The sequence below is a fragment of the Cupressus sempervirens genome, chromosome 11 (assembly GCF_028749045.1).
Source record: "Cupressus sempervirens isolate cs-2001-9-10 chromosome 11, ASM2874904v1, whole genome shotgun sequence".
NCBI classification, from domain to species: domain Eukaryota; kingdom Viridiplantae; phylum Streptophyta; class Pinopsida; order Cupressales; family Cupressaceae; genus Cupressus; species Cupressus sempervirens.
Window position 1 is genome coordinate 547,705,872 of NC_143128.1, and position 72,089 is coordinate 547,777,960.

A 72,089-nucleotide genomic window follows, 5' to 3' on the forward strand; every position below is an offset into this window, starting at 1 on the left:
AAAAATGAGGTTAAACAACTAGATTTCAAGGCTATACTAGAAGTTTCCTATAAAAATGACCCAGCAGGAGTGTTATCTATGATTCCACCTAAGGTTGTAATGGTAAAAGATGTAAGAAAGTGCTATAATTTCAAGGAAGGAAGCATTGGAGACATGGAAATTAGACAAGCATATGAAAAATTGTGTGAAAATGGGGTGTTGAAGGAAGAATTCAAGATTATAGAAAGAAAGAGCTTAACTCATGCCCTAGCTTTCCCAACAGTTTTCAAAATTGAGTGGATCAAAATAGTTATGAGCAGAATACATGATGGATGTCTATGGTTAGATGGTGGACCTATTAAAATTTTAAAGAGAATTATACATAGGGTTACTGGATACCCAATCTTAGATTGGCCCAAGACATTGAGGAGTGACTCCAAAGAGGTAATTGAGAGAAATATGGGGTCCAAGTGGAACAAGTGTAGAATGACTATTGAGACTATTACAGATCCACTTCTTGACTTTTACATTAGGGTCATTTCACATAAATTCTATTAGTCAAGCAGACTAAATAGTGTTCCATGCATAGCTATTGATGTAGGTTATAAGATTGTCAAGAAAGATCATACCTATGATCTTGTAGAACTCCAAATGCAACATAAAATGGAGAACCTAGGAGCAATAAGAAAGTCAAAGAGTGCTCAATATAAATTTGGTTCAATACTGGTATGCATATTTTTCTATGTACAAAATGAGTTCCCATCTTTTGGCAAAATAGGATGGAAGACCAATAGTTCAGTTGCAGTTCAAATTAATGAGTATATTGAACAAATGGGAGAAAATTTTGAATTAGTAATGACAAGTTATTTTGAAGACTTATAGAATTCTATTAAACAAAGGTTGAGGATTCCTATTTCCTTAGTTGAGCAACACTACAATGATATTTTTTTCCTTGTAGACATTAACTATACTTTGATCCAGGCCATTGTACCTAGAGTTAGATGGCTAAGGCCTCTAGGATATGAAATTAATGTTGATGAAGCCTCAACTGCTATCACTACACTTCTTGCAAAAGAAATTGATAGAAGTACCAATTTTTTTGGTAATTATGATGTTGTAAAGTCAAAGGTTGAGATGGAATTGAAGATAGCATCAACTTTGAAAAAGAAAGATAAAATGGTGAGGAAACTAAAGGCTAAGTTTGGAGAAGGTGTAGGAGATAATGATGAAGAAGATAAAGATGAAGAAGAGGTCCAAGGTCAAGAACCTCTTACTTTAACCCAAGGCATGGGTGAAGATTAGGAAGAAGAAGGTGTAGAGGAGGAAGAAGCCAAGGAAGGACTAGCAAAGCCTAAACCAAAGAAGAGGAAATCTAAGGCATAACCTACAAGTAAACCAAAGGCAAAAAGGGTTGCCAAACCAAGTGCAACAAAGCCTATAGCTCTAGCAACAAGAGCCAATATAAGGGAAAATACTCAAAAAGACAAGGAGCAAGAAAAAGAGAAAACCAAGGCTACTGAAAGACTAGTCTAGTGCAGAAGAAACTAAGAAGAAAATACATAGCACAATTAGAGACAGATGATGAGAAGATAGAGTATGAGGATACAAGTTAGTTTAGAGTGGTAAGTCATACACTATGACAGAAGAGTTAGTGTATGCCATGCAACAAGAACACTCCTCTTGAATTGGGTAATGCAATACCAAAGGAATTGTATATAATTTTTGAGAACAAGTGACATTACTGCATGCACATGGAGAAAGAAATAAGATAATCAACTTTAGTACAAGTGATGCCAGAGTTATCAAAGGGACAAATTACCAAGGCCAATAAGAAATATGGTAGTAGATTTGCACCAAAATATAGGGCATTCAACATTTTGCAATACAAAATTGAGGATGTCGTCAAGAAATCCACACAAATGTGGAAATTGATATATGGCTTGACTACAATTAAAGTAGGAGAAAAAGATCCCTTCGAGGTAGAAATAATGAGGAGGATGAGGAAAAGGAAGAAGAGACAGAAAAAGAAAAGGAAAAAACCATTGTGGAGGAGACACCAAAGAAGTCCATCCATCAACTATAGAGGATCTAAAGAAGATCCTTGACCAACCCACACTTCAAGCTAGATTATGTAAGAACCATGTGTTGGTCAGTGTGGATGGACTTCAAAAAGTGGTAGCTAATATGACAAGGGCCAAGGTGAATACAGAAGAACCATCTTCTATCATCCCTTCAATTACTAGTGGTCAACCTTTAGTGCAAACATCAGATGATACATCTACAAAGGTTGATACTACTGTAAAAGTTGTGATGGTTGAACAACAAACATAGACTGCTCAAGAGGAGAAAAATTTAGAAGCACAAACATGATAGATAGAGGTGTCTATACGTGATACATAGAGGCAAGGAGTAGGTTTGATATTAATTATTGACCAAGACAAGAATGAAGAAAAGGACACACCAAAGGAGAAGGAGCAAGAAGCCATATAAACACTGGTAAATTTACCAACATCTGGCTCTCCAAAAAAAGTCCTTCAAAGGCCAAGCACTGATGCAATACCACCATAGGTTTCAGCACCAAGCTCTAGCTCATCCAAGGTTTCCAAGGTATTTCACTATGGTGATGCAATTTTAGATGAAGAGATACTAATACCTAAATATGACTATGCAACCATGACATTAGAACAGATAAGTATAATGCAAGAAGCCTTGGAAAGAAAGAAAACTCAAGAAATACTCAAAAAAGAGTATAAACAAAGACAAGCATTACAAGGGATTAAGGACATCTTTTTGGATGCCTTTAGCTTGCAAACAACTAAAAAATCCAAGCCCATATTAGAACAACTATCATAAATTGTGGAATAGGTGACTAATGAAGACTAGGATACAAATACTAAACTTATGGAATGGTCTGAGAGGAAATTTCAAGAAAGTTAATAAGAAAATATCTGATGAAATAGCACTATCACAAGTTGAATTGGCTACCAAAATTGAGAAAGTGAGGAAGGTACTTGAGAACATATTCTCATTGTAGACAAAATTGTGTGATCCCACACTCTTCACACAAGAAATGAGCCATAAGATTCTAACTCTAGAGAAAAATCTAAAACTCTTAGGTATGCAATTACCTAAGAACCCAACTCAGAGTGAGAAGTATTTTCATTTAGTGCTTCAAATACAAATTCAAATAGATGTGTTAACAATAGAAGAGGCTAACATAAGAGACAAGTTGATTAATATACAAGCCTCCCTTACCTCTCATATGGGAATACTCCAAAAGGAACTAGCTTATGTAGAAAAAATGTTAAAAAAAGATCCTAATCTTTCAAATTTTGATGGATTAGTTCACCTTGTAGTAGAGACATCTATCCAAATAAAGTCCTTAGATGTTGCATTATACAATTAGGATGTTGCTCTACAAATTATAATGGAAGTCCACAAGAACTTTTTGGACAAATACAAAATCAGTGTATAGACCCTTTGACATTAGTGTCAAAAAAGGGGGAGATAATAAAGAATAAAGGGAGAGACAAATGTGAAAGGGGGAGACAAAGAGGAAAGAGGGAGATAACCTAAAAGGGGGAGAGCAAACAAAGGGGGAGCAAACAAAAAAAGAGCAGAAATAGAGCATATTAGATACATAAAGAGTATCAATATTTTTGACGACAAAGAGTATTAACATGAAGAAAATTTACTCAGAGAAGATAAGAGATTTTGGATATAGAACAAGCACATTAACTCAGGGGGAGTTACAAAATTTTGAGGTATATAAGTCTATTCTGGAGTTTTGAATTTTTTTTTGAAGTTTTGCATATATGCCAAACTATGTATATATTATACTCAAGGAGATTAGATTTGTTATATACAGTTAAGTGTTTTTGGCACTCATGTCAAAGGGGGCAATTTTTGATCCTAGATTGGTTTTGACAATTGAGTGTCAACACACTTAAGATATTTACTAAGTTCATGCCGAGCTAGTAATATAAGTTGAGTATAATATGTATAGATGCCGAGTTGCAATGAGTGCCGAGTCACTCATGTGCTGACTAATTCAAGTGTTGAACATACAGTTGATACCAAACAAGTTTAGGTGTCGAGCTAGATATAATTACAATAAGTGCCAAGCATCAGTATTATCAAGAGTCGAGTAACATAGAATGGACCTAGTTGTTTGTGATGGCACAAACAACTATGTAAACCATTTTTATGCTGACTTATGGATAGATCTCAAAGCTTTGAAGATAAGATCAAATCTATTTGGTTTTTCTATGAAATCGACATGCAACCAATTAGAAAATTGGAAGAGATTAAGTGGAAAAATGCATGAATCTCAGCTATAGATTAATACCTAACCCTAAGCCACCAAAGTATTTTTAAGGAAGATGAAGCTCCATAAATTAGTATGTATGAAGAGTGATGTGAGCAAAGAATAGAAGGAAGAGAAGGGGTGAATTGATTTAAAAGAATTCAAGGTGACTTAGAAGTGTAAAAAAATTGCAAAATTAGTTTGTAGAACAGAGGAGAAGTGATACAAAATTGTTATAATAGATCAAGATGGACAAAATTGTGATATGAAATCAGCAAGGCAAAGTTGTAAGTTATCAGATCAAACATTCTACTATTACTTTCCAACAACTGTATTAGTAGGGTGAAATCCTTTGGACTAAGGTTGACTTAATAGTCATTGTGGAATCTTTTAATAGGGTGACATTCCATGTGAATGTTTTGTAAGTCCTTTAACTAGAAACACTTCTAACAGGGTGTTCAAAATCCTTTAATAGGGTAGGATTTAACAATCCTTTGTAAGCCTTTAATAGGGCAAGCCTTTCACAGGGTAGATCATGAGAATGGTTAGACTATGTAACCCTAATATGTGATACTTTATTGCTATAGTAGTGAAGAATTGTGGGCATCATCCCCACCCTAGTTTTACCTTCTCATTTGGAGGGTTTCTAGATAATCATATTTGGGGTCAAGTATTTATGTGAATGCATTTACTTTACATGTTATTTCAATATGTTAAATGCATTATTTTAAATTAAAATTTTATTAGTTAAAGATTAATACTTTTGATTCAACCCCCCCACCCCCCATTCAGAAGTGTATGTTTCCCATTTGTAATTCCAACAACAACTTGTGAGCAACTTTTGATCACACATTTAAAGTGAGCATTTTTGGTCCTCCTAAAGAACAAACATGCTCAAATCTCAACCAAAAACCTATCCCTAGACTTCTAACTCATAGAAAATCAATGCTCTCAGGATGAGAACATACACTAAGGCATTTTGATACTTACAAGGACCAATTGAACTTCTAGGGCCTAGACTAGGCCTAAACGCACAAAATGATCTTTAAGCTCTTATTTTACTTACATGCTTCTTGTAAGAAGGTCAATGCAAAAAAATGTGATGGTGGGAGCCCTTGGAAGGGTGCTCCTGCACCACTCCCCCTTTCTTATTTCTCTCCCTTTTGTTCATACTCCCCCATATTATATTTCTCCCCTTTTTGATACTTATGTCAAATGGGTTATATACCTATGGTGTGTTTGTCTAGAAAATATTTGTGGAGATCCATTATGATCTTTAGGGTTGCATCCCAGTTATCACATGCAACATCCAATAACTTAATTTGGATTGCAAGCTCGACAACAAGGTGTACTAGACCATCTAAAGTAGAAAGATTGGGGTCTTTCTTTAGTAGAGTTTCAGCATAGCCTAGCTCCTTGTGCATTATCTCCATATGTGGGGTGAGGGTAGCTTGTATGATTTTTAATTTGGCTCTAATGTTAGTCTCATCTACTATAAAAATAGCTAACTAATGATGTGTCTGAAGAAATGTCCTAAAATGCTTTTCATTCTGAGCTGGATTTGTAGGTAGTCTTGCACTTGATGCAAATATTTGACTTTCTAGGCTTAGAATGTGACTTCTAGTCTCTTGGGTGAATAATGTATAATTGCATAGTTTTGTGTATAGTGAGAATATATTCTCAAGTAATTTCTTCACATCCTCAACCTTGGTTGTCAATGCAACTTGTTGTAGTACTATCTCACTAGATATTTTCTCAATTACCTTGCTTTAAAACTTCTTTTCTGACCATTACAATAGTTTTGCATTTGTATCAAAGTCCTCATTACTAACCTTCTCCACTATATCTATCAATAGTTCTATTAGTGGCTTGGTCTCTTTAGGAGTTGGTAGACTAAATACATCTAGAAAGATGTCCTTGATGTCTTGAAGTGCTTGCTTCTGCATGTGTTCTCTCCTGAGCATTTCTTGATGCTTTTTCCTTTCTAAGGCTTGTTATAAAATGCTTATTTGTTCCACTATCATAGTATCATAATCATACTTTGGAATAAAAATTTCTTCATCAAGGCTCATGTCTCCATAGTATATTAGCTTTTCAACCTTTGATGAGCTTGGGCTTGGCACTGAGATCTGTAATGGAGTAGCATCTATGCTCAGCTTCTGAAGAGTTTGTGTAGAAGGAGTGTTAGATGTTGGTAAAGCTACCAGTGCTTGGATGGCCATTTTTTCCTTCACCTTTGGTTCTATCTCTTTAGGATTTCCCTAGTCTATTACTATGACTTGGCCTACACCTTGTTCTTGTGCTGTAGGTATAGATGAATCTATCTGTCCTATTTCCTTCTATTGTCCTGCAGTGGTGTCTTTCTCTTCTTCTATTTTCTTCTCAATTGTATCAACCTTGGTAGATGTATCAACTATAATTTGGATCAAAGGTTTGACATTAGTAACTAAAGGGATGATGGAAGGTGGTTCTTTTGGATTCACCTTTTCCCTTGTGACATCAGTTACTACCTTTTGTAGTTCTTATACACTAACCAAAAAAAGATTGCCACATAGTTTGGCTTGAATTCAGATTGATCTAAGATCTTCTTTAAATCTTTTGTAGTAAGAGGATTGATGTTTTGAGCTGATAGATCAAAGACATCTTTGATAGTTATAGTTTTAGTTGTCATGGTTGTGTCATGGGGATGACTGACACTCGACAATTGTGTGCCATGCACACTTTGTTCTTCTTGTTGTTGCTCAGCTATTGCCTTGTCATCTTCTTGCTTTTAGTCATCATTTTTATCATCATCTTTACCATCTGAAGGGTTAGCTTCTCCTTTCTTGATAGTGATTAACCCATAAATGAGTTTCCATATTTGTGTTGACTTCTTGACAACATCTTTAGTATTATTTTAGAGAATACTAAAGGCTCTATATTTAGGTGTGAACCTAACTACATATTTCTTTGCTAGCTTAGCAATTTGTGCCTTTGTTAAATTTGGCATTACTTGGGCTAGTGTTGCCTCCCTGATTTGTCTTTCCAAATTTAGACAATAATGCCATTTTTTCTCAACAATGTCATATAGGCTTTTAGGTACCGAGTTGACAAATTCTAGTGGTGTTGTCTTGAACTTTGACATCATGGCATATAATGCCTCTTCCACTTGGTTTTTCTCCACTTTACCCAAATTATCAAAATCAACATGACTAAAACCTAATAAATTAGTATTGTTCTTGACATTTTCACATAGATTCTCAAGATTTGAGAGAGGATTGTGACTCACCACCTTGAACTAGCTATTATTATCTGATTCTATCTTCTCTTCATCAGAATCTGGTTGAGCCACATACTTCCTTCTTTGTCTTTTCTGCTCCTGTCCTCCTTGCTTAATTTTTTTGATCTTTTCCTTGGCCTTTTGGTAGTTTTCCATGTGGTGGCCCTTTTAGTAGGTGTAGTATGCTTTAGCTAACTTGGTTTTACAATTTTCTTTGCCCTTGCCATGGGTTGTTCCTTGGCCTTCCTCTTCTTTGACTTGGTAGGAGTAGGTGCTTCCTCAACTTCTTCTCCCTTGGCACCTTCAATCTCCTCCTCTTCCTTGTCTTCTCCCATGGATTGAGTTAAAGCTAGTGGTTTTTGAGATTGTGTTTTCTCTTCCTCTTCATCCTCTTCTTCTTCCTCTTCCTCCTTAAGACCCTCTCCAAATTTTTCTTTTAACTTCTTTACTAGCTTGTCCCTTTTCTTGATTGTAGAGGCAGTCTTCAATTCCATGGCAATCTTTGATTTCACCATCTCATAATTTCCAATTTTTTTTATAGTCTTATCTACTTATTTTGTAAGTAGAGCTATTATGGTTGTTGAGACTTCATATACATTGACCTCATAACCTAAGGGTCTCAACCATCTCACCCTTGGTGTGGCAGCTTGCACAAATGTGTAGCCAACATCAATAAGAAAACATACATCATTATAATGTTTCTCAACTAAGGAAACTAGTATTCTGAGTCTCTACTTCATTGAATTCTTGAAGTCTTAAAAGTAACTCATTAAAGATTCAAAGTTTTGTCCTAGTTGCTCAATGTACTCTCCAATCTATACTGCAACTGATCTGTTAGTCTTCCATCCTACTATTTCAAATGAGGGAAATGTGTTCTGTACATGAAAGAATATACAAACTAGTATAGAAACAAAATTTAATTATGCACTCTTGGTTTTCCTTATTGATCCATGGTTCTCCATTAGTTGTTTTAATTGAAGTTCTACTAGATCATATGTATGATCTTTCTTAACAATTTTATAACCAACATCCAAAACTATGTAGGGTACACTATTCAATCTACTAGATTGATAGAATTTATGTGATATTAGCCTTGCAGTAAAATTAATAAGAGGATCTGTGATTGTATCTATAGTCATATCTCTTGTATTCCAGATTGCTCTAGTATTCTTCTCAATCATTTCCTTGGAATCTCTTTTGAGTGTCTTGGGCTGATCTAGGGTTGGGTAGCCAATAACTCTATAAATTATTCTCTTAGTTATTTTGACTGGTCCTCCTTTGAGCCACAAGGAACCATCATGAAGTTGGCTCAACATAATTCATATCCACTCTATTTTGAATACATTTGGAAAATCTAGGGCTCATGTTAAACCCTTTTTCTCAACAATTTTGTATTCTTCCTTCAAAACACTATTTGCACATAGCCTATTCTATGCACCTCTTATTTCCATGTCATCAATTCTTCCTATCTTGCAATTGTAGCATTTCCTCACATCTTGTACCATTATCACATTTATTAGGTTCATTGACAATGCGCTAGAAGGGTCTTGTTTATAAATGATGTCAAGAATGGCTTTAAAACAAGCTGCTTGACTTCATTACCAACTAGGTAAACATTTAAAACTTCATTTGCTTCAACATTTTTTGAACTTTAAGCCATTGTAAAAACTAGGATTTATGAAAATTTAAACTATGTAGCTTGGCTCTTGATAAATACCTTAGAAAATTTGATGAACTGGCAATGCATCATTGCATAAATCTTCTACAATCACTTCTGATGAATTTCTAGGTCACCTCTAGCTCTTTTCACTCTTTCTTAATTTTGAAATGATTAAAATGAGCTCAAATCAATCATATATCCTTTAAAAACCTTGCATTTAATGCTAAGTTCTTACACAGCTGTAAGCTTGGCAATAACCAATTTTGGGTTCACTCAGCATCTATTAATAGTTCCATCACTCGGTAGCTACTACGAGCTTGACATCAACTAACTAGTCTGATAACTTGACATCAATTAACATTACACTTGGCACATATATGAAACTTTTCATACTCAACAACAACATGAAAAACTTAAAGATTTTTCTTGAATTTCTAATAACATCTTGCATCTTTATTCATGCTAATGTATTCTTTTTTGTACTATCTCCTTTTGGAACTGATGCATGATATAACCTTTATCAGTATCACATACGTCTTGTTTGCCTATTTTGATGAGGTGTGATTACTTGACCCATTGGGTGAAGTGATCCCTTCTTCATTTGATGTGCTACAAATATCTTTCTTTTTGCATGTCTTGTTCATCTCACTCTGATATGTTCAACATCTGCCTTGCCTTTACCTTTATCAAATTTGCAACTAGGTGCCTTTGACTTAGTTGGACAATATTTACTAATGTGACCAATCTTCAAATAGCTAAAACATGTAGTTTGACTTAACCATATTTTTTAATTGCCATTGAAGTGTGTCCTAATACAATTCTTAGGAACATGTCCATATTCTTGATAGTAGGACAACTATATCTTGTATTATAATCTCAATTATAAGAGTTACCACTATTTCTTACCTTTGTTAGCTTGTTTGATGACCACATAGATTTGGATCTTCATTCAAAATTTCTATGCCCATACTTCTAACAATTATAGCAATATCCTTCAAATCTTTGTGTATGCATGGTCCTAGTTCTACATTCATATGCTTGATGACCTTGCTTGTTGCACTTATGACAATGAGTCATGTTCTTAGGTTTGACATTCTAATTTGTAATCTTACTCCTACACATATTAGTAGAATATCATTTCTTACCACAATTATGACAAGTAGGTTTGGAGTTCTTACCTTTGGTGTTCCTTTCTTTAGTACTTTTGGATGATTCTCCCTCTTCAGTGCTTGTTTAGCCCAGTCCTGATGTATCATTCTTAGATCTAGGAGATCTCAGTAGTTTCTCAAAGTATTTAATGGTTTCATTTGGCTTGTTGAAAATTTTAGAAAATTCCTTTTCTCTCTTTAGGTTACTTTGTAATTGCTCATTCTGCAACTTCAATGTAGTTATCTCAATGTCCTTGACATTGAATTCATAGTTGGCATTCATCATTTGACTTAGAGTATCCAATTGCATGTTGGAGATCTTGGTTAGCTCTGTTGACTTCTCTTCCAATTTGTTGGCCAGAATTCTTTTGTCTTCTTCAATCATGGTTTTGTCTTCCATAGATTTCTTCTTTTGTTTAGTCACCTCACATAGCAATATAGCTTGTGATTCTTGTTCTATCTTGAGTTTTTTAATTTCAAACTCATTGGAGTCACCATCTGTAAATAACTTAGTAGTGTCTATCTCTTTGTATAGTGTGTCATTCCTGACAATAGCAATCTCTTTCCTTCTCTTTAAGGATTTTTTTAGTTCTTCTCTTGCCTCATTCAATTGATGTAGTATGAGATGTATTGCAATCTCTTAATTTTCAATAGTCTTTCCCAACTTGTAGACTTCCATTTCAAGATCTTTCTTCAAAGTTGCAAAGCTTTCCTTTTAGAGAACAAGGCTTTGATACCAATTGTTGGAATTACAATAGGAAAGGTAAACTTATAAGGGGGAGGGTGGGTTGAATCAATAGTTTAAGCTTGGACCCATAAAAAATTCACCATACATCTATCTCATGCATTCAATGAGTAAACTGAATTAACATGTAAAGCATATACATATAAATCATATAACCATGTAAGCATTCACACACATAACACTAGATATGATTACCTAGAAACCCTCCAAGTGAGAGGGTAAAATTGGGGTGGGGATGACGCCCACAAATCTTCACTATTGCAGTAATAAAGTGTATCTAATGAAGGTTACAATGTTTTGAGCTTGAAACATGATCTATCCTATGAAAAATCTGTCCTGTTAAAAGCTTACAAAGACTATTAGGTCTTACCTTTTTAGAGGATTTCAACGCCCTATTAGAAGTTTGCTTTGTTAGAGGACTTCAACTTACAACTAAGTAAGCACCCTGCTAAAGGATTTTGTACATGTTAGGACTACTCTGTTAAGCGATTTAACTGAAATCACCTGTTAAAATGTCTTAGCATAGATCCTATGGTTGGCACTTGCTTTCCTGATAATAGATCACCTCTGAATAATGTCTTCCTGATCCTTCATGATCAGATGTCTCAATGCTATATCCTTTTCTTTATCCTCTATTCTTCTCTAACTAATTCTATAATTCAATCTTTCTTCATAACTTCTAAGTCACCTTGAATGCTCTATTTTCTCATGCAAAATATCCTTTTTGCACCTACAATTCCTTACACACTTGATAGATATTTTAGGGTTTTCATCCTTAAGAAGTCTTAGGTTTCTTAGGGTTAAGTATGAATCTATGGCTGAGATTCATCCATTTTGTTGCTGAATCCTTCCCATTTTATGATAGAATCCAAATAGAGATTTGTCCTTATCTTCAAAATATCAAAATATAATCTTAAGTCAGCTCAAAAATAGTTTACATAGTTGTTTGTTCCATTACAAACAAATATGTCAAAACTATGTCACTCAACATATGAAGTCTTTGATTCTCGACATGCATTATTCTATATACTATGATTCAACACCTGCATTACTCGACATCTACTATTTACTTGGCTCCTAAATTGCTTGGCATGGTCTATTTGCTTGGCACATGAGTGACTCGACACATGAGTGACTTGACACTCATTGAAACTTGACATGGTCTATTATTTACATGTTGTGCTTGGCATGTATTACTAGTTCAATATGAACTAAGCAAATGGCTTAAGTGTGTTGATACTCACTTGTCAAAACTAATTTGAGATCAACACATAGTGTGGGCATGATTCTATTTTTGTGGTGGTTGATAGGTTTTCAAAGATGACACATTTCATTCCTTGCAAGAAGACTATTGATGATGTTCATGTAGTAGAGTTTTTTTTTTAGAGAAGTGGTGAGACTACACAGTCTATCAAAGAGTATATTTTCAGATCAAGATACCAAATTTGTTGCATATTTATAGCATACATTATAGAATAAATTGAAGACAAAGTTGAAGTTTAGTTCATAACATCATCCACAAACTAATGGACAGACAAAAGTTGTGAATCATAGTTTGGGAAACTTGTTGAGATGCTTGCTTGGGGAAAAACCAGAAGGATGGGATCTAATTTTATTGTAGGTGGAATTTGTATATAATAATTCTGTCAATAGGAGTACTGGTGAATCACTATTCTAGATTGTATATGGGAGTAGTCCCATAAATTCTTATGAATTGCAACAATTGGATAAAGGAGAATAAGTAGTGCTGAAGTAGAAGAACTTGCTGAACATTTGACAAACATCCATGAAGAGGTGAGGAAGCACATCATAAAGATGAATACATAGTACAAGGCTAAGATAGATGTGAAAAGGAGGTATAAGAAATTTTAGATTGGAGATAAAGTCATGGTTCACTTGAGAAAGGAGCATTTTCTAATGGGTACACTTAATAAGCTAAAGATGAAGAAGTTTGGACTGTGGAAGATAGTGAAAAGGCATAATTTTTTAAATGCTTATGAAGTGAAGTTGCCTGCTGAATTGAATATTTCATGAGTACTCAATATTTTAGATTTGATAGAGTATTATGAAGGAGGTGATGGAGAAGAAGTTGCAGAAGTGTATTGGAGTATTCAAACAACTAGTTCAGCTACAAAGGAGATTGAGGAGATACTAGAGAGTCATATTGGCAAAAGTTCAAGGAACAAAACTTACGAGGAATACTTAGTCAAATGGAATGGGAGGCTAGTAGAGGATTCATCATGGCTAGCAAGGGAGGAGGTTAACCATCTTGGTTTTCCTCTGAACAGCTAAGACATGATGGGGTCACTTCTCAAATTACCCCAAGTGTCTGATGCAAGAGCATCCTAGATGTAAGAGAAATCTTGCATAACCCAAAAATATTTTATTTTCAGTCTTTTCTATTTTAATAAGGATTAGTAGAGAGGGTGGTTACTATTTTTGGGAGCTTACTATTTTAAGTAAGTTTTTCATATGAGTTTGGAATGTTCTCATTTTTTACATGAAGGTTCATTTTAGAATTAGAAGCCTACCATAAAAATCTCATTGTTCCACCTTAAGTATCAGAGAAGTTATTGTCGAATTTTGGTGGAAAATTTAGGAGAAAAATATTTAGGTTCACCGTTGGAGGCTTTAGAGTGCTCATATGTGGTTCAAAAACTCGACAAAAGGGTGCTAGCATAGTTCCAAGCTTGTAGATCAGAAGCTGGCATTTTTGAAAATTGGTTATAATAGCCAATTGTAGCGAAGGTTTGAGAGTTATGGCCTTCCAAATTTGGGCTACCCAAAATTTATAAAATAATTTTTCAAAGATATATTTAGTTGACTCTATATGTATTGTTAGGGTTTTTTGACCCTAGGTATTAAGTTTGAGCATCTAGAACCTTCCTTGGTGACATAAAATTGCCTATTTAAGAAAGACACAAACATTGTCTAGAACAACCCTAGGTGGTATTTCACAATTTAGTCTTGCAAATTACTGTAATGAAGGCACGCTTGTGGGTTAGCATATTTTATTTGTGAATTTTCTAATTCTGCATTTGTGGCAATAATAAGAAGTCCATATTTTGATCTTACATTTATTATTGTTTCTTTGTTTCTGTTATGGTCTATGGTATTAAGAGGAGCACCCTTTTTCAATTTGTCTAATATGTTTTCAATGTAGATTACACTTATGTGTAATTTTGAGAACAACGACTCCCAAGAGGGCCCTTCTTTAGATTTAGCTATGGTTCCTTCTATGTTGGGCATTTATTCTCTTGCAAGTTGTCCACCTTCTTTGCATATTAATGATAAAGACAAGGGAGGGAAATATGTAAGAATTTTCCTAAGTCAATGAATGCAATGCCAAGATCTAGAAGAAAAAAATATAGTATAAGAGAGATAAGAGATGATCAAATGAGAATCTCAATAATGATCAAATGATAATGGATTAATAGATCATAGAAATTGTTGTATATAAAGGCAATCAATATGACTAGGAGTCATTCAAAGATATAAGCATAACAACTAAACAAATGTCCACTAAATGTGGATTATCCTCTAGTGTGCATGAAAGTATGTGCAATAATGAGAGGATAAGAATATAGAGGTGTATCTCATAAAGAGGTGTAGTAGACAACATGTGATCAAATAAAATGCAAACTACTGTATTGTCTACATGATAACTCATATGAATATGAATAATCCTAGCTATCTACATGACTACTAATATGAAAATGTATTAACCTAAGTAACTTAGTAAAGTGTAAATAATAAATACTTTTTTACACCAACACCCCACCTTAAGTGTAACATAGATAATGTAAGATGGGTCCAAACTACTAGGCCATATTAGGTTCCCATGTACAAAATACAAATGCAAAAGATATGCAATGCAATCTCTAATAAAGTGGAGAAAGAGAGAAAATCACATGGGAAACACCCCCCCCACCTCCACCAACCCCCTCCCCCCCTCCCTTAAAAAAAAAAAAAGAAAAAAAAGGAAAAAGAAAAAGAAAAAGAGAGATAAGTACAATAAGAGAAATGAGAGAGAAGAAGACCTCATTTGAGGAAAAGATCCCCCTCATAAGAGATATGATAGAAGTAAAGTAACCTCCCTAGTCAAATATCTCACACCTCCAAGAGATCTCACAAATGAAGACACTTGACCTTAGTGAAGGGTTTGGTTAAGATGTTTGCAACCTACTTTGATGTAGGACAATACGAAAACTCAATGAATTACTCTTATACCATCTTTATTATATAGTGCATATGAACCTCAATGTGTTTTATTCACTAATTCTGAATGAATGTTTTGAGAACTCAATACCACTCTAATTATTATAATGAATGAGTATAGGTAGTAGAATGATGAAACCAAAATCCTTTAGGATATATTGTAGCCATAAAGCCTATGTAGTTGTAGTAATAACCCCTTGATACTTAGCCTTAGTTGAAGAAAGAACAATAAAATTATGCTTCTTACTCTACCAACAATGGGGCCAAAACCAAGATGACACATGTACCCTTAAGTAGACTTGTGTGAATCAAAGTCTCCTGCATAATCACAGTCTATATATTGAACCAAATGAAGTCTAGTACCTACTGCATAGTGTATTCCATGTGTATGTGTACCCTATATGTAGTGCAATATGTTTTTAGATGCATTATAATAAAGGTCATGTGTCTCTTGCATGAAGTGAGAAAAAAATCCAAATGAAAAAGCTATGTCAGGGCATGGATGTGTCAAGTAGATGAGACTCCCAACAAGCTATCTACACAATATAGCATTAGAAAGTAGTGTGATACAATCAGCCTCTAACTTGACACCTAAAATAAAAGGGAGTAGGTACAACCTTGTAATTACTTATAAAAAAAAAGGCAATTAAATCAAGAGCATACTTGGGCTAAGAAAGTTTGATCTTGCCTGAAGACTATGTGATCTCATTGCTAAGGAAATAATGAAGTAAACCCAAGTCCATAATAGAAAATTTGTCATATAAATAGGTTTTAACACTTTAAATAATGGATGAATTAATCCTTGTAATGATCAAGTCATCAACATAAAGCACAATTATCAAGTGTGAGTCATCCCTTTGAATAATGTAGGCATTCAAATTTAAATGACACATGTTAAATCCTATTGAGAGAAGGAAGGAATCCATCTTGGTATACCAAGCCCTAGGAGCCTTCTTATGTACATAAATAGAATTCCTCAACCTACAAACCATAGTAGTATCCTATATGAATCCATGTAGATGCTTCATATAAATTTCTTTAACAAGATCCCCATGTAAAAATGAACTCTTCACATACATCTAATGTACAACCCAACCATGAGTTGTGGCAATAACTAGTGTCAAATGAATGAGGTTCATCTTAGCTATAGGTGAAAAGGTCTCAATATAGTCAACATTGAGAACATCTAAGAAATTTTTTGCAACAAGTCTAGCCTTATACTTATCCATACTTTTATCTATTGTAAACTTGGTATGATAGATCCACTTATAACAAACCAACTTTCTTCCCTTAGGAAGAGGAACTAAGTCCAAAGTATTATTTTTCATCAAAGAGTTATACTCTTCCTTCATAGCCTTTTCCCATTCAAGAACCCTTGATTCTTCCTTAAATGATTTTGGATCTGAAGAAATGGCTATATAAGTATGTGAAAAATGATCTGTGTTTTGCCCTTGCCCTCCTAGTATCTAAAGGATATTTTGCCAATGAACTTACTAAATCAAGTGTTTTCTATGCCCAATGAGGTCTAGTAGAAGAAGATGATGTAGAAGGAATATCTTCACCTTGGAGATTGACCCTATAAAGGTGGTGGTCCGTGAGTTAAAGGAATATTATCTTCCAAGTCACTATCATTACTATCATCACTTTCAATGAAGGAGGAAGAAGGAGGAGTTTTAGGAGCCATACTTGGACAAGTCTCTTAAAATTTAACACTCCTCTCATAAAAAAATTCTTGTGTCTTTGGATCCATGAGTTTTTATGACTTAAGATAATCATGATAACCAATAAATATTCAAGGTTTACTTTGGGATTCCAATGCCTTGTATTTTTGTGGAGGTATCCTTTCCCAAGCTAGACAACCAAATAGTTTGAAGTACTTTACACTTGGTTTTCTTCCACACCAAGCCTTAAAAGGTGTAACTCCATCCAAGCCCTTATGAGGACTTATATTTTTTATGTGGTTAGTACAAAAAATAGCTTATATCCAAATAGCTTGATCAAGAGACTTATGTTGTAGCATACAAGCAGTCATCTCCTTAAGGGTTATAATCTTTCTTTTTACAACAACATTTTTCTATGGAGTGTGAGAAAATCAATGTTGAAGCTCAATGCCCTCATGAGTAGAAAAGCATATAATCCTTGAGTTCACATACTCACTTCCATTGTCTGTTTGAAGAATCTTCTTGATTGCTTTTCAAGTTGAGCCTTGAAGGTGATAAAATTATCAAAAAGTTCACTCTTATATGTGATAAATAATACCCAAGTGTAGCATGAAAAGTCATCAATGAAGGTGAGAGAATAATGAGGCTTGCCAAATGATGAAACTAGAAATGGGATAACTACATCAATATGGGCCAATTCAAGAACAATTATTTCTCTCCAAGGTTTCTCCTTATCAAAATTTTCTTTAGGATGCTTTCCTTTTTCACAACCTAAACATACACCCTTTGAATACTTGACTCAGGTAGACCTATGATCATATCCTTTCTACTATGTTGCTAAAGATATCAGTAATTGAGATGTTCAAACCTTTCATTCAAAATTTTACTTTGTGAATTTGACTGTGTCAACAAGGCAAGAGAAGTTCACTTAGGCACAAATTTGAGGAAAATAATAAAGTCTTGTATCATGATTATCCATTCTAATTGCCACCATGGAATCATCCTTAATATTTTTTACCACAACTAAGTTAGGAAGGAACTACACTCTATGTCCACATTCATAGTGAGTGATTTGGTAGATTGAAAGAAGGTTAGTGCTAACCTTGGGAACATGAAGAACATCCTTGAAGACTCCATTATCCATCTTAACATCCCATTTTCCTTCAACTTCCACTTGTGTATAATCTCCCACATAGGTTTAAGGTATACGAGATGGCTCTAAAGGGGAAAAATGCTCCCTTGAAGCACCCATATGATATGTAGCTCCTAAATCAAGACCCTATTCCTCAAAATTATTTTTACTTTATACAAAAACTTGTACCTTACCCTTTTACTCAGATGAAGAACCATTATCCTTGTAGGAATATAGAAAAATGATGTTGTTTTTCTTGAGTAGGTTGAGAAACTCATAAGTTTTTAAAACCTTGCACTGATGCTCATCATGGCCATCCTTCTTGCAATATGCACAAGTTTTCTTTTCCTTCTTGTTGAAGTTGTTCCCCTTCTTATTATCATGGGAATAAAACTTGCCTTGTTGTGAGGAAGATTGTTGTGTAGAGGTAGATTTTGGTGTGTCATCTTGTGGATTAGCCTTCTACTTCTTATCCTTTTTGTTGGAATTATTACCACCTTGATTCCCTTTAATTATCCACAAAATCTTTGTATTTGGAAGACTTGAGAATCCCCATACTCACTAACTTTCCATGTTCCAACACCAACATTCCTAAAAATGACTCAAATGAAGGCTTTGTCAAGGCATATCCCATTGTCAACTTGTGAGTATTATAACTAGAAACAAAAGAAACATACTAAGGAGGAAGAAGAGTCATCACATGTTTGATCAACTTTCCATCCTTGATGGGCTCACCACAATCCTTAAGTTGTGCTCTATACATTTCTACTTGGAAGAGATAATCTTTTATGATGTCAAAATTTGTAGGATCCAATTTGAGAATATTATCCTCAATGGTGTAGGCCATATCTTTATCTACTATCCTATACAATGCTTCAAGTTTATCCCAAGCTTCTTTTGATGTAGTATATGATAGGGTCTGAGATATGTTCTAGGAATATCCCTTAAGCCTTATCTTGGTTTTCATATCATATGTATATGTAAGGATCATCATCATCAATTTTTTTTATAGTACTACACACATAATGAGTTATAGATTTTCTGCGTAAAGGTGCCATCATTTTTTCTTTCTAAGTAGCATACTTATGTGGCATTTATTTTGTAAAATAACCCATAATGAAAAAGAAAGAGAAAAATCAAGAGAGATACATGAACACAAGACACAAGACACCCCCTATTCTCACTCAATCAAATAATCCCCCCTCCCCCCCAAAAGAAAAAGAGAGAGATGATTTGGCACTTTATATATATATATAGTGTGTATAATAACCAATTGTCAATTTTGGTCCATAGTGGACTTTTGATTTTGATGTTTACAATAGCCTTATTGAGGCCAAAACATATAGTAATCAATATATCTCATAATCAAATCAAATCTAACACTTTATAAGGATTATACAAGGTCAAAATACTAATTTCTAAGAGTGTTATTTCTAGCCAAACAAGGCTACAATATTATTGTAGATTTGTAAAGTAGACAATAAAAAATACACTTCCAAAAATAAGGAACTTGAAAATGTGTCTAGATGAGCTCAAACAAATTATTTTAAGTTGCAAAATGTAGGTTTTGACAATTATAGTCTCCAAAAATTGGATTTTTTGCAAAATTCATGTGCCAACCTAAAAAAAACAACACCATAGGAAATTTTAAGAAATTCTTGCCAAAATAAAAAAATGCACTTGATTTGGAGTCTGGATGAGTGAGATATGACATCCCAAAGTTAGACTATAAGCCTAAAAATGAATATGGCGAGGGACCTAGGTTGTGCAAGACTAGATGAAATCAATAGACCAATGACTCAATTTTGACATCTAAAAGCCTATCTTTGCAAAATAAAAAAGCCATTAATGAGGACCACACAAATATTAAATTTAATTTTCTAAAATGGTCAAATTACAAAAATACCTTCAAGGGATAATTACGTGGCAGTGACTAGGGAGTACAACTTGTTGACTTGGGCTTACTTAGGATATGGATGCTAATACATCCATGCTAACTCGATAGATTAGAGAATCAAGTAGTGGTGATGTGGAAGCTGTCCTTGTGTCCATGTAGATGGTCTCTTAGTGTGTGTATGCTTTCTGAGAGTGCCACATGTTTTGGCTGATCTATGTGGGATGCATGACTAGTGGAGTGTGATTGGGAACAAGAAGAGGTTGGGTGGAGCTCGAGCTATGGGTTTAATCCCACATGCATAATGATGCATGAAATATATTTTTAAAAATACTTGCATCTATAAGGGGTAATATGATGATCATGTAGGGAGGAGATGAGAACAATCAAGGCCAAAGGCACAACCAACTATTCACCCACCTTCGTAGAGTTACATAGAAAAAATCATTAGAAAATATAAACAACTTAGGAGATAGAGGAAATAAAATCCTTCATTCATATATACATCCAAAGATCAATTACGTCCAACTATAAGGCCTTTTGGGTTATGGCCACATATCAATTCAATTACAATTTTTGATGATCAAAATTTTCACTCTACTCTCTCTCTAATCCCCCCTCTAAGACTATAACCAAGGTTCTTAAATACATGCACAACCACAAGTCAGCCTGATTCAAATACAACTAAATAAACCCTCATATTAAATGCTAGGCTAAGCCACAAGTTAGCTCATAGTAGATATCTAACACTAAATTAAATGCAAAGGTTAGCCCCAATAGGAAACTACACACATACAACTTGGTAAATGAAGACTCCACTAAATATTGATTCTTGACATCCAAGAAAACTTGACAACCACACAAACTTGACATCCAAACAAACTCAACAACCACATGAACTTGGCATCCAAAGGATAAATCAACAAACAAAGAATATTAAAAAAAAACCATGAACTCAACATCAACCAGGAAGCTCAACATCCACTAAATACTTGGCAACAAATAAGAACTCGCTAATGCAATACATTGCAACTTGGTAGAAACTAAGAAAACTGAAAAAATGTACAAGAGTAGTGCAACCTAGGATACTCCTACATCAAACAACCATGGTAGAAAGAAATGATTCTCTTGAATCATTAAGATGTCACAACCTAAGGTGAATCCAACTTAGATTGGGAAATCCATGTAGCGTCTTCACTAGGCTATTTTTTCATTTAACCAAATACTCATAGTACCCTTTCCCTTTTGTGCTCTTACCAACTCTATACTCTAGTATCTGATGTCTTCTTACAAGGTATGAAATGAGCCATCTTAGAAAATCTATCCATAAAAATAAATACAGAATCATACCCCTTCACTATTTTAGGCAATCCAAGAACAAAATCCATACTAATGTCACTCTAAGATTTCTCAAGAATAGTAATAGATGTATACAAACCAATATTCTAACTTACTCATTTTGCAACTTGAAAAACTCCACAGCTCCTTACAAATTTCTGAACATCCTTATACATTTGTGGCTAATAATACTTATCCTTTAGCAAACTCAATGTCTTAAAAATTTCAAAATGTCTAGCCAATCCACCATTATGATTTTCCTTAATCAAACTAATTCTCATGGAACTTCTAGGGATGCACAACTAAATTCCCTTGAACAACATTCCTTCTTGAATGAAATATTCATCATACTTACTTATGTGATCTATTAGATTTGGTGCTCTGCACTCTCTCCACACCTTAAAAAAATTAGGATTAATATTATACAATTCTTTATTGCATCAAAAACAATAACTTCAACCTTCATCTAAGTCAATAAAGAATGTCTTCTACTCAATGCATCAACAACTCTATTAGTAACTCCACTCTTATGCTTGATAAAAAATGTGAAACTTTGCAAATACTCAACCCACTTTATATGTCTCTGATTCAATTTATGTTGACTTCCCAAGTACTATAAAAATTTATGATCAATATATAACACAAACTCCTTAGGAATCAAATAATGTCTCTACTTCTTAAGGGCTTGAGCAATAGCATAAAATTCTTGGTCATACACAAAATATTTTCTTTTAGCATAATTCAGCTTCTCACTAAAGAAAGCAATAGGTTTACCTTCTTGAATCAATACAACTCCTATTGCACTACCACTTGCATCACATTCAACTTGAAATACCTTATTGAAATCAAGCAAAGCTAGTACAAGTAGCTTAACAACCTTTTGTTTCAAAGTCTCAAAACTCTTATTAGCACGATGTGTCTAGTTGAATTCCATTTTATCTCCTCTCATTGTCTTATTCATAGCATTACAAACATAACTGAAATTCCTTATAAAATTTTTGTACAATCTAGCCAAACCATGAAATGATCTTACCTCATCCACATTCTCAGGTGCAGACCATTCCAAAATTTCTTTTACCTTCTCAAGATCCATCTTCAAACCATTAGCTGAAATTACAAATCCCAAATACACAATATCTTCTTGCATAAAAGAACACTTTTTTAGATTAATCATCAACTTCTCCTCTTTCAATCTTTGCAATACATGTCTAATAGGCTCAAGATGTTCTTCCTTAGTCTTACTAAATATCAAAATGTCATCCAAATAAAAAATCACAAACTTACCCAAGAATTTTTTAGAACTTCTTTCGTTAACCTCATGAAAGTACTAGCTACATTAGTCAAACCAAAAAGCATAACCAACCATTCATACAAGCCATCCTTTGTCTTAAAAGAAGTCTTCCACTCATCACCTTCTCTGAATATAGCCACTCTTTAAATCAATCTTGTTAAAATAATTTTCTCCACTCAAACAATCCATTATGTCATCCATCCTTGACATAGGAAACCTATATTTCACTGTGATCTTGTTAATAGCTCTAGAATCAACACACGTCCTCCATTCTCCATTCTTTTTAGGTGCTAATACAATAGGAACAACACATGGACTCAAACTTTCTTTGATCAAACATTTCTACAACAATTCATGCATTTGTCTATTAAGTTCTTAATTCTCTATAAGTGTTAATATATATGGTGCTTTATTTGGAAAACTAGCTCGAGGAATCATATCCATACAATGACTTATACTCCATACTGGAGGTAAACCATTAGGTATATCCTTTGTAAAATTCTCCTTATACTCATTTAGCAATTCTACAATTTCTACTAGCACTTGTTCAATAATACTAGCTATCACTCGGTCACCACTGACTGACACTTAGTTAATGCTATTTTTTGCACTTGGTTGCTATTAACACAACTCATTCTACTTGGAATTATAGAAAAATACACTTGATTCTTTTTCATTTCCTTTTCAAATTGATTCCCATTAACTATACAAATTCTCGCAGTAGTACAATTAACCTCATTTGGACTTTCAATCAAAGGCAACAATATATTCTTTTTTCCATTGACCTAAAGGGTATATTGATTCAATATTCCATCATGTATAACATATCTATCATATTTCCAAGGTCTACCCAACAAAACATGACAACAATCCATAGGCATAATACCACACAAAACTTTATCAAAATAATGTCCAATATTGAACTTCACAATATATTTCTCACTTACCATTATCATATGCTCATCCTTTATCCATGAAACATGATAGGGTTTAGGATGCTTCAACCTCTATAACTAAAAATTTGTAACCAACTCTTTTGATGCCAAATTTGTAGAACCTCCACTATTAATGATTACCTTGCAAAATTTTCTAGCCATCTTACATCTCTTTTTGAAAAGACTTCTCCTTAGGATAGGTTCCTGATCACTTTCCTTATTACATAAGGTTCTTCTCACCATCAAATTTTCTCTAGCCTTAGGTCCACTTGGTGAACCCTCAATGTCTCCTTGAATCACAACATTCTTGTTACTATTGACATTTCAGTCAAGTTTTTTATTAGTAACACACACTTATTTAGAGAGATACTTTCTATCAAGCTTATTGTATAGTTAATAGTATTAACCAAGTATTTAAAGCTCTACTAAATTCAAGGAATAGTATTTAGTTTGCACTCAGTAGTTTCTACCATGTTGGTGATCATCAGTATAAACTGAGATTCTTAGTGTTTACCAAGTCACTTAGTGCAAATCGAGTTTTGTAGTGGTTATTGAGTTTTCAAATTTAGTGATGTGAATCTAGTGTTGACTGAGCCACTTAGTGTTAACCAAGTGATTTAGTTTATATCAAGCTCATAGTGATAGCATTGACCAAACTATGTAGTGTGAATCAAGTGGTTCAATTTAAATGTTGAGTTTCATAGTATTCATCAAGTCACCATTGCAAACCGAGTTTAGACTACTTGGAAGTGATTAGTATGGACTGAGATTCTACATCTATCAAATGCATGATGATTATAAGTAGTAATAGTGGATGTTGAGCATTAGAACCTCACTGAGCTAGTCTTGAAAACCTGAGTTCTTGTAGTTGGGCTAACTTTGTGTATTTTGTGAAAACTTGTATTGCAACCAACCTTATTGAATTGTAAATTGGATTGGTATATATGTAATGTATTGTATCACATCCAATGGTATGAAAATATATGAAATGTAACAAGCAGAGAAGAGTAGAAGTGTGAAGTATAAAGGCTACAATAGTATGATGAACAACAAAGATTTATCTATTCTAATAAGGTGATCATTACACTCAAAGGAATCTCATTCAACAAACCAAGTTGTAGATCATAGATCAACCACTATTTCATCCTAATAGGTGGATCAATTATATCCTTTCACAAGGTAGAATTAATAGTCTTTTGTAAATCTCTTTCTTGAGTGCATACTTCATTGTATTTTTGTAAATCCATTTGCAAGGTGGACCTAGCAATCCTTATTTCTCCTAATAGGGAAAATAATTAGAAGTGATCAAATAGGCCAACTTTATACTATAGTACTAAAGCTTGTGGGTATCATCCCCAACCCATTTGTACTTTCTATTTGGAAGGTTTCTGGGTCACTATATCGTGTGTCAAAAGTGTTATGAATGTTTTTAATGCTTTTAATTTTTCATGCATGCAATTAGATTAGAATTAACATAAAGGATTAATTGGTGAAATAAGATTAAATTTGGTAAGTTTCTAATTCATCCCTCCCCTCTCAGTAACTTAGCCTATCATATATATTTCCAATAATTGGTATCAAAGCTTTATGGTTCTTAGAGAAAAGTTCAAAAACTTGAGCAAAGATCAAGAAGCTATGGAGGTATTTAGACTTGATAAGGCTATTGACAATGAAAAGATGGATTTAGAATTGGCTTTTGGAAAACTCAAGAAAGCAAAGGAGCAACTCTCTCAATCCTTGAAAAGAAGAAAAGAACTTGCAATACAGATGGATGACCAACTCTACATTGAAGAAAGAATTGAAGACATCCATTCATCAAACAATTCAGATGAAGAAAATGAGGCAATCCAAGAACTATTGGAAAAGAATGGTACACTTCAAGAAGAAGTTAGGAAACTGAAAAGAGAACAAGAAATTTAGTTAGTAAGATTGTGTAAAGTGATGGAAGAGAAAAATAAAACAAAAGAAGAGATAAAAGGAAAGAACAATGAAATTTAGCATCTATCCCTTCAATAGGTAGAGTTCATTAATTAGCTCACCAATGCAAATGAAGAAATCATGAATCTAAGATTAGAAAATGAAAGATTGCAAAATGATCTAAACATTACAAGACAAACCAATGAGAGGATGATGCAATCTCAAGTAGACATGGATCAAAACAATAAGAAAATCCAATACAAACAAAAGGGAAAAGTAGGAATTGGATATATAGAAGAAGGTGAATCATCCAAGCAAGGAGCTCAAAATAATCAAAGACCTACTTGTAGTCATTATTATAAGATAGGTCATACATCAAACAAATGTTGGAGCAATGAAAAAGCTAAATTCAATGGAAAATGCTACAATTGTAATTAGCATGGTCATAAAGCTAATGAATGCAAAGAGAAACCTATGTTTGAAGGAAAATGTCACAAATGCAAAAAACATGGGCACAAATCTTCTAAATTCAAAACTAAGATATTGAACCTAACAAAACAGATTGTAAAAGCTATATTTGGTTGGGACTATAACACCTAGTGCTGATGTCATTACTATAGAGAATATGGACACATTGGAATAAATTGTGTAAAACATCACATAAGAACAAGAGACACTACCAAAAGATGTTTCATTTGTACAGAAGCTGGTCATCTTGCCAAGAACTATATGAATATTGGAAGAATTAAAGATGAAAAGAAGGCAAAAGATGATAACATTAGAAAGTAGATGAGACAAAAATGAATTCCAAAATAATCTGAGAATGCTAGTTTAAGAAATGAAGCATTTAGCACTCAAGAATTGAGTGACTCAAGCATTTATACTTGATCTCCCACAAGGAGAATTGAAACTAAGATTCTGAAGTAGACATCTTACATTAGTTCTAGTCAAAAGAATGGAAAGATCCATATCAGCTTTCAAGATGTAAAGGGATCACCAAGCATTCAAGAATATGATAGTCATTATCGAGTGAAGTTAGGTTGCAAGACCTTACCGAGCAAGGTTGGAATTAACTTAATGTTATGTGGACACTGAATTATTGATGTTCTTATTGAGCATTTAATGCAAGCCAAGTCAAAGATAACCTATCATTAGTGTAGTGATCATACTAGGAATCTATGGTGATTGAAAGGCAAAATTTGATAAAAAGGGTGAAATCAAAGTCATTTGTTACGATGAATTTTTGAGAGTTATTTGTGCAGAGTGATTTTTAGTGCATCCGAGTGATTTGTGAAAATTATTGTTGAAGATTTTTGTGTTCTCTCAAACCCTACTAAGAAAATGACATCCTCCAATAGTAAAGCTAAGAAAGGGTTATAGATGTTAGTTTGAGGCATGGAAGGAAAGTACTTGATTTCCAGCTTAGTCCAGCGGTTGCTAAAACCCTAGATCCAAGTGGAGCACAATCTCAAATTCCATCCAAGATACTATTGATTAATGATATCTACATGCACTTTTGATGTTTGATTCAAGATATAGGAACTTTGGAAATGGATGAATATTTGAAATAATTGTGTGTGAATGGTGTGTTAAAATTGGAGCATCAACATCTTGAAGCGAAGGGTTTGACTCACATTCCTCATATGCCACAAGATTTTTAGATCAAATGGATGAGATTTATCCTTAGTCATGTGCATAATGGATAGTTGTGGTTGGAGCAACCTATTGTGATAATGAAGAAAATGATTCATAGGATCATAGTTCTCCCAATGCTAACCAAGGAAAAAATGACTAAAACCCTAAGTCAGGTCGAGCTAGAAAAGAAAACCCTTATTGAGTGGGATGAAAGGGGAATGAAAATCAGCTGTGTCATAGATATGGAATTGAATTTTAGGATACATGTCATTGCACATAAGATATATAGCTTGAGTAGACTCAACAGTGTATCATGCGAAGCAATGGATCTCATGTACAAATTGGTCAAGAATAATATGTCACTTGACCTTTCCGAGTTGATGTTGAATCAGTTGAACAAAAACATAGAGAGCATTAGAACTTCAAAGAAAAATCCTTGTAAGCTCAGTTCACTCTTGACTTGTCTATTTTTCTTCGTGCAAAAGTTCTTCCCATCAAAAGGTACAATTGTGTGGAGAAAGGATGTACTTTTTCTTTACCAAATTAATGAATATATATCTAAAATGGAAGAAAACTATGTTAGTATCATGGATAACTATTTTGATGCATTTAAGGACAAGATAAGTAACAGACTTAGAATCCCCAAGAAACTTGTAGATGACTACAAAGATGATATTTGTTTCATGTTTGATTGTGATAAAGTGTATATACAAGAAATAAGACCAAAAATTGTATGGGTCAAGCCTCTAGGCTATGAGGTGAATATAGATAAAACCATTTGAAGATATCATTGAAGCACTATTAAATGAGCCTTTTGATCCAAAAATTGCATATTTTGGCATTTATGATGAAGCAAAGGAAAGAGTTGAACTTGAAATAAAACTTCCTCAAGCAATCAACAAAGGAAAGAAGAGAATAACAAAATTGAAATAATCTAGCACCCCTCTCCTATTGATAGAAGGAAAAGGAGATGACATTAAGGAAGATGGTGTAGAAGATGAAGAGAAGCAAGAAGAAGAAGACCTAGTAAAGAAGAAAGGTAAGGTTATTATAACCAAACCTACCAAGCCATCTATTGTAGTGTTCAAAAGGAAGGCATCTAGGAAGAAACAAGGAGGAGATGTAATCTTCAAGTGGCCACCACCCTTATTCCAAGAAAAGTTGAAGGAAATTAACTCTAGCGCCGGCATGGAAAATTTCAAATCACTAAGGTATGAGATAAGAAATGCAAAGGAGTAGAAGAAAATTGAAGACATGGTTATGTCGAAGATGGGTAAATGGAAATATTCTCCAGACCAGCTTGCTCAATAGATTTTGAGTGATTTAATCAAGAAAGTGAAGCCAAGATGGGAACATGCTTTGAAAACTACAAAAGACATATATGAGAAAACCTCAAGGTAGCTCATGTCAAGCTTGAATGATAAGGAAGTGAAAGAATCTATCAAGAAAAATAAAGAAAAAGTTACCTTGAAGTTTAACACTTTTCTGATATTGATAAATGACATTGAACATGTGGTAAGAAATGTAAATAACACATGGAAAAAAATTTTCAATCTTCATAAGCAAAGTGATTTTTTTGTTAATATCAATGAAAAGGAAGATGACAAGGAAGAAGAAGGAAATGATGAAGAAGAACCACATTATGACAATATAAATGATGATGAATAGGAGCAAGAAGCTAATGAAGAAAATCTACCAGAGATTCAAAACATTAAGGAGACTGATCCTAAGAAGATTACAACAGTGGTCATAGCCTCACTTCCTCATTCTTCGAGCAAAGCAATGAAGACATCAAAATCTAAGAAAGCTACTATAGAATTGATTGTGAAAAATATTGCAAGTATAAGAACTCAATCAATTTTTGCACTTGTTTAACTCGAAACTTCATTGATAGAAGTGATATGCACTTCATCTACCAAGAAATCAACACTTCCTTCTTCATCAATTTTTGTTACATAAGGCATTTCTTCAATAAGTGTAGTATCTAATTTTTTCTTCCAGTCCTACCATTTCTACTTTTTTTTTATTCCAAGCATGAAAATAATAAGTACAAGGATAGTTGAGACCAAGCCTCAACTGAGTACAAAAGTTTTGAGTAAAGGAAAAGAGAAGGAAGAAGAAATTGATCTTGATGAGGAGATATTCATCCCAAATTGGGATATCTCCAATCTTAATGCTAATCAAATGCACATAATAGGATAACTTCTTCTTCAGAAAGCTAAGCAATAGAAGCTTAGAGAGGAAAGGAATAAATAATTTCAAGTGCTTGAAGATACAAAGAATATTCTTGTAAAGGCACTCAGCTCAGAGGTTGACACTTCTCAACCAATTTTGGCTTAGTTAGTAGAGGTAGTCCAAAAATTCAACAAAGATTTGGATGGACAAGAGAAATTTTTATAGAAAGTAGAGAATAAATTTTAGAATAAAGTTTTGTAGCTAATAGCACAAAAGATTGTAATTCATCAAGTAGACTTGTCTACTATTCTAGGCTCATTGGATATCTCTTGCAACAATGTGACTTCATTATTTGGTAAAATCTATGACACTTCCAATTTTACCAAGGAAATTAAAGATAAACTTTCAAATATTGATGAAGATCTAAAGGCAAGTGCACAAGAGTTGTAACTTGACCCGAGTTACAGCTTTGCCCACTATACAAAGATCAAATTCTTACTATGTAGGAAAAATCGCTAAGAGAAGAAGATACTATCAACAGAAGTTTAGGTTTCATTGCACACAAGAAAGGTGTTGTAATAAAGTTAGGACAAGAAATTGGCACTGATTCTAAAGGTACATTATGATTTCTTGTCACATTTTGGCAATTACTATATAGTATATAGGACACACCTTTGGCATTAATGTCAAAAAGGGGGAGTAGATGTATATAGTATATACAAAGGGGGAGAAGATATGTACAAAAGGGAAAAGATGTGAGAAGATGTATAGTATATTGAATATATATGTATGGGGGAGCAACATCATATTATATACATGTATAGATATTCAAAGAAACATCTCTTACAAAAGCAATTTTGAAAAATCTCAAAAATAGAGTACTCTACTAAGTTGAAGATACAGGATGAAGAATAAAGATCATTTTGAATTTTTTTTAGAATTTAGTTTTGATTGATAAGTGTTTTTTTCACTAATGCCAATGGGGTAGATTATTGACATTTTAGTCAAGTTTGTTACTAGTGACACACACTTATTCAGATAGATAGTTTCTACCAAGCTTATTGTACAGTTAACAATATTAACCAAGTATTTTAGACTCTACCAAGTTCTACAGTTGCTACTAAGTTCAAGGAATAGTATTCAGTTTATGCCGAGTAGTTTCTACCATGTTGGTGATTATCAGTATAAACCAAGATTCTTAGTGTTTATCAAGTCACTCAGTGCAAACTGAGTTTTGCAATGGTTACCAAGTTTGCAGATTTAGTGATGTGAATCCAATGTTGACCAAGCCACTTAGTGTTAACCAAGTGATTTAGTTTATATAGAGCTCATAGTGATAGCATTGATCGAGCTATGTAGTGTGAATCAAGTGATTTAGTTTATATGTCAAGTTTCATAGTATTCACTGAGTCACTAGTGCAAACCAAGTTCAGACTACTTAGAAGTGATTAGTATGGACTGAGCTTCTACATCTACCAAATGTATGGTGATGTCAAGTAGTGATAGTGGATGCTAAGTATAAGAACCTCACCGAGCTAGTCTTCACAACCTAAGTTCCTATAGTTGGGCCGACTTTGTGCATTTTGTGAAAACTTGTATTGTAGCCAACTTTGTTGATTTACATATTGGATTGGTATATATGTAATATATTGTATCACATCCAATGGTATGAAAATATATGAAATGTAACAAGAAGAGAAGAGAAAAAGTGTGAAGTATAAAGGCTACAATAGTATAAGGAGCAACAAAGATTTATCTATCATAGCAAGATGATCATTATGCTCAAAGGAATCTCATTTAGAAAACCAAGTTGTAGATTAGAAATTAGCCACTATTTCATCCTAATAGGTGGATTAGTTAAATCCTTTTACAAGGTAGAATTAATAGTCTTTTGTAAATCTCTTTATCAAGTGCATACTTCATTGTATGTTTGTAAATCCTTTTGCAAGGTGGACCTAGCAGTCCTTATTACTCCTAACAGGGCAAATCATTAGAAGTGATCATTGTAAGCATTAAAAAACCAACTTTTTCCTACAATACTAAAGCTTGTGGGTATCATCCCCACCCTAGTTTTACTTTCTATTTGGAAGGTTTCTGGGTCACCATATTGTGTGTCAAAAGTGTTATAAATGTTTTTAATGCTTTTAGTTTTTCATGCATGCAATTAGATCAAAATTCACATAAAGGATTAATTGGTGAAATAAGATTAAATTTGATAAGTTATTGATTCACCCCTCCCCTCTCAGTAACTTAGCCTATCATATATATTTCCAATATTTACCTTGCCCACTTTCATGGGATCTACATTCAAAGGATTTATGCCCTTCTTTACCAAATCTAAAACAATTACCACAAAATCCACTTTTAGAATAAGAATTACCTCTTCCTCAATAAGAACTAGTACCTCCTTGGTAAGAATCGCCAGCTTTCCACTCAGTCTTGCCTTTTTCATCATTCTTCCATTCAAATTTTCCCTTATCTTGCATAGAATTGTCAGATCTTCCACCTTCTCCATAAGATCTACCTCAGCCTCTCTAGAATATACCACCTCTACCTCTTTTTCTTATGCTTCTTTGTCAAGATCTCCTTAGCTTTCAAGGCATACTAGTACACTTCTTCCATACTTTTCAATTTTACAAAACTTATTCATCTTGAATTCCAGATCTCAACCCATTTATGTACCTTGAAATTTTCTCAACATCATCATTCATATGTCCAAATCTAACATCTAATCTATATAATTCCTTAGTATACTCCTTCACAGTCATATCTCTTTGTCTCAAACTTTGCATCTTTCTCAACAAACCTACTTAGTAATCAACAGAATGGAATTTTTTCTTTACCTTGTTCACCATTTTTACCCAAGTTCTAATCTTCTCCTTTCCTCTCCTTTGTCTATTAGTTTACAAATACTCCCACCATAGTAAGGCATGACCTTTCAACCTAGTAACTACAATCTTCACCTTCTTATTATCAGGAGTGTTTCATAGTCAAAGAACTTCTCCATTTCATAGATCCAATCTAACATAGCATTGGTATCCAACTTTCCATCATAAGGAACAACTTCTATAGTAGACTTTGAATTTTCCTAGACAATACCCTTAATAATCTTGCCTCATCTTGATCTTCTTCAGGTTCTAGATTAGGGTTTGGTGTTACTGCTTCATCATCACTCACATCATTAAGATGCATTCCTCTCCTATGGGTGGTCTCTACAACATCTAATTTGGCTGTAATTTGTACCAATGTGTCAAATACTACATTACCAACATTTCCTCTACCTCGAACCATTTTAAAAAATCATGTTTCTACAAGATTGTAACCCTCTACAAATTATAGGTCAAATCCTCAGATCTACTACCCCACAACCAAATTCACTTAGGGGTTCTACATAATCTAATCTCCACAAGGATGGACCTTAGCTCTGATACCACCTGACGCTAGGAGGAGATGAGAACAACTAGGGCAAAAGGCACACACAATGGAAACCAACATAAAATACAAACAACTTGGGAGATAGAGGAAATACAAGCCTTCATTCATATATACATCCAAAGATCAATTACATGCACAACTATAAGGCCTTTTGGGTTACAATCACATATTAATTCAATTAAAATTTTTGATGATCACACCTCACATTCTGCTCTCTCTCTGATCCCCCTTCTAAGAATCTGAACAAGGTCTCTTAAATACATGCACAACGACAAGTTGGCCTAGTGCAAATACAACTAAATAAACCCTCATATTAAATGCTAAGCTAAGCTACAAGTTAGCTTGCATTAGATATCTAACACTAAATTAAATGAAAAGGTTGACCTCAATAGGAAACCAAACACAAATAAGTTGGTAAACAAAGACTCCATGAAAAACTAATACTCGATATCCAAAAAGAATTGAAAACTACATGGACTCGACATCTAAAAGATGACTTGAAAACCAAAGAGCACTTAGAAACAACTATGAACTCAACATCAACCAAGAAGCTTGACATCCACTAAATTCTTGGTAGCAACTAAGAAATCAACAATGCAAGACATTGCAACTTGGTAGAAACTAAGAAAACTAAAAACATGTAGGATAATAGTGCAACCCATGATGCTCTTGCATTTAATTGTTGAAAATATAAGAGGAGCAACTAAGAGAGGAGGGGTGAATTAGTTACTACTAAAATAAATCCTAGATCCCTTAGATGTTAGCAAAACTACAAGAAAAAAATTGAATACTACTGATGCTCAATAAATACACATAAAATGTTGTAACTCAGTAATTATTGAATGTGCTCGGTAGATCCTTAACATATAAACTTTAGATGTTATCTATGATTACCATTACTTTAACTTAGTTGCAAACACATAACAAAAAATAGTATGAACACATTTGACACCATGATTTAATGTGGAAACCCAATTTGGGAAAAACCACCAATTGCATCTAGTTACTATTTTCACTCTTCTAAAGTGAGCCCTATTAGGAGCCAACCCTATTAAAGGTGACAAAGCACACTATTAGGTGTGACCCTGTTAAAGGGTTTAATTACCCTATTAGGAGTGGCCTTGTTAGAGGTCTTGAGATAATTCAATAAAACTGCCACCTTGTTAGAGGATTTGCACATAGCTATTAAGATTCTATTAAGAGATTTAGATCACTACTACAATGTTTGGAGAGTAATAATGAGATGACCTAATTTGAATGAAATTGAATTGCTAATTATAGATCTCTATTCTAGCTTGAACTTGATCCTTCTTGATCAAATATAGCTTTTCTGCTCCAAAGGATATTCTACTTATCCTTCAAATTCACTTCCTTTTCTCATCATTAAATCTTCAATAATAACTTCATACTTGCACACTTTGAAACCACAACTTGACCTGATACTTATATCTTTCATATTTTCAAGTTAACTCAAATGCAACTTAGAATAATTAATATTCATTACCTCACTTGGTTGGGATCAATAGATAAATCAATTGAGCTTAATATGCCAAAATAAGAAAATCCTTTGTTAGCCGATCTAGCTTAGTAGAAACTAACTTAGAAGTGATTTCTCGTGTTAACCAATAGAAGCTTGGTTAACACTGTAAACTCACAAAAATCCTTTGGCAACTAAGTGAGCTTGGTTAGCACTGGTTCCATCCAACTTTCCTTCATTAAACGAGTGAGCTCAGTTAACACTCATCTTTTGTATACTTTCCTTCGATGCCCGAGTGAACTTGGTAGACACTGCCTTTCAAACTAGGCAACCATAGGAATGCTCGATAGACATATAAAAATATCTTTACTACTTGAGTGAGCTTGACATATATAGACTGATAATGATATGACATTTGTGTAACATCAAAGACAATACATAATTAATCAATTGTACTCAACATTAATGAATAGTCATCTTAAGGATGTTTCTTGTCCAAGTTTTCGTGTGTTATAAAGATGCTTAGTTTGAATGGATGCCTACTTGATATAATCAAAATTGGATGGGGGATCAAGGTTTTACTTTATGATCTACCCTTGTGTAACTATAAACAACTCAAATTTGACTAAATAAAAAAATTTTGACAGAGAAATTTCTAGATTCACGATTTAAAAAATAAATAATTGTAGAATTTGTTAAAAATAGATTTAAAAACTAAATTGACAAAAATGGAAATAAATCAGATATGAAATGGAAAAAATATCCAAAACCATACTAAATTGAAAATTAGGCCATAGGGTTTCGATTTGCAAAAATAATTTCCCTCATATTTGAATTTTGCCCAAGGTAGGCAAATTTATAGTCAAAATTTGTCAGAATCACCACCTGTATGCAATGACAAGGTCTATTTTTGCTCAAGACACTCCCACAAAAATGATGATATAAAATTTGAATTATGGCCCTCCAAGATGTCAGACAATGAAGTTCTCCAATGTCTAGCAAATGTATGCTCCTATGGCTCTGATACCATGTAAGAATTTGCCTAAGGTAATGAATGCAGTGCCAAGAACTAAAAGCACAAAAGATAGCACAACTAAGTACATGTAAAAAAAAATTAGATTATCCTCTATTTTGCATTAAAGTACATGCAAGAATGAGAGGATAAGAATAAAAAGATGTATCTCATTAAGATATGTATTAGATGACATGTGCTCAAATAAAATGCAAACTATTGTGTTGTGTACATGAAAACTCATATGAATATGCAAACTCCTAGGTGTCTACATGACAACTAATATGAGAATGTACTAATATAAGTAAACTTAAGTAAAGTGTAAATAGTAAATACATATTTATACCAACATAATTTTCTTAAAGTGAGTGCTCTATCATAGTAGCTTTTTGCGTGATTTCTCATTATGTTGTGCTTCTCCTGTACAATGTTTGCTACATGTTTGTTTATATTTCTGTATACCATCTTTGTTCCTTCATTTTCTCAGAGTGATAAAGGAATCAAAATGTGATATGATTCTTCTATTTTTATCTCACTTCTTTTATACATTGTTATATGTTATTTCATACATGTGTTATATATTGTTCTTACCCATATCCTTATGTTGTCTACTTAGATTTGCAATATGGTAGCACCAATTCTTTTTGGTCTTCATGGTTATAGTCTAAAAAGATTTTTCTTCATAAATTTTATGTTTCTTTCTTATTTTGTGTTTAGTTATACTTCCTTTGGAGGATGGTGATATTTCATACTTGATATAATATTTACATGTTATCATATGATCATACTCACCCCAAAGCTAGTAGATCCCCTTTTCTTAGGTATATATGTTATGTGCTCATTTCCCTTGATTTATCTTCTCTTGGGGCATTTCACAGTGAAATGTATCTCAATAAATGTATGTATAATCTATTAAATCCATTTCCTTGATATATAATATTAGTATATCCTCTAATCATTATTTTTCAATAATTGTTTTCCTTGTATATCCTCTAACTATATATGAGATTTATTGAGCTTGTATATGTTATACATATATAATATTAGAATGTGTATCTAGATACACTACCCATGTATGGGACTTAGTGAGCTTTTACATGTAACCACATAAGATATTTAGCATTTGTGTGTGTGAAAGAAAGAGAGACCCAGTGTCAAGGATTTTCACTTCCTAAATTGAACATGTATACGAAGAACTCATTCTCTACGATTATGTATAATCCATAAAGGGATTCACAAGATGTGTGAAAAAAGAAGGGATGAAGTAGAAATGCATATATTTGAAGATAAATTGGGAAGCATACATCCAAGGAAAAAGTACCTTAATCCATACTTTTTCCTTGGATGTATGCTTCCCAAGTTATCTTCAAATATATCCATTTATACTTCATCCCTTCTTTTTTCACACATCTTGTAAATCCCTTTATGGATTATGCATAATCATAAAGAATGGGTTCTTCATACACACATCCAATTTAGGAAGTGAGAATCCTTGACACCGGGTCTCTCTTTCTTTTGCACACACATATGCTAAATATCTTATGTGGGTAACATGTAAAAGGTCACTAAGTCCCATACATAGGTAATGTATCTAGATACACATGCTAATATTATATATCTATAACATATAAAAGCTCAATAAATCTCATATATAGTTAACACATTCAAGCACAATATGCTAAGTCTTGTACACAAGTAATACATTTTTCTTGTGTGATTCACAATGAGATGTAAATTTCTCACTAGAGAATTAATCACACCCTCTTCTCTCTCTACTTCTTTTAGCTAGTAATTTCTCTATTATTATGATCTTAGGGTTAGATACAAATTAATCCCTTGGGGGCTTGATGTATTCTTTTTTTCCTTGACCATGATAGGATTATCTTATGCTTTGTACTCTACTTTACCAAGAGTTTGGATCAAGTCTATACTCTCATTAAATTAGGTGCTAAATGTACCATCTTAAATTGGAAGCACTCTAATTTCATGAAGGTTTAGCACCCATTTAATGTGACATCATCATATCATTTCATTTATCCTCCTTTCTTCCCTTTTCTTCTCCTTTCTCATAGGTGGAATTGGGGTAAGATCTAATTGATCCTCTTTAGAGCTCCTATTTTCATAGTGCAAATCTTGAGGTAGGATATAACCACCTAGGTCCTCCCTTTACTTCATCCAATAACTGAGAATCTAATTTCCACACTAAAATGAGTATATCTTGGACTATGTACCTAATTTTTGGGATCCTAAGGGAATCCTAGAGTTTTTGGGCCTTGATTGAGAGGGACATAACACATCCCTAAATAATTAGGGATATAGTGCATCCCTCAACAATTAGGGATGTAGTTTATCCCTAATGGGATAATCATTGATTTCATTAAAGAGAAGCATGATCTCTCAAATTTGTAGCTTCTATATTCACCTTTCTATCCTTAGGAATACTTTCATAATCAAAGAAATTTTTTATATCAAAGATCCAATTCAAAAACGCACTAATATCTAAATTTACACTATAACAAGAAAGTTCAAAATAACTTTTGGAATTTTCTCTACTCAAGGATCTCAAGATTCTTTCTTCATCTTGTTCTACCTGAGGTTCAATATTGGGTGCAACTACTTCTTCTTCATTACCAACAGCATCAAGATGTACTCCTCTTCTATGGGTTATTTCAACAACTTTAAGTCTAGATTTAGTTTTTCTCAAAATGTGCATACTAGTATTATTTTCATTTCCTCTACCTTGAATCATTTTGACAAAAATTTTTACAAGAATTGTAAAATTATAAATTTTAGGTTAGGAACTTATTCTGCCACCCTATAACCAATCCACAACAAGGTTCTACATGATGCCAAAATTCTCCAAGAAAAACCTTCACTCTAATACCACCTAACACAAGGACTAGGAGGACAAAATAGATACTCCCAAGCTACCCTTTCTATAGTTACACATGAAATCCAACAATATAGGAGAAACCACAAGAAATTATATAGATTCCAATGTTGATATGATGATACAATCTTTCTTTAACATGCTAGGCATAAAGCCTACCTAGCTGTAGCCATAAAAATTCAAATTATAATTTGTGAGCTTAGAAGCTCAGGATAGAAAAATCTTATTATCTTACTTATATCTAATTTCATCTTATCTATTCTAATACTATATCTAAAATATATAATTGACAAGACTACAAATAAACCTATCAAACAAATTATTACAAAATATAGGTCCTATCCCAAACAAGAAATTAATGACCTTACAATTAAAAAAAAAAACTTCCACTTTGAAAAAGATGGGTCCACATGTAATCAAAGAAGATATTCATAAGGCCATGGAAAGACTTGATATCACACATAACCTTGCTAAAGCCAAACCCACATGTTACTTGAGTTGCTATGAAAGAACATGCCACAAGAAAAGAGAAAGGATAACTTCCATTTATGATCAAATTAAGTTACACAAACATAGGAAAAGGATCCATAATAGGTCCACATTATGAAGCCAATTGCATGGAAATTACAAATGTCAATAGAAAAGGCCATTTTCAAAGTAACATATAGAGACAACTAAGATGAAATATTTGTGGTTGATGTAAGATTGCCAAAGAATCCAAGATGCTCCTACATCATATGCCAAAAGTGGTATTATACTACAAAAATTGCATGAGTTAGGATAGGTACTCTCAACTATTTCTATGACCTTTTATGTAGAAGGGTAAAAAATGGGTCAAAACTAATACAAGTTGTGTGATTAGTACATGGTTTTATATATTCTTAAGCATACAAAATACTCGATTGTATGCCAATGGTATTTAATTACATTTCCAATATTCTATTAGGCATGTAGAAAATGAGATGTTATGATAATTTTATTTTGTTCCATTTCCAATATTATTTTAGGTATGTATAAAATGAGATGTTATGATAATGGTATTTGGATTCTATTTCCAATCTTCTTTTAAGCATGTGGAAAATGGGATTCCATTGCCAAAAGAAGAGGACAAGATTCAAAAATACAATGCAAAAAGAAAGAGTTAAGACTACAAGAAAAAATGTATTCTATCACAATAGGAGGTCCAAAATGTTTTAGCGATGGAAAAAATCAAGTTATCATAAGTTGACTATAGTAAATTCACATACAATTTCTAGACCTTCAAGTTGTTTCATAGTTTTCACAAGAGTAACAACATAAACTCTATCTGTCTGTAATATTGAAAATTGATTCTTCTAAGAGATAACATAACACTTCCTCTAACTTCTGATTTGATATCAATCCTTCACTTCACTATTCACATATCACTTCCTTCCTCGTGCAATCATTTTTCCTTCTCTATATTTTTTCTAGGTTAAAATGTTCTCTATTTAAAGAATTCCATAAAGGGTTTTCTAGATGCTTCCATATTTTGCCTCTTCATCTAAATTGTTGATCACAAAACATAGGGATCTATGATCCATGTCATAAATGCATAAAAATCTCTATAAAAACCTCTACAAATACTAAATGTTCCTTCCATATTGGCTTGAAAAATTATTTACATCAAAATCTGTATCATTGTTAACTTTTATGTATACTTTACATTGCTCGACACTTACTATTTTTTGATACTTGACATTGCTGATGCTTAGTTGGTATTGTGCTCAACATGTACTATGTAACTCAAAACTTATATGCTTGAACTTCTTGGTAGTGTTGAGCTTGACATGTACTATGTAACTACTTGGTTACCACACACTTACTTAGCTCCTATAGAGATTGGTACACACATACTTATGTAGTGCATGACTAAACCTATACAGAGTATCTTGGTCATAGTGATGATTTTCTAAGTTTGTCTAGTAAATGACTAAGTGTTTAGCACTAATAGATAATAATAGTTAGAGATACCAACAATCTCCCCCTTTGAAATTAATGGTAAGAAATACTTTGTCATAATTACATCATTACAAATACAATCTAATACTAGTACTCCCCCTAAGTCTTATGACTTATGCCAATAATGAACAATGAATAAACAATATAGAAATGAATACTTATCCACATACTCTATTTTATGAACATAAATTCATTTCCCCCTTCAACATAAATCCATTTCCCCCTTGTTTTTGAACATGTATGTCACAACTGCTAGGGTTGAATGGGTGGAAGCAAACCATGTTTTCAAATGACAGTCTGATGAACTTGGGTGATCATGGATAGTGTATGATCCCATGTGGTTCTTGTTGCCTCCAAAATGTGATTCTAAAACTATAATTGTGCATCTAAGTCAATTAAGCTATTAGCCATTGAGAGATTGTGATATGCTTTGATAAGATCCCATGCTGATTGAATCTCCCTTTCTATATCCTCTAAATGAGGTATCAATATCACTTGAATAGAGATCAATTTAGATCTCATGTTGTTGAAGCTCGACCAATGTACATTATGAATTCAATAACTTATTATAGTGGTCTATACTAGGTGCTACTAACTGTGAAATAATATTGTTGGATCTCTGTATCTTAGCTTGAATCTGGTGTATTTGTGCTTGGATATCATTTGTGAATCTTGGCACATCTTGAAAAATGTTGTACAAGTGCTATACTTTCTGTATGAGTTCAGTCATAATCTGTATACATTATTGTAATTGAACCTTCTCCTCAACAATTTTAATGGAAACTTGTTCCACAACCTTCTTGCTGACCAATCTATTAATCTCTCATTGGATTTCATATTACCATCATTTACTTGTTCAACAATATTTACAATTTGGGTAATAGTTAGGGCTTCATAATCAAAATTTTGAATGTCAAGAGCATCAACAAAAATGTTCTTAACATTTTATAATAACTACTTTTGTTTGTGCTCTCTTTGTAGTTCTTCCTGCCTTTTCTTTTTTGTCAAAATTTATTGTAACAAAATTGTCTACTCCAATGTTAGATTTTCCAAATCTAATTGGGGCATCTCAATTATTTCATCTAGAATAACTTCAATATCTAGTGAGATGTCTTTATTTCTTTTCCTCTACTCGATGAAGGAGTTTTTCTTCTTGACACTAATTTATGATTTGGTGAGGGAGTTTTACCACTCAGTCATTTTGGTACATTGATGCTTGAGACAATAATGGTTGCACTTGGTTGAGATCTACTCATCTCTTTATTTTCCTCAATGTGAGGTGCTAATACTTTTTGACTATCTACACTTGTATCCCTTATCTCAGTTTCCACCTCATTTCCTATGAGCCTTGATTTCTTACCCTATAGAGTGTCAAGGGTGTCAGCATATACTAGTGGCATGCTACCTTGCAAACTTGGCACAACTAAAATTTCTCCACTACTGCGATCATCTTCAATGGTCACAATGTCAATTCTTTTCCCTATATCTGATCCCTTGGTGGATAACCAAAAAATGATTTCCATTTCAATTCATCTTATTGTGCTATAGCTTCAATTTTATTTTGCAAAATAAAAAAAATTCTATACTTAGGAAAAAATATGTTCTTGTACTTTACCCAAAATGTTTCCTTCTAATCTTGGGACATATTAGGCATAACTCTAACTAAAGTGTTAGTTCTTATGTTTTTCTCTTCTCATTCTACCTACTTCCTATTGGAAATATAAGAGGAGCAAATGAGAGGGGAGGGGTGAATCAGTTACCACTGAAATAAATCCCAGATCCCTTAGATGTTAGTACAAAATAAACTCTAAAAATTGAACTCTGCTGATGCTTGGCAAACACACATAAAAATGTTGTAACTTGGTAAACATTAAAAATACTAGGCAAATACTTAACATGAAAATATTAAGATTTTATCTATGATTACTATTAATTTAACTTAGTTTCAAACACATAAGATAAATAGCATGAACATATTTGACACCAAGATTTAATGTGGAAACCCAATTTGGGAAAAACCACCAATTGCAACTAGTTATTGATTTTCACTCTCCTAAAGTGAGCCCTGTTAGGAGCCAACCCTGTTAAAGGTTACAACACACATTGTTAGGTGTGACCTTGTTAGATGATTAAAAAACCCTATTAGCAGTGGCCTTGTTAGAGGTCTTTGGACAATTCAATAGAAATGCCACCTTTTTAAAGGATATACAAATAGCTATTAAGCCAACTTTGTTAAGAGATTTAGATTAGTGCTACAATGGCTAGAGAGTAAAAATGCGATGACTTGATTTTGGATGCAACTAAATTGCTGACTACAAATCTCAATTCTAGCTTGTATACTTGATACTTCTTGATCGAATGCATCTTTTCATCTCTACAAGGATATTCTTCTTATCCTTTTGATTCACTTCCTCTTAGCACCATTAAATCTTAAATTATCTTCCATGCATATATCTATTCATTCTAATTCTCAACTTGACCTTATATTTATATCATTTATATTGTCAAGTCAACTAGAATATAACTTAGAATAATTAATATTCATCTCCTTAGTTGGCTAGAACCAATATAAAATTCAATTAAACTTAATATGCCAAAATAAGAAATTCCTTTGCTAGCAGACCTTGCTTAGTAGATAGTAACTTAGAAATGATTTTCCTATGTTAACCAAGTGAACTCGATCAACACTACATATTTGCAAAGTTCCTCTAGTAACTGAGTGAGCTTGGTTAAAATTGGTTCCATCCAATATTTCCTTCATTAACTGATTGAGCTCGGTTAACACTCAACTTTCACAAACTTTCCTTTGACACTCCAGTGAATTTAGTAGATACTATCTTCTAAACTAGGAAAACTTTAGAATTCTCAATAGACATAGAAAACTATCTTCAATGCCCAAGTAAGCTTAACATACACTGACTAGAAAATATATTACATTTTGTGTAACATCAAAGATAATACAAAATTAATCAATTGTTCTTTCTAGTGTATCATATAAATCCCTAGGTATTTTCTTCTCAATTTCACTAGGAGCTAGCTTATGATTTGCAATCATGTTTACCTTATAAGCCTCCTTAAATTTGTTTCTATCAGTATTATCTAATGTATCATATTTTACAAATCTAAATTTGGATAATCCTAAAGGTCTTATAAGATCTGCACATGCCTCATCAATAGACTATGCGTGTGCTTTGAGTGATCCTTTGACTGATCTCCTTCTCTTTGGTTTAGATGCACTAGCCTTAGTAGTCTCTACTACTCTTTGTTTTGAAATATTCTTAGCATTAGCAGCTACCCTAGTTCTTGTCTTAGTTGGTGGTGGAGGAGAGAGGGGTGTTACTATTGTCTTCTTTATAGTTCTTTTAGCCTTCTTACTTAGTAGAGTGACAAAAACTAGGGCTTTACCCTTGTATTCTTCTTCTTCTTCCTCTTCCTCATCACCATTGTCTTTTTCTTCATCCTCTCCAAGAACTTGTGTAATTTGAAAAGGATCCTTTCCCTTGCCTAGGGTGCCTAGTTTTTCTTCTAGGTTTTCAATCATTCTTTTCCTTTTCTTCTCCTTAGAAGCTATCTTAATATTCACAATTATTTTGGCCTTAACTTCTTTATATTTTCCAAAGGTTTTACCTTGCAACCAATTCTTTAGGTATTCTCATCCTCATCTTCATTATTTTCTTGAATTCATCAAAATAAGTATCCATGAAATTCTCAAAATTTTCTCCTAATTGAGTAATGCATTCACTTATTTTTCTTCTCAATAGTTTGTTCTATTTCCCAAAAATATCACCAATTCTAGGAAATTATTTCTCAATATAAAAGTAGATACATATAATGAGGGATCAAAACTTGTTGGTAAAAGAGTACCTATCACTCCACTCTCTTGAGAATCCATCATATATAACTCTTTATGAGTTTTACTCAAGGGAATTTGTGCCTACTAAACATTTTTAACAGCTAGAAATAGTTGCTTAATGAAATAAGCCAATTTGTAAGACCTAGTCCCCATTTGGCGCTTTATAAACCTAACTATGGTCAAAGGGAACATCTTAGAACTATCATAGGTTAGGAGTGTTTATATTTTTTCTAATATTTTTCAGGCCCCTAGGGCACAAGGTAAAGGACCTAGTTGGGTTAGATTGCACAATTTGCAAAAAGTGCCAAAAGTTGCATTGTGCAAGAAAAGTTGCTTGAAATTTTTTACATAATTTCTCCCCAAAGGTCACAACCTTTGAAAATCAGTTGGAATGGTTGGGGGAAGTCTTAAAATATCCATTTTAGATGGGTGGAAGACAAATAATATAATTTTCCAATTTGAATCAAATAAAGATCCCATTTTTCCTTGTAAAACACTACATTTCATGAGTGTATAGACTAATACGAATTGGCACATGAAAATTAATGATTTATTTGGAATCTTGAACATCTTAGTAGAAGAATTCAAGTGATTTGAGTTTTTGAAGTGATCTACATCAAAATATATCCTAATTTCTTCCTCGAGTGCACCAAAACCCTCAAATCAGTGACAAGTTTTAGGAAAAGTGCCCTAACTTGCATTCCCACAATGGAAACTTCATGTCATTTGGTAAAATGAAATTTAGGAGGATTTAATATAGGACCCGTAAAGTATGGGATATGGAAATAAAGGCATCTAATATTGATAGCAAGCCCTAGGCCAAACATCTGTATGCATTTGGTACAATACAAGACGTATTGAAGTGCTGTAGGCACTTGGATAATGGATGAAACCATTAAAATGGTGGAATATGATCTCTAGTATATCCATACATGTTTCCCAATTGGTGGTTTAACCTGGTGAATAATTTAATTCATACTTCCTTCATAAACCCTAGCAATTAGGCCTCAAAAAGATAATTGCTGCATTTTTGGTAAGGGAATCAATTAACTAGTTAGGAGTCTGAAAGTTTGGAATCTAAAGATTATTCCAAAAGGGTATCCATATATGAACTTTTTTTTCTAATTCCTTTGGAATTTTTTTAAAGTAAACCATACTTTCCTCGTTGATAGGGCTAATTGGGGGCTCCTAGGCCTAAGAGGCACTTTTGCTATCTATAACCTTTGGGAACATAATAGGCTATCCAAATCCACTAGTTTGAGTTTTTTGAATTTTTAGGAACCTTTCCATTCCCTTATAAAATCATAGGTTCCAATTTCAAGCATAAACCTAGTATTTGGAGATTTTTTGCTTTAAGACCTAGTTGTGTTTATTTGGGTGCCTAGGCCATGTTCTTGAATAACTTTATTCCAAAGGTGTAGTGCCCTCTCTTGAATCCATTTTGAGGTGTTTGAAGTAGTCCAAGGCCATACAATATAATAGTTTTCTATTTAAGGGAGAGCTCTACATCACTTACACATTGAGTTCTTTGCTTTTCTGATAGATGAAAAATTCTCTACTAATTATAGTCTTTGAAGCTTGACACAATCATATTCATGATATTTCATCACTATCTTCCACACTTGATCCACTACCATACATGACACACTGTTTAGTCTTCTTGATTGTTAAAATTTGTGAGCTATAACCCTCACAACAAATTTGATTAGTAGATCAAAAAAGTTTGTAAGGGACAAATTTGGTCCATTCCACTTGGTACTTATGTTTGCCTCAACTTCCTCTCGACTCAAGCATCACATGGTTTTCTTCTTATCTAGGGTTGGATAGCCTATAAACTTTTGAATCATTTTCTTTGTGATCTCCATGGGTCCATTTTGTAACCAAAACTTCACATCATGGATTCTTCTTAAAACAATTTTAATCCTTTCAATCTTGAAATTTATTGGAAATTCTAGGGCACAAGTTAACCCTTTCCTTTCAATGACTTTAAATTTATCCTTCAAGATTCCTTCATTGAATAATTTCTCATATGCTTCCCTTATCTCATAATCTCCCACTTCTTCAATCTTACACATATAAAAAATTCTTACATCATGGATCATAATAAATTTGGGTGGTATCAAGGATAACACACCAATAAAATCTCCTTTCAATGTAATTTCTATAATAACATGAAACTTTGGTGGAGGACAAGCATTACACTTCACCAATTGGATTTTACTAACCTCTTGGCTCATTCTTGTGGTAGATGAAGCTACCATTTTCTTTGTTAGGGCTTGAAGTCTTTTCTTTCTCCTCTAAATTACTTGGCACACTTCAAATCTTCCCTTGTTTAAGCTTCCTATCCAAATATCTCTTGAAATCTTTTGCTAGTTTCTCAAATCACCATATTCCTTTGTTCTTTTGAAATATGTATGCTAGGCGTGAGATAATGCCTTCAAAATTTTCTATGTACCTTCTTTTTATCAATTTAGGTTCTCTATTAATGTTGTGTACTCAAGTAGGTGGAAGTCAGCTGTCTCAGTCAACTTTTGTGCCTTTGAACCAGGTCTTTACTTTTTAGCTCGGTCTCTTCCATATCACTCAACTTCTATACCAATTTTCTTCTTAAGTGCTTGGTCCATGTTGCAATGCTTGGTCAACATAGACAATTTTTATTGATGTTTGACATCCTTTCATAAATCTATTCTAATGAATCTTCATATATGCAAATATGAAATTTGGCACATTTCATGTAAGGAACTAATGTATAATATATTCATTAAATATACAATTCCATACATACCTTTCTTTCTTAGTTTGAGATGTCATGATCACCTTCTCCATTGGATTGGGTGAACTCAACTCCATTTGCTCCACTATTTCCATCTTCTACTTTCTTTTTCCATTTTTGATTCATTTCCTTCTTTATTTGTTCAATGTATACTTTACCTTTACGTTTGTCTTTTCTTTGATTTTATGATTGTACTTGAGTCCTACAATTCTTGTTCATATGTCTAAACTCGTGACATTTGGAACATGCATTGTTAGGTGCACAACTCTACCTCTGATTTGTCCAATAAGGTTCTGTTTGAGATCTGCATTCATATGCTCTATGCCCATACTTTTGAAAATTATAGAAATTCCTTTAAATATAGGTGTAGTAGATGCATTCCTGATTCTCGACCTACACTTATGTATTTGATACCCTTTTTTCTTTAGTAAAAATAGTAACCAATAAATTCAAGTTTAGGATTTTGCATACCATGTTTTCTTCGATAAATATTTATAGTATGACCAAGTTTTCCATAGTGATATCATGTTGGTTTGTCCTTTGACTTTACATTCCTTAGTTCTCCATTCCTAGATGATTCTCCTTTCTCAATGTATGAATGTCTTGACCCATTAGTATTACTTGATGATTTCATAAGTTCTTTAAAGTGTTTTGTTTCTTATTTTGGTTTGTTAAATTTCTCTATAGATTCTTTCTTAGTTTTGAGTTCATCTTCAGTATGTCCTTTTTTGATTTGAGATTTTCTATTTCCACATCCTTATGATTCAATTCTTGATTTTAAAGCATCATTTGATACATCATGTCTAGTTGAGTGTTGGTGAGCTTCTATACATCCAATATCATTTCTTCAAGTCTAATAACCATTACTTTTTTTCTTGCTTAGCCATAGTCCTATCTTCTTCAACTTTCTTCTTTTTCTTAGTCACCTCACATAATCTTACTAATTGTATTTCATGTTCTCTTATTTCTTCATTCAAGAGTTTTTTCTTTTCAAGTAGATCTATAAACCCTTTGTCATTTGGATTGACTGATTCAAACAATTCTTTAGTTTCAACTTCTTCATAGGAAAATTGTCTTGGAGAGCCAATTCCTTTCTTCTTTTTAGGGATTTCTTTACATATTGTCTTGCTTTATCAAGTTTCTTTAGTATTAGTTGGATCTTAATCACTTGATTATCAATAACCTTGTCCAGTTTAAAAGCCTCCATCTCCAAGATCTAACCTCCAAGTGATTAATATTTTCTCAGAGAACTAATGCTTTGATACCAATTGTTGATTGATATAGTTATAAACATTATAACAAGATATTGAGAGGGTAGGGCAAGGCGATGGGGGGGGGGGGGGGGGGGCATTGAATCAAAATCTGAAGCACTTTTACTTTCCAACAAATCATTCCAACATTCACCAGTAATCTTGTGCATGTAACACTTGTAATAGAAAACTTGCTATAACATGTAAATCTAATCTATCACATGCATGAAACTAAAAACATAAGACACTATTTATTATCTAGAAACTCTCCAAGGTGAAGGTAAAATTGGGGTGGAAATGACACCAAAAAAACTTTACTACTATAGTAATAAAGTTCAACCTGTTAGGGTTATAATGTTTCGTCATAAAAAAAGTTCTACCTTATGAGGGGTCTACCCTGTTAGAAGCATTTGAGACTGCTAGGTCTCACCTTGTTAGAGGATTTAACACTTAAAAATAATGTAAGGACTTTGTTAGGATATTTAAAAAGATCTGTTAAGACCACTCTATTAAGAGAATTTCCATGATTCAAGTTGATTAGAACTGATTTAGTACCTGACTCTTGGTATGCTCTATAAGATGATTTTGAGTCTTCTCCTTGCTAACCAATCCTCTCTTTTGATTTGATAAAAGTTTTCTTCCCCTTCACTACTTTGATTAGATCACTTGCTCTGCTAAGAGATAATAAAACACTTCCTTTGAATTTTGATCTAATCTCAATCCTTCACTTCACCATTCACATATCACTTCATTCCTAATGCGATCTTTTTTCCTTCTTTATATTTTTCTAGGTTAAAATATTCTCTATTTAAAGAGTTCCACAAAGGGTTTTCTAGATGCTTGCATATTTTGCCTCTTCATCTAAATCATTGATCACAAAAAATAGGGATCTATGATAAACGCCATAAATGTGTAAAACTCTTTGTAACAACCTCTACAAATGTTAAATGTTCCTTCCATGTTAGCTTGAAAATGATTTACCTCAAAATGTTTATTATTGCTATCTTTTCTATATACTTTGCATCGCTTGACACTTACTATTTTTTGACACTCGATATTTACTATTTTTGATACTCAAAATTATTGGTGCTTAGTCATTATTCTACTTTGCATGTACCATGATACTTGACACTTATATGCTTGAACTACTTGATAGGTTTTGATCTTGACATGTACTATTTAACTACTCAGTGACCACACACTTACTCGACTCCTGTAGAGCTCAATACACACATACTTATGTATATGACTTGGCCTATATAGAATAGCTCAATCATAGTGATGACTGTCTAACTCTTCCTAGTAAATGACTAAGTGTTTAACACTAATAGAAAACAATAATTAGAGATACCAACATATTTCATTTTGTAACAAGTCTTAGCATTACATTTTCAATATTTGTTACCAATCTTTGGAAAATCAATTCTATCTCAACATGCCAACCACTATTTTTGGTGAGGATTAAAAATTTGGCCATAGTTATGTATTGAGTCTACCTAATTTTTTTCTAAATTAGTCCTAGTATAAAAGTAGACAACGAGAGAAAAATGAGTGTAATCATATTGGATATGAAAAAGTTGTTTGTTAAGTGTGTAGTTTTTGTTAAACTTTGAAATGAGTGTGAGAAATTTGAGTTGGGGTGATAGATTTGTGAAATAATTTTTTGGGCTTTTTGAGCTATGATTTTGAGAAATGTAGGAATGAGTAATTAGTTTGGATAGATTTGCATGTGGTTTTGAGACAATGAAATGGATGAAATGATGTATTAGTTGGACCAATATTCATTAATAAATGTTTGTAGTTCAAATTTACAACCAAATAAGCTAAGGTACTAACCAACTTAAATTTCTCACAAGATTCTACAATTCAAATTGTTTAGGAATTGTTTTGACATGCAATAGAATGCATAATGCAAGGAATCTACTCTAGATATTTTCAAGAGATTCTAAATTGAGCCAATTTTTTTAGACAAATTGCTAAAAACTAGACTATTGGGACTACACAAGTGTTTAGCACTCAATCTAAATATTTTTGAGGCAATCTCAACAAGAAGTAGAACTAGAAAGGTAATTAATATTTTCATGGAGGGCATAGTTACAAGGTTTAGGGATTGTAATAGTTTATCAAATATAATACCATGTATTTCAAGTCTAAATTTTTTTACTAGATTTTATTCTAATTATAGAATAAACTTGTCATATTTACCCCCTCACTATCCTGAAGGTAATGGAGAGGTTGAATCAAACAAAAAAATCTTGGTTAAGATCACTAGAAGGATACTTGGAAATGACAAGAAGTCACAAGAATCAAAATTGAGACCGACTCAATGTAAAAATAAAATGACAATAAAAAAAATTAGCATGAAAGTCCCTATATGAACATCTAGATGGCATGGATGCAAAGTTCATGTGAATATATTGTTACTAGGTCACAATTTTATACATGAATATGATGAAGACATCACAAATGTTAAGAATTGCAAGATAGATCAATTGATTGAGTTAGATGAAGCATGAAGACAAGAAAATAGTATTAACTTGAATATGCAATTAAGACCAAATTTTTCTTAGATATGAAATAAAAATAATTGAAAATTCCAAGTTGGTGACAACATATTAATGTGGAAGTATGGAATGCAACACAAGAAGAAACATGGAAAATTTGACCCCCTTTATAATTAGGACTAGTTTTTATTCACCCAAGGAGAAAATTCACATCCAATGTATGGATAGTTTGTGAAGATCTATTTTTCTTAATATATAATTCTATTAATTTTTTTTTTTCTAATTTAGTGTATTTTAATTTTTTCCCACTAATTTTTCATTCTAAAGAGTTTTGTGTTTTAATCATACTTAGTGTGTTTTTATATTTTTTAAATTCTTTTTCCCAATGCTTGGTTTTTATAATAGAACCAACTATAGTATAACATATTTGCATAGGGTCCATTAGCTATTTACATGTAATTCCATGACACATATAACCATACACAAATTCTTGTACATTGTACTATCTATCACATGAAATAAATACAGTTGTCAATACAAATTAGTGAATTATTTTAACATTATTGATAAAATTGCAATTAAAGAATTCTATTCATCTATGGCCTTGGAAAAAATTACTAAGTAAAAATTATATATTAACATTAAATGATTTATTTAATAGTAAAGCTTATCTTTTAAATTAAATTTATTTATAATAATATTTTAAATAAAAAAAATGACATGCAAAAAAAGGCAGTTTGACCTACAAAAAAATCAGCCACAAAGATGACAAAAACATTCCACTCAGAGCCAGTACTTAAAAAATGTTTCTTTACATAAAGCTAGGGTTGCATATAACAGAAACTCGAAATCAACAAATGACGGTGGAGTGGTATGTAAGAACAATTTCAAATCCCTAATTAAACTCCATGAAGAACACAATTCAAAAATTGGAAAACAATAACAAATTATAAAAACTCCAATCAAAGGATCACATAACCATTATAAAAAGAGAAGATCAAAACAGATCCAAATGGAGTTGCTATGGACAATGGATGGCAAATGGTCTAAAAACCCTAGAAAAATTAGAAAACTAAATGAAAAAACGGAAGTAGGCAACGTTAGGGAAAGAGATCCATTAGAAAACAAAGCCATAGATGCAAAAATAAAGATGGATAATTTTTTTTTTTTAAATACAAAAACAAAATATGTAGACTGGGTACTAAAGGAGATCACGATAATATCAATTAGATTCTAGAGCCTAGTTAGGGTGAAGCAAAACATCTCTTAGGTGGTCATAATTTTGAAACCTTCCAATATACTAGTGGCCCATAAGGTACTTTTTGGAACCATAAGACCTCCTTCTCTTTTACCTCTCTTGAATCCTCCCACAAAATTAGGTCCATATATCTCATCGCATAGGAAAATCACATCTTAGAAACTAACTTAGTTTAATTTTGGATCCATTAGAAAAGAAATTTTAGAGGATAAAAAATCATGGTTGGACATTCCTAGACCCATTTTAATAATAGAGTCAATAAATTAATAGAAAAAAAAAATATTCAAACAATTTCCACAAATTTAGGCTACTCTCAAATTCAAATCAATAGCAACCAACATTCAAAACAAAGATAGAATTAATGTTAGAGAGTTGGGATATATGGATATTTAATGAGGGCACAACCCAAGACAAAATGAACACAATAGGAAAAAAAGAATTTTATTATAAAATATGATAAGCTATTACATTTAGTACAACAAAAATGAACTCAACTACATGCTCTATAGGCTTACAATGCTATCAGATTTTGGAAAAAAACCCTTCTCACTGTACCTTTTCCCAAACTCCATAAAAGATTCCTTCACAATGCAAGAAATGACCTTAAGTAACCCAAATTAGGTTTAGGATTAGGAATAAATTTTAGAATATGACATTTGGTATCCATTGCAAACGTAGAAGGTTCTAGAAGATACGTTAGAAGTCAATGCAAAATTAGAAGAATCTAGAAATGGTAGTCCAACTTTCAAGAGGCATAACTTTTGATCTAGGACTCTGATTGACAAACTATTTGCATTTTTAGAAAGATATCCAAGTTATCTATAACTTTATGAATAGCTTGGCTTGTTCTCCATTTTTAAGGCCTGTACGAGGTCATTTAGTGCCTCAAATCTAACTTTGAAGCATTCTTAGGGGGTGTCCAAGCAACTTAAAATTGTAATAAATTTCAAACCATAAAGTCTTTTGACCTGATTCTTTTTTTGGAATGCTTCTAATTGAATTTAAAATCATTTCTCCAACTTACACCCTCTAAATCATCATAATAATGGCTCAATTACAAAATAACCTATTTTCTACACTAGCACATATCCTGAGGTGCTAAAAACACTAACCCAAAAAACTAATAGTGGAACTATAAGAGTTAGAATCTCTATTTAGCCCAAATGGGTATCCAAAAATATAAACACATTAAATATAAACTAACACTAAGCATTTTTTTGGGTGATATAAGATTGCCCTTACACCACTCGATGCTCCTGCATTAGACACCTAGGGTAAATTAAAAAGTGACCCTGTCACTTTATAGTTGGTAGAGGAAAACCCAAATGAGAAACCTCCATCAAAGTTATCCAAGTTGAATCTTCCACTAGTTGTCGCTTCCACTTCACCAAGTACTCCTCATACTACATGTGTCTAGTACTCTGACCCATATGACTATCCATAATTTCTACAATCTCTTCCTTCTTAGAAGTGGGAATGAGACGTGGCTCTAGAATCAACTCCTCCTATACACCATCATCATGATATTCTGTTGCATTATTGAAAATAGGGGAAATATGGATCCCATCTAGCAACTCCACTTCATATGCATTTCCTGAATCATGTTTCTTCAAAATCTTGTAGGGACCAAATTTCTTCATCTTCAGCTTGTTGTAGGTGCCCATTGGAAATCATTCCTTCCTCAAGCACACCATAACCAAATCCTCTACTAGGAATTCCTTATATCTCCTCTTTTGATCCACTCTATCCTTATACTATAGTTTCATCTTGGTAATATGTGCATGTACCTCCTCATGCAGGTTCTTGATATGTTCAACAAAGTCTTCTGCCTCAACATCACTCCTCTCTCCTTGCTCCATCTTCCTCAACTCTAGTGTGGTTCTTGGACTACTCCCATACACAATTTGGAATGGTGATATATCAGTACTCCTATTCATAGAATTATTATAAGAAAATTCCTCTTGTGGTAGAGTCAAATCCCATCCCTTGGGCTTATCTCCTACTAAACACCTTAGCAAATTTTTGAAACTTCTATTTAGTACTTCTATTTGTCCATCAATCTATGGATGATGTGAAAAACTAAACTTCAATTATGTCTTCAACTTTTTCCATAAAGTTCTCTAGAAATACCCAACAAATTTAGTATCTCTATCAATTTCAATACTTTTTGGGAGACCACATAACCTCACCACCTCTTTGAAAAATAAATCTACAATATGCATTGCAACATAGGTCTTGTGGTATGGAATGAAATCTACCATCTTGGAGAACCTATCAACCACCACAAATACCGAGTCATTACCCCTATGTGTGCTTAGCAATCCAAGAACAAAATCCATATTTATGTCCTCCTAAGGCTTTGATGGAAAATGCAATGGCTGATAGAGTCTAGTATTTTGACTAACTCCTTTGGCTGTTTGATATACTCAACAATTCTACACTAAATTCTTCACATCATGTGAAAATTGAGGCCAAAAATAATGTTCACTAATTATGGAAATGATCTTATCATGACCAAAGTGTCCTAACATCCCTTCACTATATTTCTCCTTGATCAATTTCTCCCTCATGGAACTCCTTGGAATACACAATTGACTACCCTTAAACACCATACCATCCTAGATAATGTAATCTAACCACCTAGTCCTATCTAGAGTAACAGGTTCTTTACAAGCCTTCCAAGCCTCTACAAAGTCAGGATCTTTAGGGTACAGATTCTTGAGTTCATCAAACTCAACCACATCAACCTAGATTTTTTTCAGCGAAAACTATCTCCTACTTAATGCATCTACAACCCTATTAGACCTTCCATGTCTATGTTTCAATATAAATGTATAGCTTTGCATGAACTCTACCCATTTCAAATGTCTCTGATTCAATCTAACTTGGCTATTTAGGTACTATAAAGCTTGATGATTAGTATACAAGACAAATTATTTTGGTAACAAATAATGCCTCCATCTTTGTAAGGCCTGAACTATTGCATAGAATTCCTAATCGTTAAAAAAAAATTCTTCTTTGCATCATTCAATTTTCACTAAAATAGGCAATAAGATTACCTTTTTGGCTCAACACAACCCCAATAACATTGCCAATAACATCACAATCCACCTATAACACTTTGTTAAAATTAGGAAGTGCCAACACAGATTGCTTTGTCACCTTCTTCTTTAGTAACTCAAAACTCCTTCTAACTCCTATAGTCCACTTGAACTCTTTTTTATCCCCTCTCATTGTTTCAATTAGGAGTGCACATATACTACTAAAATTCCTAATGAAATTCCTATAAAAATTGGACAAACCATGGAATGACCTCACCTTAATGGAAGAGTAGGGCATTCTAGGATGACCTTCACCTTTTCTGGGTCCATTTTGAGACCTTCAACTAATACAACAAACCCCAAATAGACTAAGTCCTTTTTGACAAAGCTACACTTCTTCAAATTAATCAAAAATTTCTCTTCCCTCAACCTTTAAAGGACACTATGAATGTGAAACAAATGCTCATCGAGAGACTTACTAAAAATCAAAATATCATCCAAATAGACAATAAAAAATTTGCCTAGAAATTTCTTTAGTACCTCATTCATAAGCTACATGAACATGCTTGACACATTGGTTAGTCCAAAGGGCATGACTAACCACTCATATAAACCCTTGGTCTTGAATGTAGTCTTCCACTTATCTCCTTCTCTTATCCATATTTGGTGATAACCACTCTTGAGATATATCTTTGTGAAGTATTGGGCTCAACTCAAGCAATCCATAAGATCATCCATACTTGGCAAAGGAAATAAATACTTGATATGTATCCTGTTTATATCCCAAGAGTTGGTACACATCCTCCACTCTTCATCCTTCTTTAGTGCTAGTAATATAGGTACTACACATGGACTCAAGCTCTCTTGAATTATACCTTTCCTCAATAGCTCATGAACTTGTTTGTTCAACTCCTTAGTCTCAGTAGGAGTCATCCTTTAAGAAACCTTTTTAGGAAAACTAGCTCTAGGGACTAAATCTATTTGATGACTAATTTACCTTACTGGTGGAAACCCTTCTAGGACATTATCAAATATGACATCTTCATACTCAATAAACCCAAGACTTCAAATGGAACTTTGCTACTACCTTCCTTGTTCTTTCTTGGATTAAAGCATAACACATATGCTGATGTTTCATGCTATCCAAATTTTTTTTTCATCAACAAGACATAACCTAGCACTATTGTATACCTTTTTACCCTCTTTTATCAAGGGCTTCAACTTGTGAGAAACTCCATCCTTCATTAGAGAATATGTATTTGCATGACCATCATGTATAGCATGCCTATCAAACTACCACAATCTTCCTAACAAAAAATGACATACATCTATCAAGATTATGTCACAAAGAACCTCATCATGGTAACTCCCAATTTTGGACTTTACTAAACATTATTCTCTAAAAAAGACCTTATGGTCATCCTAGACCTAGATAATCTGATATGGATGGGGATGCTTCTCCATCTTCAACCTTAGCTTTGAGACCATCTCCTCTTATACCAAGTTGCAATGCTCTCACCATCAAAAGTCAAATCATAACATTTACCCTCACACTTGCACTCGGTATGAAATAGACTCCTCCTTTGCCTAGGTTTAGTCTCACCACTTAGAAAGACCCTTTCATTAACCATAACTTCTTCTCTTTTTTCATTCTCTAAATATGATGACTTAGGATCATCATCCACATGAGTAACCCTTGCTTGTACATCAGCTCCCCTATCTATGTTTCCTTGTCATTGAGGAAACTCATAGGCATGATGACCTTCTTCATTACAATGAAAATAGGTACCACAAAAGCATCCTCTTCCCAAACCTTGTCCATGTCTTCTATCTCTTCCTCTTTAGTGTCCAAAGTTTTGATCTTGAGAGCAATCGAAACCCTCACCCCTCTAGGTTCAAATGGCACCCACATTTGCAATTTTCTTTTGGTCCTCATTTTCCCCTCCAAATGACCTACCACCATCCCTTCTTCCTTTACTACTCCCTCTTTTCCTTCTATCAAAATTTTTTTTTAGCTTCTCCTTAACTCCTAAGGCAATCTAGTACACCTCTGCAATGCTGGTCATTCTAATTAGACTTAGCTCCTCTTGAATGCTAGGTCTTAACCCATTAAAGTAATAGGAAAACTTCTCCTTCGCTTTTTCCACATGCCCCATCATAATAAGGACTCAGTAAAATTCTTTTGTATATTCTTGGACATTTTTTCTTGCTTGCTTTAACCCTTGCATCTTCTTGAACAAATCAAGCTCATAGTCAACATGAATGAACTACTTTAGTTTGTCCAACATGTGATCCCTTCTTGTGATTTTATCCTTCCCTCTTCCATTCCTTTCTAATTGAATTCCTTGCCACCAGATTTTGGTATGGCCTTTCAGTCTGGCCTTTACAAACTTAGCCTTATCAGGGTCTTCTATATACTCATACTCAAAGTATTCCTCGAGCTCATTAATCTAGTCAATCAACTCATCTGGGTTTAGATTTCTTGAAAATATTCCAACTTCAAGTTTAGTTATTTTACCTAGCTTGGAAATGACCCTAAAAATCTTCTCCTCCACCTAGTTCAAGACTTCTCCTTCTTTTTCCCCTTCTTGCACAATGTTTCCTTCTTCATTTTCCTCCTCACTTTAATCCTTTACAAAAAGATTCATCCCTCTATAGATCTCCTCTTGCAATGATTGAACTTGTCTTCAAAGAACTCTAACCTCAAGGGAAACACCTCTAGCCCTTCCACCATGCTCTCTTCATGGAGACATCTTCTCACTATCTCAAAACCCACAACTAGATAGTCCTAGTGTAAACTAGTTCATAGTCAGTGCTTTGTATACACACTTAGGAAGTCCTGCTCTGATACCACTTGATGAGGGGAAAACCCAAGAAAAAATAAACACAATAGGAAAAAAAGAATTTTATTATCAAATATGATAAGCTATTACAATAAGTGCAATGAAAATAGATTCAACTACATTCCCTCTGGGCTTACAATCCTATCAGATTCTAGGAAAAAACCCTTCTCACCATACCTTCTCCCAAACTTTCCAAAAACTTCCTTTACATTGAAAGAAATTACCTTAAGTAACCGCAATTAGGTTTAGGGTTAAGAATAAATTTTAGAATATTCTATTTGACATCAAATGCCAAACAAAAAGGCTCTATAAGACATGTCAGAAGTCAGTGCAAAATTAGAATAATCCAAAAATGGTAGTCCAACTTCTAGGAGGCATAACTTTTGATTCAAAACTTTGATTGATGAACTATTTACATTTTTGGAAAGCTCTTCAAGTGTTTTATAGACCTATAGAATTTCAAATTGTAAGGCCTTTTGGCTTAATTGTTTTTCTAGAAGGCTTTAAATTAAAAGTACAATCATCCCTCCAACTTGTACCCTCTAAATAATCATAATAATGGCTCAAATACAACTAAACATTTTCTACGCAAACATGTATTCCAAGGTGCTAAGAAACACCAACCAAAAAAACTAATAGTGGAGCTATGAGAGTTGAAACATCTATTTGGCCCAAGTGGGTATCCAGAAATATAAACACATTAAAAAGAAACTAACACTAAGCATATTTTTGGGTGATACAAGATTTCCCTTACACCATTGGATGCTCCTACATTAATATTGGAGTGGTTTAGGAAGGAAAATCCCCAAATTAACAAGTTGGATAGAGGGAGTGTGTAATGACTAGGTAAGTATCCTTATCATATCAAGGAAATTTATTTAATTTAATTGTAGAAATATTAACATTAGAAAAAAGATAATTTCTAATTCTCAGTGGTTCTTTAGAGGTCATTCATTAATTTTTTTCCCATGGGAACCAAACCCAAATGATCAAAAAGTAAAACAAAATACAGCTCCAACATGGCTATACTACAAATCCATGCCTCCAAAATTAAATCAACCTCAAATTATAGAACAAATAAGAAGAGATCTAGAAAATCTCATAAGACTAGAAGTAGGAGATCACCTATCAAGTGACATCAAAATTTTATTGAATCTAGAAGTAGGATCTATGGAAATTAACAAAAAGATCATAAAAAACAAATCTATATATAAATTGACATTTGCAAAATATAAAGGTAAAATTAAGAAAATAAAAAATATGGATTCAATAAAATAATAGGAGAATCTAAAATGAACTTCAAATTTGGAAAAAATTCTAGAAATTAAGAAGGGAGAAAGAATTCCAAAGTAGAAGAAATTATTAAAAAAGGAGAGACCAAAATAAAAGGAAGAGAAGAGGGAGAAATTATAGACAAAGTAGCAAAAAGAAACATAGAAAACAATGTAGATAATGAAATAGAATGAATCTTAACCACAAATATTTCTAAATGTTATCAAAAAATGAGAAGTTTATAGGATTGTGAATTCTGTGAAACACAATTAGAAGAAACAAAGACAAGTCTAAGATAATACAAAAAAGATGATCCACAACCTATTGCTAACATACATAGATATAAAAGATCAGCTAGAAGTATTGGAGATGGCATATTTAGAACTTAAGGATTTTAATCTTTTTGTAATAGAAAAAGATGAGAGGAAAACTGAAATATTCATTCAAGAAACATAGGAAAATGATCTCTATTCTCAACTAGAGACACAAGAACTAGCCTCAACAAAAAAGTAGGACATAGTAGAACATAGTAAGATGGGTAAGATAGATAGTATAGAAATTGAAAATAAATAAAGGATAGGAGAAGAACACTTGAAACAAAAAGATACCATAGAAAAAAGTAGCAAAGAAGAAATTTTAGAGAAACCCACAACAAAGAACATGGCTTAAAGGATGTTATCATTCTGATAGATTCTTCAAATAATTGAGTAATGTGACTATTAGAAAGAAGAAAAAGAATAGATCATACAAATTTATGTAAACACCAAAAAATGGAGAAGACCCCTAGGTAAGCAATGATAAAAAAAACCAACAATAGCAAAGAATAACTAATCAAAAAGAAGATATTGAAATGCCTATTGAAGCTCCTTGACAAAATAGAGGCTACCAATACAGAAGACCAGAATGCATGGGAGAAATAGGGGTTGGGAAAGAGCAAAAAAAAAGTCAAAAATCAAGTTTGGGAAGAATTTGGTGTTTTAATAGAAGATCAATGTCTGGAAAAGTCAAAAATACACTTAGATCAATGACAAGAAAGAGACAAGGAACAAGACCTGGTTGAAATTGAGATAGAAGAAAGGATTTGGAAGGAGATAGAAGAAGAAGAAAAAGATTTAGAAGAAGTTAATACTACTATAAGATTAATAAAGGACCAAAACCACCTCAAAAGTCCAGGAATAATATTGAATCAAGAAGGTGTAAAAAAACCAAAATGTGGAAAAGAAAAGAAGAAGAGAGGAAGAAAGTCACTACAAGAGCTGAGATCTACAACAAGGCAAGAAAAGGATAAGAAAAAGATAAGTGGAATCATGAATGTAGGGAAGGGGAAGGACCTTCCCGTAGACCAATGATGCTAACACCATGGAATTCTAGATGACTAAATGCCTCTAGCAAGAAACACTTGCTTAAGAGGAATTTAACTTTATTCAAATAAGATATAATCTTAATTCAACAAATAAAAATGAACAAAGAAGACTGAAATAAATTGGAAAATAAACTAGGTAGTTGGAATATGGATCTAATAAAATATAATGGAGCCTCAAGAGGCATATCAATAATCTGGAACCATTAAAAAGTAGCATATACCAAGATAACCACTAGCAAAAATTGGATGGGGAGTAATATTACAAGCTTCAGACATAACATACAATTTATTCTCATTAATGTTTATGGGTTGATCCAAACACCAGAGAAAAAAGAGATTTGGAATGATATTTTTCATTTTATGAAAGATAATTGTAATGACTATGTTATAATCAGTGGATATTTCAATGCAATCCTAAAAAATGAAGAGAAATTTGGTGGGATACAAACAATAAATTAGGTAATGACATATTTCAGAGAATGGGTCTAGAACAACAACTCAATGGACAGACCTACCAATAATAAGGTGTACACGTGAAAAATTAGAAGAAAAGGATTATGTTATATAGCAAAAAGATTAAACATATTTTTTTGTCAAAGTAGATCTTAGTGACATGGAACTGACATTACAAACCTCCATTCTACCCTATGCAGGCTCAAATCTTTTTCTAGTTAGAATTGAACTTTCAGAGCCAGTTAAACCAATAAGGAACCTATTGAAATGTGAAAAAATGTGGTTTATGGATGGAAGCTTCATGGATAACATTAGAAGATGGTGAAAATAAGGAAAATTTAAAGGATCAAGAATGCTTTCCTTTGTTTCTAAACTTAAATTATTAAAAGAACAAATTCTACAAAACCTAGTCTAACAACATTTCCAAAGAAAAGATAGAAAATGAAGAGGAGATACAAAAACTAAATGAGCAGATCATAAAATAAGGTATGGATAATGAGAAATATTACAAAGAAAAATAATTATTAACAAAAAAAGAATCTATACTAGTAAAAGAGGAAATTTACTAGAAACAAAAATCTAGAGAAAACTAGCTATAGGTAGGGGACTGAAATACTTTTTTTTTCCCTTCATAATAGTACCATAAATAATAGATCAGTAAATATAATCTTCAAAAAAAAATAAATAGAGAAGGGAATGAAGAAGAGGATTCCACTAAGATAGCTAAGATATTTTTAGAATACTATAAGACTATTGTTAACAACTTCAATTGCTCTAATTTGAAAGCGCAAGAAGCTATGCTGGAAAATATTCCCCAACTAGTCAATGCTTTAGCTAACCAATTTTTAAACAAACCTTTTAAATTAGAGGAATTAAAACTAGATTTATCTAGTATGAGTCCAAATAAATCACCAAGACCAAATGGATTTTAAGGATTTTTCTTTCAAAAATGTTGGGATATCATAGGAGTAGATCTCTAGAAAGCAGTCAAAGAAACAAGGAATGTTGGGTCAATATTGTCAGAGATTAATCATACCTTTTTAATATTTATTCCTAAGAAAACAAATTATGAAGGACCCAAAGATTTTAGTCTAATAGCATTATGTAATATGATATATAAAATCTTATCAAAAACCTAGCTCTTAGATTTAAGAGTATCCTACCTAAGCTCATTTTAGAAGAACAAATGAGATTTGTACCAGGTACATCAATTTTAGATGGAATAAAAATCACTCAAGAAACTATGCACTCAACAAAACTTAATAAAGAAGCATGTATGCTTATGAAACTAGACATACAAAAAGCTTATGATATGGTAGATTGGCGATTCTTATGTAAAACATTAGAAGCTTTTGGGTTTTCTTGGCAATGGATAAATATCATTTTTAAATGTACATAAACTCCAAAGATCTGATTGCTAATTAATGTGTCTCCAAAAGGTTTTTTCAACATTTCAAGAGGGATTAGGCAAGGTGACCCTATATCATTTTTTTCTATTTATTATTATGGTAGAAGCATTTGGTTGAGCAATAAATAAAGTAAAAACAAAAGGGGAAATTAAAGGAGTGAGGGTAGAAAAAAATACCCCAAATGTCTCACATAAACAACAATTCAGGTATTTTGGCTCAAAAATTGCCGATTGGTACTATAGTGCCTACCCTAGGTCACATTTTTGCTATCATGACTAGTTTTATGTTGATGGTTAGTAGCATTGTTTTGAGATTATCAAATATTGTGCTATGGATTCAATTGATATGTGATGAGATTACTTAGACTCTACATTTCATGTATATATTATGATTTCAGTTATTAGTGATGACTAGTAAGATGATTTATTATCATATGTGTTCTTATGGATACTTACCCCATACTTGCATGTATATGGTGTGTGTGTTTGTTTTCTTTATGTATGACATGTCTCACGTGGTTAAGGAAGGGAGTCGTAGTCACCTGCTAGTTGGGATCTACACGATGCACCACTTCCTACCATTGCCTGTTTAGCTTAGCATTAGTATATATTGTGCTTGTACATGCATGGTTTTTATGCAGGTTGCAGGTATTGGGTATCGACTTCCCTAAATTGCCAGGATGAGCATGCCCTATCACATTATCTCAATGGTAAGAGAGGGGAGATAAATTCTTAAGTCCAAATCCCAACCCCTTAAGCCATTTGCCCTAATTGGAAATTAGGACAAGTATTTGAGTTGAGTACCCTTTGAATGCATCGGATGACGTAATTCATGATATTAACCCTTGGTTTGATTTTGTATGTATTTTGGCTATGATGGGTTTTCATATTTTTACTTTATAAGTCTTTGGTGTATTTTCTATTAAATTAAAGCCTAATTAAAAGATTTAACTAATGGTTTAATTTAATGAAAAATTAATATGATATTTTAATATTTATTTTATTTAATTAATTGGGAAATTAATTAAATAAAATAATTAAATTTGAAGATAAAAGTTATAATTTTAAAGTTGGAATGTGATAATATTTATTTAAGTTAATAAATATTTTAGCAATTAAGTTTTGGAAATGAATTTAAAAGTGGAAAATATATAAAATTATTAAAAGATTCTAGATTTTATGTGATTAAAATATAAATATATTAAGATTAAATAAGTGGAATTATTAAAGTTAGTGCATGAGATTTAATAAAAATTAATAAATTAAATTGAAAAGAGTAAAGTAAATATTATATTAATTAATGTGCATTATTTTAATGTTTGCTTACATAGGAGTTTGCAAATTCTCGAGAGTTGTCATGTAGACAACATAGGAGTTTGCACTCTAAGAATGCACAAGTTGTCTACACTTAGGAGTTAGCATATTATTTGAGCACATGGTGTCTACAACCTTATGTGTAGTGCCTACCCTCGTTCACATCTTTTTTGGACATTGTTGCTATTATTATCAGACTATGTTGGACTAGTTTTATGTTGATGGATTAGTAGTATTATTTTGAGACTATCAGACATTATGTTATGGATTTAGTGGTTATATGATGAGATCATTTAGACTTTACATTTCATGTATGCATGATGATCATTACATTACTTTCAATTATTGTTGATGATTAGTTAGATGGTTTATTATCTCATGTGTTTTATTATGGATACTTACCCCATACTTGCATGTGTATGGTGTGCGTGTTTTCATATTGTATGGCATTTTTGATATGGTTAAGGGAGGGAGTCGTAGTCACCTACTTAGTCAGGATCTACACGATGCACCACTTCCTGCCATTGCCTGTTTAGCTTAGCATTATATATATTGTATGTACATGCATGGTTTTTCTGCAGGTTGCAAGTACTAGGTATCGACTTCTCTGAATTGCCAGGATGAGCGTACCCTATTATACTATCTCAATGATAAGAGAAGGGAGATAAATTCTCAAGTCCAAATCCCAAACCCTTAAACCATTTGTCCTAGTGAGATAGGACAAGTATCTGGATATTTTACCCAAAAAATGTGTTGAATGACATATTTCGTGACTTTTAACCCTTTAGACTGATTTTGTGTGAATTGCTCTATGATAGGTTTTCATATTTTATCTTGGAGGTCTATGGTGAATTTTCTATTAATTAAGTCTTAATAAATAGATTTAATTAATACATTAATTATTTGAGAAAATTAATATAAAATATCATGGGTTTTGATATTTTGTTTATAATCAATTAAATGAGAATTAATTGAGAAAAAAGGATTAAATAAAAAATAAAATTAGAAATTAAAATTAATAATAATTATTAATAATAATAAAAGTAATAAATAAATAATAATAATGAAAGTTATAAAAATTTAAATAGAAATTATATAAAAAGTAAATTGGAGTTATAAGCGTGCATGGGAGTTAATGCACCTTTTCATTTCTCTTATGCCAACAACACGAGGGTTAGTGCATCAATTAAGCACATGGTGTCTACAACCCTATGACTCATCTAGAAGGTCGAAAAAGACACATAGTTGGTGACACCTTCTAGCTGTTTCTAGAAGCATTCTAGATGTTTCCTGAGAGCTCTTTATATTCAAGCATTCCTAGAAGCTTAGATATAGCATGGAGAGCATTCAAAGCATTGGAGGACTCGAGAACTCTGAAGAAGGGAGGAGCTTGCTCTGTGGATTTTCTGAGGAAGAGCGAATTAGCATCAGAATCCGAGTAGATTCTTGTGATTTTACTTATGCTATTTTCGCATTTTTCATTCCCTATCTTCTTCATGTCTTCCATATGTCTTCTGAGGGTTTTTTCTATTTAATTTGTATGCATTCTCAATATGGGTAGTTAAAAATTGATTATATGCATAGATATGAGAAGAACACGGGGCTAGGGTTTAAATTGTGGCCAAATCCATTAGAAAATTATTGGATTAATTTGGAGAACAAATGTTTAATAGATTGGAAGCCCTTTTAAACTATATATATATGTGTCTTATATTAAAAATATACTTTTGTGTTAAATCTGCATACTCGTAAATAATATATATATATAAATAAATAAATAAATAAATAAATATATATATATATATATACATAAGTATATATATATATATATATATACATAAGTATATATATATATACATACATATATTTATATATATGTATTTATTGCTGTCATATCAGAGCAACATAATGTTTAATGGAATTCAAAATTTAACTATGGGCTGAATTTTTAAAACATTTTAGACAAGTGCTAAAACAAATCTGCACCCACTATCCCTGTAGGCCGATGGAGTACCTACCGTCGCAGGTACTGCGACGACAGGGGTACTCCGTACCTGCTGTCACCACAGTACTCTGTGACAGCCGAGTACAGAGTGCTCATGGCTCCGCGGCAAAGGGAGTAGGCGTATTTTCCTTTTTATCAAATGGTGCAAATGATATAATATGCACCACGATGTGATTTACAAGTCGCAAACAATGTTATGCGATGGAAAATTCAAGTTCATTGGTAATGTTGTAACGTATAACATTATCAATGGTAACGTTATATGTTATGATATTATCATATGAACACAAAGGCATGTGTTTTAATAGTTATGTGATAAAAGTTTTTATGATATCAATCAAAGTTGTTATAATTCGATTCTGTTTTGTTAAAACATAGTAATAATAATTATTTATATATTTATATATGTATTTATGTATGTATATATATATATATATAAATATAAATAAATAAATAAATAAATAAATAAATAAATAAATATGTGTGATATGTAAATATGTTATTAATAAATTTAAATTATTATTATATAATTGATAAATGATTTATATCAAAGGTTCATTTTTTATAATGGAAAATTCTTTAATAATTTTCAACTATTAAGATTTAATTGTTTTAAATTATTAAATAAAGTATATGAAATATAATTGGTAGTTGGTTGGGGACTTTTTCAAACAAATCTTATAATTTGAAAATGGATTTTAGACCTATTATGGAAAACTTTTATTTATCCAAAATAATACATGTGTTAGGAAAACATACAAAATGTTCCTCAATTCATTCTCCAAACTTGGAAACATAAACTGAGACCTCTACATTTAAATTTAAGATTGTAAATTTTGCAAAACCAAAACATGTTTTTGCATTGTGTATTCTTTATGCTATTGTTTTGGGTTTTGGGTTGACTAGTGTTGACCAATTATAGGACATCTACCAGAGGCTTGGGGGTGATGTGATTGTGATGTCATGATGATGTTTTAATCTCGATTTTTATAAACCCAACCATGGTTATGTGATGGAATTCTCTATGTAATGTTTGCAAATTACTGATTGTTATAGTTGAGATTCTTATGTATGAGACACTTGACTTAACCATTTTTGGTCATCGATCAGTTATCCTTGATTATTTTCTAGTCGCCATGATGAGACTGAAATGTGGATTTATTCTTGATGATGTCATGTTGTGACATGTTTTGACTCAACCACTTTGGAGTCTTCGATCAATATGATTGAGATATATTTTGGTTATTGAGAACCATCGGATACTTTTGATTATCGGTGATACTTTAGTTGCCAATAGAGAGCTGTTGTGATCATGATTTTTTATGGATGCTTGCTCATGGAGATTTGATGCTTTTATGCATATTTGATGATTTTATTATGGATTATCTTTTGTGATTTTGAGATTTATGATTCCATGAGCTTAGGGTAGGATATCTGCATGTAGTGTCGGGAAGTGGCTTGCAATGGGGGCTGGGGCCCTAAGAGGCTGCCAGGGTAACTCATTGTAAGTTGGTTAAGAAAGTGAAAACATTCACACCTAATACTAACTGAATGAACTTAAAAAGATAAGTGTTTTGGTTCTTGCCCATGCCTTGAGTGCTTGTATAGACTAGGATGGGAGTAGAGAGAATGCATGGTTGTGACCTTGCATTCCATAGTATGCCTCGTCAGTATGAGAGGATACTAGTGGCCGCATGAGATTAGTATGGACTTGTCGAGTTTAGCTAACTGCCAAAGTAACTTGTATGCAATAAACGTGATGACACTTTCTCGCTTGCATAGTAGGTACCTACATGTCTTTGTGTGCCTTTGGGATTAAATGTCGGTTTTGTGATTGGAACCTTTGAGTTAGTATACTTTTAGGATTCTTGGACTTATAGAGATTTGTGTTATGAGATTTTGATAGCCTGTTTGGGACTTGAGATTATCTCCTCAACACAGTGGGAGTGGACCACTTAGGTACCATGTGGTCGAGTGGTAGTGTTTTTCCACTCTTATCATTTGAGATTCATTGAGACATCATGGCTGATGTGTCCTTCATGATGGTGGATATGTATCCTTTCACTGATGATTAGCATATGTTAGATGATGTTATCTTATGCTTTTATTTGCATGTTAGATTACTTTCTGCATATGATATAGTATATGTTAGGAGTGACATTCCTACTATGTTAATACTAATGATCTCTTCGGTGATTTTTGAAATGTTACGCACGGAGGGATGGCTAGAGCCCACGATGGTCTAATGATGCTATTAATAGTTGGGAGGAACCATGCACTTAGTTTATTATGTTTGATTTTTATGATGGATGTATATGTCTTCTATGATGATGTATCATGTGTATCATGTGATTATCTTTACTTTGATGTATCATGGATTAGAATAGGATGATGTATCTTATCTCACATATGTATATTCTTTTAGGCTTTTCATACCCTGTGACATGTATAGTGGATGATTGAGCACTTGAAATGTAATGTATAAACATTGGACTTATCATTATTGTTTCATATGGTTGTTATATTAGATGGATTCAATAATGTTAGTTGACTTAGATGTAATTCAATGTTAAGGGATCCATAAAGAATGTAATCTGTTATGTATGTTATGTTTACTTTTAGATGGACATTGCTATTGCTTCCGTTGATGAGTATAAGTTATATGTGTGATTTACTTTCATGTTTTAAAAAAAAAAAAAATGCTATCAAACTTAGTGAAATTCTAGGTTAATTCTTTGGATCCCTTGGTAGGGCATTACATCATGACTCATCTAGAAGGTTGGAGAAGACTCATGCTTGGTTGTCATGCTTATCTTCTAGTTCTTTCTAGACACATTCTAGATGCATCTTAGAGGTCTTTAAATAGAGGCTCTCCTAGTGTGTTTGGACAAGCTTCAAAGCTTACATGCATTTGAGAAGCTCATATGCTTCTACATGCTAATATGATTCTACATGCTCATACATTTCTACATGCTCATATGCTTCTATAAGCACTTCTAGTCAGGTGGGAATTTTGGTTGGGTTGGATCTTGGAGGAATTGCGAATGTTGGAGAAGGAAGGGATTTTCTATGGACCTCTGAGGCATGGCAAATTAGCATCAGTGTCTAGGTGCACTTGAGATTTTCACTTATTCTATTTGCACTCTTTCTCTTCCTGTCTTCATCGTGTATGTTATATTTGTATAAATACTCTCTGTGATTGAATCTATAATTTGAAATTGGAATCTAGATATGTATGTTTTTTGGTTGTAAAGAAAACAATAGAAAACCCTAGATCCAATTAAGGAGAAATTAGTTCTAAATCGAGTTTGGGTTCGAATTAGAATCGAATTGAGAAATGAATTTAAAATGGTTTCAAAATTTATAGTTAAACCTATTAGATGGATTAATGGGTATGTTTAGAAAAAAATTATTTTAAAAGGGAAAATTCTTAATTAGAAAAGCCCTTCCGGTATAAATTAGATATATATGTTTTCTTTTGAAATTTGCATATATATATATATATATATACATATATATATATATATATATATATCTATATATATATGTATATATATGTATATCTATGTATATATATATATATATATATATATATATATAGATATACATATATATACATATATATACATATATATACATATGTATATATATATATATACATATATGTATATATATATATACATATATATATACATATACATATATATATACATATACATATATATATACATATACATATATGTATATATGTATATATATGATAACAATTGGTAAACTGCATGTATATATATATACACATATACATATATATTTATATACATATATACATATCTACATATATACATATATACATATATGAATATACTTGTTTAATATTGCAGTAGAGATTTATAAATTTTTGAATCACATGAAAACATTTATTTAAAACGTTATTTATTTAAAAAAATAAAAAATCATATTCAATATTTGAGGAGGGATGGGTTTCGTACCCCCCTCGGCCTGCAATGGAAGTCGTAGGGTACCTACGACTGCAGAGTACCCATGACTGACGACGGGTTGGAATAGTCACGGCATGGCCAAGATTAATGCACTTTCACACGACCTTTTTATAATACCGGCGGCAATTTATTATATCGCAGTATATATATATATATGGGAGCAGCGTTTGAATTATATTAAAATTGTAATATGTAGTCCGTAGGTACTACGTACTGCGGTAGGGGGTTAAATTGGTAATTTGTTTATGAATGCTGCATTGATATTAAATTATTGAATGTTATAATTATATATATATATATATATATATATATATATTTATGTATGTGTATATATATATGTATGTATATAAGTATATATGTATATATGTTATTAGTTATAAATAATTATTTTATTTAAAATGATTTGTATTGAAGGATGATTCTTTAAAAAAGATAAATAATTTAAAAGTATGAATAATAACTTATCAATTATTATTAAAAAGGAGAGATATTTGATATACCTTAATGGTGTTAAGAGTTAGTTAAATATTAACCAATGAAGTTTTGTAAGGTTTTCTAGAGCGATCATTTATAGTTTTTATGAGTTTATTATTTATTAATGTTTGTTTTGTCTAAAAAACTATTAATAAATAATAGTATAAATGGTTTAAATAGTTATCAATAAATCCGATTAGAGTTAATCTAGTAGAGATTATTTAATGATTGAAGTTTTGTAAAAGATATTAATTTTTGGATTTGGAGTATAGTTGATTTTTAATTGATATTCATTGAGTTGATAATATAACTATGTTATTAATAATGACGTTGTGCGATAGAGTATTAATTGAAATGATACAAATTTGTTAAGGAAATATTAGTATTCATTGAAAGAGTGATGAAGGTGGTCATTATAGATTTATTCTTCTCATTAAGCAATAACGTGTCATTATTGAACTATTAATATTAGAGAATTGGATGGCCTTTAAGTTACATATTATGGCTAGTTATTAATTAGATCATTGACATGGATATGTAATTATTAATTAAATTAATTAATTAGAGTTAATTAGATTTAATTAATAATTAAGTTATGTAATAAAGTTTAATTGGTAAGCTAATATTGGTAACTTCTACATGATATATGCGATGACACTTTCCCGCTTGCATAGTAGGTTTCCTACATGTCATTGTGTGCCTCTGGAAATTAGATGTCAATTTTGATTGGAACCTTTGAGTTAGTATACTTTTAGGATTCCTGGACTTAGAGAGTATTTATGCTTTGTGATTTGATAGCCTATTTGGGACTTGAGATTATCTCCTTAGCACGGTGGGAGTGGATCCCTTAGGTTCCACGCGGTCAGGTGGTAGTGTTTTTCCACTCTTATCATTTGAGATCCGTTCGAGACACCGTGGCTGATGCATTCTTTGTTGGTATCTATCTTCATTCTATTCATGGATTATGATGGTGGACATGTATCCTCACATTGATGATTTGCATATGTTAGATGATGTTACCTTATGCTTTGCTTTACATGATTAGATTTCATATGTACATATTGTAGCATGTTAGATTACTTTTTGCATATGATGTAGTATGTTTTAGGAGTGACATTCCTACTATGTTAATACTGATGATCTCTTCGGTGATTTGGAATTTTATGCACAGAGGGATGGCTAGGATCCACGATGGTCTAATGATGCTATTTATGGTTGGGAGGAACCGTGCACTTAGTTATTTATGTTTGTGGTATATGGTTATCTTTTATGATGGATGTTTATATCTTTTGTGATTATGTATCATGTGTGACATGTGGTTTCATTTACTGCATCATGGATTAATATTGGATGATGATGAACTCTATTTACATGGATGTTTATTCTTTTAAGCCTTTTTATACCCTGTGACATGTACAGTGGATGATTGAGCAATCTAAAATGTAATTACTAAAAGGACACTTGTATATGGTTTAAGAATGTTGGATGTATCATTGTTATTTCATAAGGATGTGATGTTAGATGAATAGTTATGATTAGATGTGATTCAACGTTAAGGGATCCTTAAAGAATGTAACCTGTTATGTATGTTATGTTTACTTTCATTTGAATTGTTGCTATTGCTTCCACTATCATGTGGATGGTTTAATTTTCATGTTTTAAAAAAAAAATTGTTTGGCAAACTTAGTGAAATTTTAGATTAATTCTTTGGATCCCTTGGCGGGGCATTACAAGTACAAACAAAAAAGCTGAAGCCATGGCACTCTTACTTGGTTTAGAATTGGCACTTCAGCTAAACATAGTTAATATTCACATTGAGGGGGATTCTTCAGTGGTTATCAATTCATGTGTAAAGAAAAAATCAGAGAACTGGAAGTTTAGTTATATTTTGGAAAAATCTTAGGCGATGATTGATAAATTTAATGCGGTCTCCTTCTCTCATACCCTTAGGGAGGGAAACTAGGTTGTAGATAATTTATCCAATATTGGTTGTGACTTGAAAACTATTAAGGCAAGCATTATAGAGTTTATACCTACCAACTTTCCCACTTTATTTACCTTAGTTCAGCAAGAGAAAACCTTTTTATGATGGTCACACAAATAGAATAAGTTCAGGTTCAATATTGTTTGAGTTACTCTTGGCTTAATGTTTACCAAGTTCAGTATTAATCATGTTACTCTTGGCTTAGTGTT